General features: G+C 50.1%; 2 protein-coding genes across 3 annotated transcripts; both read left to right on the top strand.

Moving 5' to 3' along the window:
* Positions 1-33,815: 33,815 nt before the first annotated feature.
* On the top strand, positions 33,816-47,291 carry LOC121471850 (proline and arginine rich end leucine rich repeat protein). Of its 2 annotated transcripts, none has more exons than XM_041722711.1 (3): positions 33,816-33,980; positions 41,346-42,325; positions 44,736-47,291. In XM_041722711.1, the coding sequence occupies exons 2-3, from the start codon at positions 41,362-41,364 to the stop codon at positions 44,909-44,911; spliced, it is 1,140 nt and encodes a 379-aa protein (XP_041578645.1). In that variant the 5' UTR covers positions 33,816-33,980; positions 41,346-41,361; the 3' UTR covers positions 44,912-47,291. The 2 variants fall into 2 exon arrangements, with proteins under 2 accessions (XP_041578645.1, XP_041578644.1); XM_041722710.1 differs by having other exon boundaries at positions 33,817-33,990.
* Positions 47,292-51,846: 4,555 nt separating this feature from the next.
* OPTC (opticin) lies at positions 51,847-58,246 on the top strand. The gene is made up of 6 exons (XM_041773716.1): positions 51,847-52,059; positions 53,409-53,544; positions 55,042-55,200; positions 55,984-56,186; positions 57,477-57,572; positions 58,076-58,246. Exons 1-6 carry the CDS (start codon positions 51,847-51,849, stop codon positions 58,244-58,246), a joined length of 978 nt encoding a protein of 325 aa, XP_041629650.1.
* The last annotated feature ends 12,269 nt before the right edge of the window (positions 58,247-70,515 follow it).

Genomic DNA, 70,515 nt, shown 5'->3' with positions numbered 1-70,515 from the left:
CCCAGGCACAGGCGAGTCCCACCTGCCTGCATCTGCTGCCATGAGTTCCACGGTGAGATGCCTTCCTCAGGAGCTCGGGGGTGGACGGGCTGTTTTAGAGAGTGGCACACAAGACCCCCAGAAGCCCGTCTAAGTAGACTTTATGATTTTCTTGGACCAGGGAAAGGGCAGAGAAGCAAGAACAATTCCCAATAACTGAGAGAAAGAAGACAGAGTCGATGTTGACTGAGGGCCACTGGATCTGCCAACATCATCTCACTGAGAATTCACATGCTGGTCTCTGAACAGGTGCCTGATCTCTCTTCTGCAGGAGAGTAGTTAGAGAGCCGTACAAGGCCAAACAGCAGCTCACCAATGCCCATGATCCTTCTACCAGGCTACATTTGGAAAAGGCAGCAGGAGGAGGCTTAGTGGTAGTTGAAGAAGGCAGCCCGCTATAGTGAAGAGACCACTGCTCCTCAAGGACCAAGGTCACACATGCGGATCTGATGTGCAAAAGGTGCAAGATGCCTTGTGACCTTGGACAAATAATTTCCATACTCTAATCTCAGTTTCCAGTCATATAAGGTGAGGGCTTGGCCTAGGTGCTCTCTAAAACCTTTTCCAAAGCTAAGCTTATTCTGTTGGGAACTTGCGTCCCATTGAATGCCATAGCTTTCCTTTTTTTTTCTTTTTAAAATTTATTTATTTATTTTGGAGGGAGGAGGGACAGAGGGAGAGGGAGAAGGAGAACCTCAAGCAGACTCCCCACTGAGTGCAGAGCCTGACACAGGACTTGTTCCCACGCCGCATGAGATCATGACCTGAGCTGAAACAAGAGTCAGACACTTAACTGACTGAACCACCCAGGTGCCCCAGGAATAGCTTTCTTATTCCTACTTGTGGTAGGATGCTCTATTCTGTGCATACACTCTAGGTATGGGTACCCTGCCTGCAGCCCATTCAAAATTGAGAACCGAGCTTGGAAATTTTGATGATAGCTTCTTTCAGAGGGTGCGATCAGTTAATTAACCAAATAAATAACCAATTATTTATTAAGCCTACTGTGTGTCTGGCGTGACACTTAAAGGGAGAGAGAGCCTTGACCTCCAGCTCCGAGGAGCTTACAGGCTAATGAGAAATCCACCACCACAAAGGCTGTTTGCCAGGAGTGATCAGAAATCGTTATTGCTTTATAGGAAAGCTTTGAAAGCCAAGGCTACTTCAGCCCAGCCTCTGCCATTTAGAGATGAGAAGGGAAGATCCACGTGAGTCAAGGTTGGGAGTATCTGGGACACACAGTCTCTGTTAGGACGGCGGCACATGGGGTCCCTGGATACCAGCTGCCTCAGACAGGGAAGTCTGTGTTGCTGAAGTCCTAGTCAGTTGTCTCTGACCTTAGCTGGCGGTCTCCAGGGGAATTTGGCAACTTGATCATGGGCGGGGGTCTGTGTTAAGTGTGAGCATGGGGCAAGCATGGAGCCGCATGGCCACACTAGGAGGGCTGGCTGATCTGACTTGGGAAGGGAGGAGGCCTCTGGCGGGGAGAGACCATCCACACGGAGGAGCAGGGAGAGAGTCTTCCTGCCAGGGTGCATGAGAAAGATTCAGGCCTGGAGGAGAGAGAGCAAGAGGCTTGTTCCATGGACTGCAGCTGGAAGGGAGAGACAGAGACACCAGCCAGAGACAGAGGTCAGAGACAGTACCAAAGTGGCTAGCAAAGCCAGCAGAGGGGCTTGGGAGGGACACTGCACTTTATCCTGAGGGTAACGGAGCAGCTGTTCCTCCTGCCCTTGTCCAGAACCACCCTTCTGTGGACTGTCCCTGTTCCTGCCTTTCTTTACAAGGCTACTTAGGATAAATTCCCTTCTGCTTGGCCTGGTCCAATCCTGCCCACCCTCACTGGCACTATTTAGCTTCCCTGTCCTCTAGGAAGCCTTCTTAGACCACCTCATTTCATTGGTTCATTTCATTCATTCATTTATTCCACGATGCAATGTGCACTAAGCTCCTCCAGTGGGCCCGGCTCTGTGCTAGGCTCTGGCCAAGAACAAGCTGCTCTGGTTCCCAGTGTTGTGCAGCCTGTGGAGTACAGCGGTTGGAAGCCTCCATGACAGCTCCTGTGTCCATCTTTCTGAGGTGCCCAGCCCACGAGCCTTTTAAAGGCCCTTCCATAAGGGCCCTCCCTCTAGACAGACAGCTCTTGCAGGCAGAGATCAGGCTTCTTCATGTCTTTATTCTGGGGCTGGTTGGCTAGGGGCTAGGCACTTGGGAGTGCTCAGTCCATATTTTAGAGGTGTCTGGCTTTCCATTAAACAAGGTGGAAAGTTCTAGCTGACACCCACCCACCTTTCCCTAGTCTCCCCAGCTCCAGCACAGCTCCTCTGCAAGGAAGAAAGATGGAAGCTCCAGTTCAACCTTTGGCCCCAAGATGCAGAAAGAAAGCAGAGAAAGGAGGGACTAAGGGCAGGAAGTGACTGAGCGGGATGCCAGCCCTAGATGCCTCAGGCCAAGCGGGGGTTCTTGGTCCTCTGCGTTTTGGAATGTGACAAGGGTTTGCCAGGGCATCTTGCAGCAGCTCCTCCCCAAGCCACTCGCTGTTCACCCTGGACAGAGCCACACTGGCAGCCCCTGGGCCCTCCTGATGGTGCACTGGTGCCCCATGGTGGACAGAAAGCAGGGCCTGATCTCACTCTCTCCTGAGGTTCTGTGTCCCACTGACGGAGAAGGCTCGGAAACCTGTGTGCCACTGCCCACTGCGTGCTGCTGTTCCTGCCCTGGCATAGGGGTCAGCCTAGGGCATGGCCCCTGAACTCTCTCCCCCATGACCACCAACCTTTTACCTGGATTGTCAGAATTTCACCTGACCCCAGACCTGGTGTTGTCCTTCAAATCAGGCACAGATCTGCTCTCTGCTGGTGGGCATATTCCAGCTCATCTTAGAGACAGAAACCTACTGAATCTAAATGCCCACATGGGGGCTGGAGCGCCCTGTGTAATCCTCCCGTCTTTGGGGCGGGGGCGATGGGAGTGAAAACAAGGCTTCTGCCTGCAGCTGACTGTCTCTCTAGGCAGCACAGGAGGGCAGAGTCAGAAGGGATGGCAACTCAGAGGCCATTGAGCCTGGGGATGTAAGGGTGCAGTGGAAAGCTGGATGAGGATGGAGTTGACCTGGGTCTGAGACACAGCCCTGGAATGCTCTGGAATGTAGGAGCATCTTGTTTTGTTTTGTTTTTTAAATTTTAATTTTATCCACCCCCCCCCCATAGTAAACTGTGTTAAGTTGCTAGAAGAAGATGAGAGTTAACCCTCCAAAGGCACCAAGGGAACAGTCCTATCCTGAGGGCTCATCTTGGGGTGCTCTGTTGGCCTGTCATGTCCCAGGCCGGAGCTTCCTGGAGGGTCATTGGCAGAGTTCTACCATGGGAGCAAAGCAGAGCTAGAGAAACATTACAGGAAAAGGGGCCAGGGAGCAGTAACCGAGCCTGGAAGATGTCAAGAGGACTCGGAGCCAGAGATAAGGAGGAGAGAGCGGGAGGGCAACTTGCAGATGTCAGAGTGTAATGAACAGTCAGATGGTTGCCAGATGTGGACAAGGGCTGTGTTTACTCACCAGAAGGAAGGGAGACCCCTGAGCTGGGGTGGTGCCAGGGGCTTGGATACCCTTATTTCCTTTGCCCCACCTTGCTGCAAAGCCCCGACTTCTTTCACAGGAGCCTGAAACTTACACAAGTCATCAGTCATCTGCTTATGGTCCCATGGGTAACGTGGGAGAGTGTGGATTCGAATCCAGCTCTGTTGGATCCCAAGTGGGTTCCTAACAGCCGAGTGCTCACCTTAGAGAGGAGGCATGGCTGGGTCAGAGAGATCAAGAGGACTTAAGAAACTTAGCACTGAAACCAGGATCTCTGGCTTCCCCCCTTCCCTCCCTGCCCCCTTCTCCTCCCTTCCTCCCTCCCCCTCTTCCCTCCTGTCCTCCTCCCTCCTTCCTTCTCTCTCTCTCTCTAACCCTCCAACACTGTTTACTGAGCAATTACAACCTGTCAGGCATCATGCTAGTTCTGAGGAACAAACAAATAGGAACGGGCCCTTGACCCTGGAAAATTCACAATACCTTGGGAAATTCCAGAAACCTGAGGCAGGTCTTTATGGACACCTCCTCACCCTCCAGAGGGCTTTTTCCTCCCTGTCTTTACTTCTGAGTTCCTCATGGGGGCCCAGCAAAGTTTCACCTCTCCCTCCTGCCCCAGGTCCCTCCCTCCCTCCTTTGGGAGAGGTTGGGCAGCTCTGGCCAAACCACTCCCTCCCAGCGCTGCTGGGGGGGGCGGGTGCCTCCTGCCAGAGTGGGCAGTGACGCCACAAACAGGCCTGTAAAAGCCCTGAGTCTGAGTTCTGCTCACACATCTGGACACAGCTGGACCCAGGGCAGCCCAAATTCTCCAGGTCATAAGTCACGCTGGAACAAACATTTCCTTGGCTTCCAGCCTCTTCCCTTTACAGCCACTGACCCAACTGCCTCCTACCCATAGAACTAACCACACCCCATTCCTCTCTGCTCTGAAATCACAGTGCAACACTTAGCCATCACCCACATGGCCCATTCTCGTGGCAGTTGCCATCAAATCAATTCAGTCTGGCAACCAATACATGTTTCAAAATAACTCAAGCTGTTTGTGCAAATTCTCAAATACTATGAAGAGGATGCAGTGGATCAGTACTATCCTTCTTAAAATCCTGTTTTACCTCTCTCTTTTATTTCTCTACATACCAAATCAGATCCCTTACCTCTTCTCTTCCAAATTTCTACTTCCCAAGCTCCTCTTCCAGCTGTAGCCACACACACCCTTTCTCATCCTTCTCTCTCCTCTCCTCCTGACTCTGCAGCACAAAAGCCCATAGTACACAGTCTGGCAAAGCCAGAGACTCTGGAGAGAGGGTTGGGAAGCAGGTGACTGGGTAAAGCCCATCTTTCCTAGGCAGGAGAGAAGGCAAGGTCTGGAAACATTCGTGTGGTGATCATTTATTCCCCTGTACAGGAGCTGACACCACAGATAGCCCTTCCAAATCATGCCAGGTCCCAGCAGGGCAGAACAATTTCCGGACAAAGTGGTCATACCAAACTATTTCCATCAGTCCTGATATAGATATTCTGTTCCCAACCCAAGCTACAATGAGCTATCATTAATCAATTGTCCCAATTTGGAGCTGGGAAAATATGGTCACCAGATCACTGACCCATCCTCCCTCTTAGCAAACATCATATACCCTGATTATATTAAATACTTCCACTATTGCTATGGATTGAATGTTTGTGTTCCCCTAAAAGTCATATGTTGAAATCCTCACCAACATGATGCTATTTGGATGTGGGGCCTCTGACAGGTGAACCAACAGTTTATACTGTCCTCATGAACAGATTTATGAAAGAAACCCCAGGGACCAGCCTTGCCCCTCCTACCATGTGAGGACATAGAGAGAAGAGGGCTGTCTATGAGTCAGGAAGTGGGTTCCTGACACCAAAACTTCTGGTAACTTGATGTTGGACTTCCCAGCCTCCAGAACTGTGAGAAATACATTTCTGTTCTTCATGAGCCACCTCATCTATGGTATTCTGTTATCGAAGCCCAAACAGAAAAACACATATATTCCTATTGATTCCATTAATGTCTACTTGGTTACCTAGGGATTATAGGTTCCTAAAGGTCCCAGACTATATTTACTTTCATTTTGTGTTAAGCCTCAAGAACAGGTGCATACTAGTTAGCTAATGCTGCATAACAAAACATCTCAAATATTAGTGACAGTCATCATTTATTATTTCTCATTGTTTCTGTGGATCAAGAATCTGAGTGTGGCTTGGCTGGGGAGTTCTGGCTCAGTTCTCAAGCAGTTTGATCAAAAGGTTTGACTGGGACTGAAGGATACATTTCTAAAGGTGACCTATTTACGCGGCTGCCAAGTAGGTGCTGACTGTTGGTGGAAGATCTTAGTTGTTTCCCAACGAACCCTCCATGTGGCCTGGGCTTCCCTACAACATAGTTGTTGGGCTCCAAAGGAAAACCATCTTGGAACAGAGAGACAGAGATAGGCAGAAGCTGAATCCTGTTTTATAACCTAACCTTTGGAAGTCACATCATACCACTTCTGCTGTGTTCTATTGGTCAGAGCAATCCCAGGCTCCCACTGAGGCAAGGGTATCATTAAACCCTACATCTCAGTGGAAGGAGTTCAGCCACAGTGTATGAAGAGCTCAAGGGATGGGATAAATAAACAGGCCTGGCAACCTTTGAAGAAGACAGAGTTGCAACATTGCCAGCCCTTGCAAGCCCATAGCAAATGCTCACTGGTGAGTTCAGCACCCATTGGCACCTGAAACTGAAATACTGACATCACAGGGGGCCTGATATAAAGAGGAAAATACATTCGGAGTCCTAATTCTTCACCCTTCCAGGTATCTACATCTTTGCCATGAAGTCTTAGCATGTCTTCCCTACCCTGACTCTGGCCCCAACAATATGACTTGCCCTGACTGATAGGCTGTTAGCAGATGTGTGTCAGCCTTTAAATGCACTCACATGTTTCTCCTGGGGTTCCTACACTTTGACCTTTGGCAGGAAAATAAGCTGGGTTGGCCCACTGGGGGATATGAGACATGCAGAAAGGAGCCAATCGATTTGCCTCAGTTTCCCCAGCTGATGAGCACCAACATAGAAACATGTGAGCAGGGAAGATGAGAAGAACCACCCATCACCCACAGGCTTGTGAGCTAAATGAACATATCTAGTTTTAAGGCCTCAGGTTTGGGGGTTGATCAGTTATGCTGCATTTTTGAAGCAATACATGACTCACATAGCACTATCCTCTTATTGTCATGGAAAACACCTCATGAGCTAGGAGCCTCTGTTCTAGGTCAAACTTGTTATCTATAGTAGATGGAATAAAAGCCCCTCAATATCCACATCCTAATTCCCAGAACCTGTGAATATGTTACCTTACTTGGTAGAAGGGCCCTTACAGATAGGATTAAGGGTCTTGAGATGGACCAACAAGCACCAGATCAAACAGTCTATGAAGAAGCTCTGTGACATCGACATGACCAAGGTCAACACCCTGATCAGGCCTGATGGAGAGAAGAAGGCATATGTCCGACTGGCTCTTGACTATGACACTTTGGATGTTGCCAACAAAATTGGGATCATCTTGGGGCACCTGGTTGTTGTTGGTTAAGCATCTGACTCTTGATTTCAGCCCAGATCATGTTCTTAGGGTTGTCAGATCAAGCCCCACCTAAGGCTCCATGCTAGGGATGGAGCCTGCTTAAGATTCTTTCTCTCAGAATCCCTGGGTGGTTCAGGGGTTTAACGCCTGTCTTTGGCCCAGGGCGTGATCCTGGAGTCCCCGGATTGATTCCTGCATCGGGCTCCCAGCATGGAGCCTGCTTCTCCCTCCTCCTGTGTCTTTGCCTCTCTCTCTCTCTCTAGGTCTATCATAAATAAATAAATCTTTTAAAAAAAAAAAAGATTCTTTTTGTCCCTCTGCCCCTCCCCTTCCTCTCTCCCTCTCTAAATAAGAGAGAGAGAGAGAGAGAGAGAGAGAGAGAGAGATCATCTAAACTGAATTCAGCTGACTAAATCTAAATATAAATTTTTTCGCAATAGAAAGAAAAAGATCTTGAGATGTAGTAACTATTCTGCATTATCCATATGGGCGCTGTCTAATCACAAGGGTCAAAGTCAGAGGGGAGGTGTGGTGGTAGAATAGAGGTTGGAGGATGAAGGGCGGGGCCAAGGAGTGCAGGCAGCCTCTAGAAGTTGCCAAAGGCAAGAAAACTAATTCTTTCCTTCAGAGGCTTCAAAAGAAACATCGTCTACTGAAACCTTGATTTTTACTGATAAGACACATTGCAGACTTCCGACTTCTCAAACTATGAGAAGAAATATGTTGTCATAAGCCACTAAGTTAATGATAATTTATTACAGCAGCAATACAAAATGAATATACTATCTAACTGATACTATAATGGCATGATCTAGAAGCAGTCAGGTACCACTATGGACCTCACTTATGCTTTCTGGCAGATGGGGATGTGTGGTAGATTAAAGATGCCTACTCCTCCTTTAGGATCTGGGTTGGCCTTAGTAGCTTGCTTGACCAATAGAATATGGCAGAAGCAATGTTCTGGAATTTTCAAAGCTTGTAATAAGAAAGCTTGCAGCTTCCTGCCAGGTCTCTCAACACTCTTTGGAAGCCCAGCAGCCAGCCCCTGTCTTAAGCCAGGCGTGTCTCCTAGGCAGCTGGTTACCCTTGCTCAATCTTTCACCCCAAATTTCTACCCCTCAAAGAGCTACTGACCACCTCCCACATACACCCCCACCCCAGTCCCTCAGAGTCTTCAGGAAGATCCCAGCAACAAAACTTTGGACAGGTACCCACAGATGGTCTGGACAGAGAATCCAGCTTCCCACCCAGTAATAGCTTGGCTCTCCTCCTCTCTGTATCATGCCTTCCATTGGCTTCTGGAAGCAGGGCAGGCTTGGCAGCTTCCTTTGGAGCTGTCATCCTCTGTCCCACCCTGCCATTTCCCTGGAAGCCAATGAGTTAGGCTTGAAGTTTGGTGGGGTTGGATGGGGTGGGGAACGTGGTTCAACAGAAGGCCTGGAGTTGAGCTAGGACAGGGAGAAGGAGCACGCTCTGCCTTTACACATTTCCCGCTTTTCAAAAGTTCCCTGTGAGCTACTTTGGTGAAAGACCTAAATTAGTACCTGTTTTTGCTGAGTGAAATTATGCGAGGATTCTTCGCTTTTATGAATAAAGGTAACAAGCAGAAATAAGGTGCAGTGTTGGTTTTGCGAGGAGCCTTCCCAGAGGCAGCATGCCCCTGCCTAACTCCTCCCCCGGAACTATACTAAGCACCTCAGCCTCCAGCTGCCAGGCTCTGAACTGTGTCTACAAGCATCTGTGCTTTATTTCCATTTGTTTCGTGCATCTGTTAGCAAGATGAGTCCTGAGGTATCAGAAAAGCCTAAGAGAGGTTATTTTGGGGTCTGGAAACACTCAAAATTTTTTCCATGTAAATTAATGGTAAGCGTTTCTTTGCTTTATGCCATTTCTGCTTACAAAAACATTTTTCTAGCAAGGGTCTACCTCCCAATAGTGGAGGAAACCTGTATTCGGAGGAAGTTGTTGGTGCATTCCAAACCTTCCAACAGATTTATTCTCACTTCTGTTAGGTACAAGCTTTTTGCAGCTGTGGCCTCCATGTCTGTATTTGCCAAACAAAGGAACAGAGACACTATTTTCTTTTTTCCTAAAGATTTTCTCATCTAAGAGAGAGATAGAGAAATCCTAAGCAGGGGGCAGAACCAAGGGAGAGGAAGAAGCAGACTCCCCACTGAGCAGGGAACCTGATGTGGGACTCCATCCTAGGACCCTGGAATCGTGACCTGAGCTGAAGGCAGGCACTTAACCCACTGAGCACCCAGGTGCCCCAGGGTCACTGTTTTCAGCAATGGAATTTTCAACCTTGCCCCAAAGATGCCATCTATAGTTGCTTTTTTTTGTTTTGTTTTTTTTAAAAGATTTTATTTATTTATCCATGAGAGACACAGACAGGCAGAGAGATATAGGATATAGGCAGAGGGAGAAGCAGGCTCCCTGCGGGGAGCCCCATGCAGGATCAATCCCAGGACCCTGGGATCACGTCCTGAGCCAAAGGCAGATGCTCAACTGCTGAACCATTCAAGTGCCCCCCATCTATAGTTTTAAAATAAATTTTCTACCTCCTGTCTTTTCATGCACTAGTCTACTTATCTCCCAGCTTTCTATATGTCATGCATCCCTCCACATCCTTGTAGGAAATGGTAGCATCTAGGAGTTAAGATCCTGGACTCTGGAGTCAGAGGGACCTGAGTTCAAACCCCAACCCATGGTCTCTTAATGGCCATGCAGGCTGAGGTGAGTTACTTAGCCTCTGTAAACCTTGCCTAGCTGGCTTTCTTTTTTCTTTCTTTCTTTCTTTCTTTCTTTCTTTCTTTCTTTCTTTCTTTCTTTCTTTCTTTCTTTTCCTTCTTCTTTCTTTCTTTCTCTTTCAGATTCATTTATTTATTTTAGAGAGAGAAGGAGATGAGGAGCACATAAGTGGAGTGAGCCAGAGGGAGAGGGAGAAAGAATTTAAAGCAGATGCTGTACCAAGCATGGAACCCTATGTGGGGCTTAATCCCACGACTCTGAGACCTGAGCCGAAAACAAGAGCCAGATGCTCTACGGCCTGAACCACCCAGGTGCCCCTTGGCTTTCTTTACTGAAAATGAAGCTGATAAATGTCTCCTCTTCCCAGGGCTGCTGGAGGAATTAAATAAGACAGACCACATCAAGGCCCTGGCATAAAGTGCTGGAAATATGTTAAGACTCTCATTGCTTGGTTAGCTCTGAATAACTCATTACACAACTGACTTCATCCCTGGGTCTTTATCTAGAAGACAAAATGCTGGGAGATTGAGAGACAGAGGTGACCGGCCTTGACCTAAGGCATTTCCGTTCTCCATTCCCACTATGGGCAAGGTCAGAGGGATGGGCTAATGAATTCAGAAATAGTCCTGAATTTGACAAGAGACTCTGGGGCCAGGGGGTGGACAGTTATCCTCTCTGTTCTGTTTCTCTAGTGACGTCCTTCCAGCTTCGGTCTCCAGAGTCTACAGGGTACAGAAAAATTCTTCAAGGCAAGACTGAGGGAGAAAAGCCCAGTTGGAGGACTGAGGCACTATTTAGAGACTTGGGGAGTAAACTGTTGCTTGTGTGTGTCTGTGGGCATATTTAAAAGTGGAAGATCTTAGGGGCACCCGGATGGCTCAGTTGGTTAAATATCGGACTCTTGGTTTCAGCTCAGGCATGATCTCAGGGTCATGAGATCGAGCACTGAGTCAGGCTCTGTGCTGATCATGAAGCTTGCTTAGGATTCTCTCTTCTCCCTCTCTTTTTGCCCCTCCCCCACCTACCTACACCCCACTCCCAACATGTGCTTATGCACGCTCACTGTCTGTCTCTAAAATAAAATAAAAATAAAAGTGGAAGCCCTTGTTAAAAAAAAAAAGCAAAACTGAATGATGGCATTAAGTGACAGAGTCACCCCTGCTTTCAGGCAATCTGGCCCGACTCCCACCACCTCAATTTCCCTGGGGGAAGGGCTGTCATGAACCCATGCTTTTTGGTCTAGGTGATCTGGAAATACTCTGTGACATCTAACCTAAATCCCTCTCCCCCGGCTGCCCTTCAAAGCCCACTCTCCCTTCTCAGCAAAAATCTTTTCCAAGCCCATGTTTGCAGCCCATCCCAGTGGGAAGCCACTGAAGGCACAAGGTTCCATGGTTCCACCTCACAGATTGGTGTGGGTGGAGGGGGAGTGTAGGACTTGTCAGGACACCCTCCACAGGAATGAGTGAGACAGCTGTTCCAGACATCAAGGCGGCTGAGACATTAAAGACATAAAAGGTCAAAGGAGCCTGTGTCTGGACTCTCCTCTGGGCCACCCCCACCAGCAGGCACCCAAACACACTGTGTTCATGACCCATTACACCACCCGAGGTGGCAACGGCTATGAAATTGCAAAACCTTTTCCATCTCCAGCCCCTGCTCTGGTAACTTCACTGTTCATTGCTAATTCTTCCAATTTTTCCGTATTTGCCTAAGATGAATGAATGACTAGATTCAAGAGGTTTTTTTTTTTTTTTTCAGTGAAATGTTTGGAAAGTGGCTGCTAGCACTACAAAGACCCTCTTTCTCTCTCTCTCTCTCTCTCTCTAAGAGGCATTGGAATAATTTTTCCTTCCTTTAAAAAGTACCTAAATGGCTACATCTGTGGTGAGCATATATAACGTATAAAGTTGAATCACTGTGTTTTACACCTGAAATTAATGTAACATTGTGTGTCAACCATCCTAAAGTTAAAAATATTTTTTTAGTCATCTAAAGATTCAGATTTATAGCACAGTGATCACTTGCCTTACATCTTCCCAGAAAGTCTCAGTTTTTTTAAAGGCAATTTGTTAATTGTATGTGAATATGCAAATATGTATGTAAATATGTAAAATCTGTATGTAAATATGATTTAAATTTTATGACCTTTTCATGAGGTCATGAGTGCGAGAAGTGTGACTCCCTTGTTTCCTTTAATGTCTATTTTGACTTTTCCTTCAGTTGGGCTAGCAGAATCCTTAGGAGCCGAATGCTTTCCCTGAATGGCAGCCAATGGAGTAGGCCATGTCCTTATTTGTAGAAGCCCCATGGGGACCCCACCACCCCAGCCAGTCCTGATTAGTGGATCTTTCAGATTATGGGTAGATGCCCTTTTTCCCTGCCCTGTGATCCCTTCAGATTGATGACTCTTTCTGTTACTTCTCTGCCACTCGGTGATGACTCTGGAGCCCCGTGTGGAACATAATAAAAATTTCATAAGGCCTTCCCCTGCCTAGATATCCCATGCAGCCTGTCTTCCCTGAGCTCTTTGCTGCCTGGAGCTATCCCGGTGTATAAGGTTCAGACCCTTGTTTATAGATCCCTTTTATCTCCCTGGTGTTGCCCCATCTCTGGGGCTTCATCCTGACTAAAGAAACAGGTGTCAGGCCAGTTTCTCCAAAACTCATCCATGTCTATGCTCTGTCCCCATCCCCCAATGCCGTACTCCTGAATTTTAGCAAGTGTCACATTAGACAAGGGGAGGGGAATAGTTATCTCCCAAATTTTTAAAATTTTATTTATTTATTCATAAGAGACACAGAGAAAGAGGCAGAGACATAGGCAGAGAGAAAAGCAGGCTCCCTGCAGGGAGCCTGATGCAGGACTTGATCCCAGGACCCCAGGATCAATACCTGAGCCAAAAGCCAACGCTCAACCACTGAGCCACCCAGGTGCCCCTCTCCTGAATTTTTAAATCTAATCTCTATCATCCAGTCCAGGGGACCAAGCCAGGCAGGGGGTGATTTTGCTCTGCTGATACAACCCTGCCCTGCGGCGATGAACAGGGAAAGGCTGTGATTTTGAAAGGAAAGGCAAAAGAGAAGGAAACAATGTGGGGACCTAAGTTAATATTTCCAAAAGTTTTACTGCCCAGCCCAAAGCCCAAGCACAGACGTTTAATATGGTGACCACATGTCCACTATTGTCTATTCCAGTCCCCAATTCAGGTAATTTTGTTCTTTAAAAGGAGATCCTTAAAAATAAATAAATAAATAAATAAATAAATAAATAAATAAATAAATAAATGGAGATCCTTTAAGTCTGTAGCTAAATTTGTTTAAAGTTGCCTCCTTTGGCAGGGCATTTCCTATAGCTACATTGAAGGGTGCAAGTGGGGAGAGGGTGGGAGGACCCTGAGGTCAGCCTCAGTTCACTCATATGTAGAATGTTTCATGGCAACGTGGGTGCCGCCAGCAAGCCCATGTGCCAACTGGATTAGAATAAGGCATTTCTCAGAAACCCCTCATGAGCAAGGAAGCAGTTGTCCCTACGCACTTGCAGCTCTTGTGGGACCATGAGTGTGCTCCCGGGTTACCAGAGCCTGCCAGGGGAGCTTCCCCCTCAACCAGAGAGCTGTGGAATCCTATCTGCTGCAAGGACTCTAGCAAAATGACCTCACAAGCCTATCCCACCCAAACTTGAAGTACTGACAAGGACATCTGTCATTCCTCACTTCCTCTTTTGTTTTGTCCTTACCTCTAAGGGTAGCATCCCTGACTTTTCTAGTATGCAAATAATCTACAATCAGGGTTTGCTGTACCTAGTGTGATGATGTGAAAACAGTAAAGGTTATTCTTGTGTGTAAGTCCCACATGAGCCCAGCCTCTCCTGCTTTGCTTCCCCCACTCACTGCCTCTAGGTCACCCCAGCTACTCCTATGACTTCAGCTAGCACCAGGTTGCAGATGACTCAAATCTCTGTCTCCAGTCTACCTCTTCTCACCTAAACCCCACACCTACCCACCTGCCTGCTAGACATTTCCATGTGGAGGTAATATCTGCAACACCTCAAATCAACTTGTCCAAAAGTGAGCTCATTAATTCCTTTATATTCATTCCTTGGTATATTTGACTGTGGTTTTCAGCTGTGGATAGGCTTAGAGTGGGCGAGACTGCCTGTGAACCTCCAGAAATTGCACGCAGGATTTTGTGTGTATACATATTTTCTTTCTGCTTTTTCAGACTCTGCCTGAAGACTAAGTGACCACTGAGCTACAGAGTTAAGCCCCTGCCTGTTTCTCTGGCTTCATCTCCCAGCAGTTCCCCCCTGATCCCAACCCTGCACCTCCTGAACCTGTGTTCCATGGTATTGACAGGATCTTACAGTTCCCAGAAAATGCCATCAATGTAACGTATCCGATCCTTTTACCGGAAGAGAGTTAGTTGCCTACCCTCTTTGCCTGCAACCTTCAAGCAGCAGCTTTTCTAGGAAGCCTCCTCTGCCTGACCCCGGCAGAGCTGATCCACCCTTCCTAAGTGATTGTCTGCCTCCATATGACACCCATGGTGCTGTAGAGCAGCCTCTTGCATCTGTGCACCTTTAATAAAATGCAGATGCTCCAGCCCTGCCTTGTCCCCCAGGGAATCAGGGGACTCTGAGGCATACCCAGCATGGAGAACCACATTTGTAGGACCCTTCTTTGTGTTCCTATTACTTGGATGCACCAGACTATGAACTTCCTGAGAGCCGGAATCAAGTCCTGATCACTTCTAATCACCAGGGCATGCAGAGCAGTGCCAGGACCTAATAGCATCAGCAAACCCAGACATGGTGTTTACTGTGTGCCAGGCACTGTTCTAGGGGCTTTACGTGTACTCGCCCATTTGGTACCTCATCATTTCTCCCATGAGATACTTCATTAATCCCATTCATAGATGACAAAATATTTAATGAATGAATGAATGAGTGAATCATACTTTCTAGAGAGCTGATTGGCCTCAAGAAATCTGAATATGAGTCATTTGATAAACATGACTTTGTCAGGGGCGAGAAGTGTCTCACTCTGTTCTGATCATGTCTAGGGAGGAGAGAAGGAGAGGATCCAGGAACAGATGTGATTGTTTTCTGGGAAAGAGAGCTTCTCATGTGGTGGCAGAACCAAAACGGGGCTTCCAGAAATCCACCCATGAAGCTCCAGGACAGTCCAGACTCAGCCAGTCTCCTCCCAAAGATGAGAAGGCTTGGCACAGGACATACTCAGAGAGTGACACCATGGGAGGGAGGATGTCATTCTAGTTTCCATCGCCTTATTTTCATGGCCATTGGCCCCAAGACCCAGCCTTTGGCTGCCACTTGCTCTCTTGGGTGGAAAGCGACCAGGAGAATAGTTTATATCATAAAGTCATGACAAAGCCCCTGCTTGCAGAGGAGGTAAACCACTGTGCCCATTCAGGGTTACCTGTAAAGTGAACAAAATCCTTGAGACCTCAGAATCCTGTCTCTTACCACAGAATGAATCATGGGACACTCCCAGCCCCAGATTTGTCTGGAAGGGCCAGAAGGAGTCAGAAAATAGTACAGAAAAGTCAGCGAGCAGGACTGCAAGTCACAACACAACCATGGCACCTGAATGGCTCCCATCCTCATTCTTCTCCCACTTTTCAAGCCAGCACCTCTTTCAGAAGCCTTCCTGGAAGTTGCATATGGGCCTCTTCTCTTGGGCATCCACCCACAGCTCACCACCAGGGCTCTTCCTCATGCTGGTCCTTCTCTCCCAGCAGGAGCTGGCACCCACACAGAGCTCAAGGTATTGATTAGACAGCTTGTCCATTCCATTTACAATTTCCTCCCAGTGAAGTAAGCCCAGCTGTCAGACTGAACAATTTGCCCTTACACTGCAATATAAATTTTAGGGTGGTCCTAGCACCATTTTCCAAAAAAGAGACACAGCAAGAGGTTAAAAGGGTCCTGAACTCTAGACCCAGACTTCTTGGGTTCAAATCCCACCTGCCACTTACTAAGTGTAAATTCATAGGCGAGTTCCTTAACCACGCTGCATCTCAGTTTCTCCATCTCAGAAATGGGAATAGCATCTACCTCACAGTGTTTGTGCTAGGAGTGAGTTAGCATGCACTGAGCGCATGGGACAGGGTCTGCCACACAGCAAGAGCTCACCTTATGAATCTCTCCTTAATTAATTTGATGTGATTCTCACATAGTTTCATGTGATTGTCACGACTGGAAAGTAAGCATGGATACCTCCTCTTCATAGAGAAGGGAACCAGGCTCAAAGAAGTGAAATGATTTGCTTCAGGCGGCACAGCTAATACGTGATCACATGGTTACTCTAAGCCCGGCTTCTGAGCCACACAGACGTGGCATACCAAAACTCTGAGCTCTGGCATCCCTACCCTCCCTTTATCTTCCCTCCTCTGGCATTCCTGTGGCTTCCCTACATGTTCTTGAAGTCTTCCAGTTAATAGGCAGTGCTCCCACCCCAAAGCCACCATGGTCCCAGGGAATGGTGTCCTCCTTCACCACACTCCTGCCTTTCTGGTCTCGAGCTGGGAGCCCCGCAGGAACCACACTGGGCTCTGTGTAGCAGTGCTGGTGGGTGCTGTGGGTGGGCAGGAGCCGTGGCCCTCATATGGCTCTCCCAGGGCCCAGGCTGCACAGGATCCTATAGATTATCTCCTGGCATCAACCTGTCAGGCTTTGCTGGCTGAGCCACCCAGGGCCCAATACAGTGGAGCCTTGTCCAGTGGGGACACCACAGACCCTAGGACTTGAGTACTGAGACTGCCTGGTAGACCAAATGTACCAGGAGGGGGGCTGAATAAGGGTCTGTGGACAGGCTGAGCACCTGCTCTACATGGGAGCCAGATGTCATCTGAGGGGCAGAGGATGTATAGACTATCCGGGTGGGATCTTTAGGTGGGAGCAGCCTGGACAGAGATGTGCCAACAGCCCTGCTCCTTACAAAGTGTTAATGTGAATTGCCATGTTGGAAATGCAGGTCCCTTCAGAGTGTCCTAGGCTTAGCAACCCACACAGTCCATTCACAGATGTTGTCTCACAACCACCTTCTGAGTTGGTATTGATACTACCTTCATTTACAGATAAGGAATTGATTGAAACTCAGAGCTTCTGTCTCCAATTCAGAGGTCTTGCTACTAACCTCACTATCGGACAGCCACCAACCTAAGCCTGGAAGCCAGGAGGTCCTGGACTCGTGAGTGAATAAATCGGGTTAGGACTGTGTGGAGGTTCCTCAAAGAGTTAAAAATAGACCTGCCCTACGACCCAGCAATTGCACTGCTGGGGATTTACCCCAAAGATACAGATGCAGTGAAATGCTGGGACACCTGCACCCCGATGTTTCTAGCAGCAATGTCCGCAATAGCCAAACTGTGGAAGGAGCCTCGGTGTCCATCGAAAGATGAATGGATAAAGAAGCTGTGGTCTATGTATACAATGGAATATTCCTCAGCCATTAGAAACGACAAATACCCACCATTTGCTTCCACGTGGATGGAACTGGAGGGTATTATGCTGAGTGAAATGAGTCAATCGGAGAAGGACAAACATTATATGGTCTCATTCATTTGGGGAATATAAATAATAGTGAAAGGGAATAGAAGGGAAGGGAGAAGAAATGGGTAGGAAATATCAGAAAGGGAGACAGAACATAAAGACTCCTAACTCTGGGAAACGATCTAGGGGTGGTGGAAGGGGAGGAGGGCAGGGGATGGGGGTGAATGGGTGATGGGCACTGAGGGGGGCACTTGACAGGATGAGCACTGGGTGTTATTCTGTATGTTGATAAATTGAACACCAATAAAAAATAAATTTATTATTAAAAAAATAAAATAAATCGGGTTAGGAGCGGGGTGGGGACAGGGTAGGGACTGGGCAGTGCCCATGGATTGCTGCCAGGTGGGAATGTAGCCTCAGGATTTCGAGATCTTTGGATTTTTCCAGAGAAGCTGAAAATCTGGACTTTTTAAGATGTGATATTTCCCATTTTTTAATGTTGGAAACTCATTTAATTTAGCTTAAAATATCTAGCGGGCTAAACAAAACACATTCTTGGGCTGGACTTGACTCCAGGCTGCCAGTTTGCAGACTCAGGCCCACGCATTTGCCTCCAAGATGCCAGTAAAGCTGGGATTAGCCCCCACCTTCCTCAACTGAATTAAAATATTCGCATGCCCTGGGGTGGGTCATATGTGAATGTCAAATTTCTTTTGGGGGATATGGAATACAACTTGGCAAAAACACTCTCATGAAGCTTATACTATTCTAAGTCAATACATACCATGAAGATAAATTTGTAAAAAAAATTTAGTGTGTTAATAATAACTGCTAAGGAGAAAAAGCAGGAAAGACAGTTAAGAAGTGCTGGTATTGCAATTACAGACAGGGTGACCAGAGACAGCCTTACTGAGGAGAGGAAATGTGATAAAGACCTGAACAAGAGGAGAGGAGGGAGTCATGAACTTATCTGCCGGGGGAATGTCCAGAAAGAGGGAATAGCAAGTACAAAGGCCCTGAGTCCCAAGGGGAGTTCTGGAGTGGTTGAGAGACAGAAAGGGAACAAGAATGGCTGGAAGAGGAGTGAGTAGTAGTATTAGAGGTCAGGGAGGTAAGAAGAGTGGGGAAGAGGAAGCTGAAGTGCCCAGGCCCTTGACTTTTACCTTGAATGAGATTGGAAGCCATTGGAGTAACAGGATTATTCTTGCTGCTGTGTTGAGACTAGAACAAAGAGAAGCAAACAAAGAAGCAAGAAGAGTCTTTCTAAGGCTATTGCAATAATCTGGTGTTTGGAACCAGGATGGTGATGTGAAGGTAATGAGAAGCGATTCAGTTCTGGACAGGCTTGTTAGGTAAACCCAGTGGTGTGCTGGTAGAGGCTGACCAACTTGGCTCCGGGAAGGGTGTGTGCAGCTGGTTTCCATGGTGTAAACATCCCTGGCTGATTTCAAGCTACCAACAGGATGTCAACTGGCTCATGGGATTCCTAGCAATTTTACAATTGGCCCTTGGAAGCCAATACAGGCCAGGGTCCCCACACTGCCAGGGAGAACTAATAGCACTTGCTGATGGATTGAACATGAGAAGTAAAATAAAGAGGCACAGAGAATTCTGAGATTTGGGAAACTGATAAAATGGAGTTGCCATTTATTTAGATGGGGAGGAATACGATGAAATTAAGTTTGGGGAAGTATCAGAGATCTCAGTTTGGATATTATAAGTTTGAGAAGCCCATTGTATTTTTTATTTTTAAACCTCACAAGACATTATAAGTCAATGGTCAATGTTAATTTAGATTTATCCACATTTGCCACTTTATTTGCTCTTCATTCTTTCTTGCCTCTCAGCCCTTCCATTTGAGATCATTTCCCTTCTGCCTAAAGGTCAAGATTTCCCTTAGTGATAATCATCTGGTAAGAAACACCTTGGGGTTTTCTTTCTTTCTTTCTTTCTTTCTTTCTTTTTTTTTTTTTTTTTACTTTATCATCTGCAAGCACCTGCATTTCACCCTCATTCTGGAAAAGTATTTTCACTGAAAAAAGAATTTTAGTTGGGCAGCTATTGTCTTTCAGCATACTGAGAAAAAATTTTAAGAGGGTGGTGTGTCTTTCATATTTTTCTTTATGTGTTGATTTACTAAAACTTCACGAGGATGTGTCCGGTTGTGGATATCTGTTTGTCATGCCTTAGACACATTTCTCTTTTTAAATTTGTGATTTGTTGTTGTCATTCATCAATGCTGGAGCATTATCAGTTATTATCTATTTACCATGCTGCCTCTGAGACAGTTTAGCAAACTTGTATTTCTGGGACTCCAGTTAAACATGTGTTGGTTCTACTCCCTCTGTCCCTCTGCAGCTCTTATTTTTCTTTTCTTTTAAGATCTTATTTATTTATTTATTTATTTATTTATTTATTTATTTGAGAGAGAGGGGGAGAGCATAAGAAGAGCAGATGGAGCAGCAGAAAGAGATGGAGAAGTAGACTCCTCACTCAGCAGGGAACCCGATGCAGGACTTGGTCCCAGGACCCTGGGATCAATACCTGAGCTGAAAGCAGATTATAGACAGACTGAGCCACCAGGCACACCTTAACTTTAATAGTTTCTGTCTTTTTGTTCCTCTGAGCTAAATTTTGGATAATTTTTTCTATCTTCTAGTTTATTAGTTCTCTCCAATTGTATCATTTGAACTTCTATTTTCATTAATTGAATTTATTATTTCTGGAAATTTGATTTGGTCTTTTTCCATTGTTATAGTTTCTTATTAACTGCAAATATTTTCAAGCATGTCTTTTGTTTATCTAAACACAATAATCATACTTGTTTTGTAATCTGCGTCTAAAAAATATCAAATCTGATGCTTTTGCAGTTTGGTTTCTTGTCTGTTGTATCTGTACTTTCTTACTCATAGTGCCCATTCTTCAGTATATTTAATTATTTTGTGTTTACTGCTCACCGTACTCGAAAAATAATTTGGCGAAATAGTTTGATGTAAAAGGGATAAGAGTACCTTCCTCCAGAGAAGTGTTATTGCTTAGTGTTATTAATTTTGGTGTTTTGCTTTTGGCGAGCACCTGTGGGATCTAATTTAGAACCACCTTAAATCAAGTTCAAGTTATTGCAGTTCCCTGAACCAGACAGTAATGAGAACTCTCTGAAATTGCTACCACGTTGGTTTAACTTTGGTTTGCCTTTACCCTCAGGGTGTAGTCCTTTGGGGTCCTTGCTTATACAGGAGAGTATCTTTCTATATTCAAAGCTTAAGCTTTGATTTGCATCCTCCTGACCCTTGAAGGAACAAAGGCAAAGGTTCAAATGTACTGGGATCAGTGATAGTTTCAGAGTAAATCTTCAGTTTCTGTCTCTGGGGTTTCCATATTTCCTCTTCAGTTTGTTCATTCTCTATTACTAACTTTCTTCTTGGCTCTTGTTTTTTAGAGAAAAAAAATTTAATATCTTACCAGTTTTACTTTTTTTCAATAAGTTTGCTTTAGATAACTTAAGTTCAGAATTACTGGAGATTGGAAATCTCACTGAATGGTTTGGAGGGTTGTGATGATATGACATGGAATTTTTCAGGATAATGGAAACATTTTACATTTGACTGGGGTGATGGTTACCCCAACGTATATGTACATTTGTGAAAGTTCATCAAACTGTACATTGAAAATGGGTATATTTTACTCTATGCAAATTATAGCTTAAAAAAGAAAATTGATTTAAAAGGCAAGAAAAGGGGCATCTGGTGGCTCAGTGGATTGAGTGTCTACCTTTGGCTCAGGTCATGATCCTGGGGTCCTGGGATTGAGTCCTGCATCAGGCTTCCTGTTCAGCAAGGAATCTGCTTCTCCCTCTACCTCTGCCTGCCACTCCCTCTGCTTATGCCCCCCCCCCCAAATAAAGTTTTTTAAAAAAGTAAATCAAAAGTAAGAAAGAACATCTTTTTTTTCCTGATGAAGAATGGATCATACAGTAGCAAGTACAGGATCCTTATGAGAAAGTAAAGACTAGGCACTGTTCATCATCCCAGTCATCTGCAACTCCAGAGTCTGTCTGTGGGTGGGGAGTAAAATTCCCTCATTTATAAATGCAACATTAATGAATTTGTATAGTTGTTAAGATGTAGGTAGCACATGGAGTTGAGAATAAATCCTTAGCTAAGTGGAAATGGTTCTGGAGCATCTGAGGAGCTAGAGATGGGTAAGATAGACCAAAGACAACTATTGAAGAATGTAGCCTTGTCTCACAAGAAGAGAAGAGTCTAGAATGCCTTATCCCTACTGCTCTTATGGGCAGACCTTGATGTAAGGGAGGGTAGGTAGAGAGGCATAGAAGTGAAGATGGTGGAAGGCTCTGGGACATGTGTGGTGAGGTCTGGAGAACAGGGTGGGTTTTCCCAAGCTTCCATGGGTGAGGGCAGGTGCACGAAGACAATCAAGACAGAGCCCACCATCGAGGCAGAACCCTAGTAAGAAGGCTGCCTACTCCCTCTTGCTGGGTCCAGCAGGAGCCTGGGGCAGAGCTGTCCTTCCAGGTCTGTCCATCCCCATCAGCTTGGTTCCCCAGCAACTTTTATGGAATCCTAGGCACCCGCGCCCATGGAATGATAAAGAAATGTAAAACAGAGATCTACTGGAGCTATCTGTGTGACTTTTGACAAGTCATTTAATCTGAACCTTAGTTTTCTTATATTAAAAATGGGGATAAAAACTAAACTGAGGCAATATATTAAGGTTCTTAATGTATTGCCTGGCACACAGTAGCCATTTACCACATGGAAATGATGATTATTGTGATTAATGAGACAAGACTAATAGAAGGCAAACAACTGAGAGACTAATTTAGGACGAGATATAATTAAAGATATTTTTAGGCAGTATAGACGAGACCAGCCTTCAGGCTTGGAATCAAGTAGGGACAAGAAATAGTAGTTAATTGTAAAAAAAAAAAATTGTAGTTAATTTGTCATTCATGCATTACATAAATGTGTTAGGCACTTCCTATGTGTTCTTTCCCAGCCCTTCAAAGCACCTATGACCTATGACATGGCCATTCGTGACGTTATATTTTTGTGTTTATTTTATTTTTTGCCAGCTCTATTGAAATATGATTGATAAAAATTATATATATTTAGGTTTTACACTGTGATCTTTTTAAAAGTGTTTTATTTTGTGCCTCTCCCACTAGACTAGCTCTCCAGGAAGACAGAAACCGTGTCTGTTTCAACATCTTCAGAGCTTCACATGGTGCCAGTCGCACAGTAGGCATCCAGTAAACATCTGTGAATGGCCTGTGCAGGGTGTTGGGATGCACTGCAAGCCTCATAGAGCTGTGAGTCTAAAGGGGAAGCCCAACTGGTTTTAGTTAAATAAATCCTCTGAAGGCAGTTTCAAGAGGTTAGCAAAAGGTATCAGGCAAGAGGCTTCAAGTGAAGAGAGAAGGACCCAGCCAAGGAGGCAGATGGGATGGGGGGCTGGCCCAGGAGCGCTGACAGGGAGGCAGCAGGGGCACCAGAAGATGGGTTTAAGACTGTCCGACCATGGGGTGGGAGACCAGAGAAAGGACCCAGCTCTGGGCTTAGAAAGCAGAGTAGGGCAGGAGGGTGGGGGATGCCCCCAGGAGGGAGGCTGAAAAGTGAGCAGCTGGGGGCCCCCTGTGCCCCACTGTTAGGGGGCTGGTTCAGATGGGGAGGGGACGCAGGGACAGGTCCCAGGGCCCAGGGGCAGTGGATGGCCACACTGGGCTGAGACCCGGCAGTGCTGGCAGGCCCACAGGGTACAGAGGCCGCTGGGCCTGACAGGAGGGGAGGAGAGCTCTGCGGAGAGCAGCAGCCCATGACTTAATCCCGTGGCAATGTGGCCACTAATGAATTGCATATCCCCTCCCAGGCGGGGCCGCAGGAGGAACCCCGAGGCAGGAGAGAGGGGAAAGCCAAAGGGAGCAGCTCCCTGGGCCCAAGAGGAGGACTGGAAGCAGAAGGAGAGGTGGAGGCGTCAGAGGGGGCAGGAGAAGGTAGAGGAGGAAGGCCCCGGGGGGCGGAAGCCGTCTCCCAGCCACCGAGTCCAAGCATGACAGCCTCTCATTCCGGGTCACCCAGCCTCTCAGCCGCCCCGCCTCAGCCCTGACTCAGGGCCACCCCAAGTCAGGCTCCCTTCAGCCAGGCCATCCTCCTCCTCCCCAGGCCCCCTACACCCCCACCTCCAGAAAAGACAGGAGCCTGGCTGCCTGCTTAGAGCTACTGCACTCACAAGCGCTGACAGATGAGTAATGCTAATGATACACAGCACCCATGACAACAGTGCCTGTCTCCAAGGAGCCCTGAGCTCCCTCAAATCCCAGTCTGGTTAAGGCAGGAGGGGGCTTCCCTGTTCTCCAATGAGGTTCTAAATACAAAAAGGAGCCTGAGTTCCAGCAGAAGGGAGGCAAGGTAGAGAGAAGGAAGAACTTCCCAACAGGAAGTGCCAGGCTATGGAGCATGAGGGAAAGAAGCATGGTGGGGTGAGTCTCCATCATTTCTGGGGGCCTAGGGGGAAGCAGAGCCACCACTGTCCCGGCCAGCTTCCCCCCGACCCCCACCACCACTCTACCAACCCTACAGCTTCTTGTTGAGCCCTGGCCCGTGGAACAGACAGATAGAGTTGCCAACCACCTTCCAAAACATGTTTTGCCTTTTTGCCTTCATTCTGTGGCTTGGCTCCACAGGGCCCGAAAATTCCCCACACCTGAGGTGGGCCAAGATGGGCCGGTCCATAGCTAGCATCACTGTTTCCAGCCTGAAAGCCCTGCTCTGTCCTCAGAGCTGCCTTACAGGGTGGGACAGCAGGCCTGGGGCCCTTAGATTAGCAAGGGGCAGCTTGCAGGGCCACATGGGGAGAGGGCAGTTAAGAGGCCAGGACTTGGAGCATCGGGGGTCTTGCTGTACTGTCCCTGGCCCCAGCCCCAGAGTGCCTCCCAAGGTAGGGCATCCAGGATGGTTGTCTAAGACCCGGCTGGAGTGGCCACGTTAGCTCACTGCAAGGGTGACTGGATCGAAGGGGCAGCATCTATGCCCAGTAAATTACTTCCCTGCTCACAGCCTTTAGGCTGGAGCTCCCTTGGCCAAATCCTCTGTGGATGGATGCCAAGGCCAGTGCAAACATCACTAAAGAAACACAGTGTCTCTTGGCAAAGACACTTTCTAACAATGCTCTGGATCCTTCCATAATACTGTTTCATGAGCCACAGCCATAAAAAGTATTTATCCTTTACTGTGTATCTTTGGGGTCAGATGGTTGTTATGGGTCTTGGTGTCCCGATCAGATCATCCTGTCTATGTATGTATTTCCCATTTTAGTCTGTGAGTCAGCTCTTAGAGTAGAAGAAAGAAAGTTTCCTTGCTTGCTCCATGAAGCACTTGGAATCTGCCCCAAGCCCCCTGCCGTCCTCACAGGGCACTGATTAGGGAGGGAGAACAGGAATGAAGCCAAGCATGCCTGCTCTTTCCCACATCATCACCTGGGAGGAACCCTTCTCACTCTGCTTTAGGGAAATGCTAGTCTAATGAGGAGATACAGCGTCTGTCTAGGGACATGTTCAACCTGATAGTCTAAGGGCAGAGCAACATCATCTGAAGAGTGGAATGGGAGATCCAAGTACACAGCATAGGCAAGTGAAGGGGGCAGAAGGCAGGTGAGGAGCAGAGGGGTTCCAGGACCTGCTCAGGGGGTGATGTTACCTGGAGGAGGTGTGTTTGCACACAAGCCGGATGGAGGCTCTGCTGTCTGGAGAGCCAAGCCTGGGATGGCGCAAGCCAGACAGCTACACAAAGGTATGCTCTCCCTCCTTCCTGTTTCAGTCGGCTGCCCTGTGTCACCAGCCCCAGGAGGCTACAGAAGCTCTAGGCTGCGGGCGGGATTAAATACACATATTGCTTGAGACAGCCCACAGGAGCACTTCTTACCCAGGCCGAGAAAGCCAGAAATTGGAGGCGGAAAACATTCTGGCTTCCATCTTTGCCTCTGGTAGAGTCCTTTCCCTTTGCAGGGGCTGGAGTCAGGAGGCTCCCAGACTTAGAAGGGAGCCAGGGGTGGGCAGCCCCTGAGTCCTGTCGTCTGGCTCTCTTGAAGGCCAGGGCTACACATGAAAGGTACATAGGAGGGGGCCCATAAGACCAAGAAGGAGATGGGCCACTACTCCTCAAACTGCAGACAGACCATTTTTTTCCAACTTCGCAAAACAGAAGAAAGGAGAAATAAGAAGAAAGGAGGCTGAGGCCTGTGGGGTAATGGCAGGGCTGGATGAACATCCGTGTCAGCTGCTAGAAGAGATGACAGCTCTGTTATTTTAGTAAAAGCCATAGACCAGGCCTCTGGAGATGAGGGCTCCAACCCAGCTTGACACCAGGAATGGTGTGGGCAGAAACAGAGTAATGTCGTGTCTTATTAACTAATATCCTCTCTACGCACACACTCACACACACAGTGTGGATTCAGTCTATGAGCACTACCAGTCTGGTATAGACAGCCTGGACCTTGAAACCAGGCTGCCTGGGTTCCAATCCTGGCTTCAGCATTTAGTGACTACAATACCCTGTAACATGGTAATGACAATAATAATGATAATACCCACTCCCACACAAGCTAATGTGAAGTGCGCACATGGCACATAAGCTCTGGGTAAATGTTGGCAACTCTGATCATTACAGATATGCCAGCCTCTTTGCCAGGAAGTAGTTTTCTGCCTTGGAGACCCTCAGTCATCCAGAGGTGGGGAGGCAGGGAGACATGGAAATGAGCGGTCCCTGAACCTTGAAGTGTGGTCAGTAATGCAGCTGGGGCTCAGGGGGGTACAGGCAAGAGTACTGTGCCCGCAGAAATCAGGGAAAGCATCACACAGAAGGTGATATAAGATGTGGGCCTTGCAAGGTGAACAGGAGCTCCCCAAATGGAGACTAAGGAAAGAAGGACATTTGGACCCAAGTTGGGCAAACACCTAGAGACATGAAAACCAGAGAAACCTGATCTCATGAATCTGGTTCTCAGGTTCTGGAAGTGGTATGAAAAGAAATACGAATGGTGAGAAAGTGGGGCCATGCTGCAGGGGCCACAGGTATGATGTTAAAATGTTTGATTATGGGGGCACCTGGGTGGGGGCACCAACTGAGGTTGGTTAAGTGTCTGCCTTAGGCTCAGGTCATGATCTCAGAGTCCTGGGATCTGGCTCCACGTTGGGCTCCCTGCTCAGCAGTGAGTCTGCTTCTCACTCTCCCTCTGTAATCGCTCTCTTCTCTCTCTCAAATGAATACATTAAAAAATCTTTTTTAAAAAATTAAAAAATAAAACAAAAACATAGGACGTTTGCTTCTGTTCTGTACACAGTTGAGAGACACTGCCAAATCCTAAGCAAGGGAAGTACACGATCAGGTGTGCGTCTTGGGAAAGAACACACTTCATGGGTCCTGGAAAAGAGGTCGGAAAGTGAGCAGGTTGCAGACACACACACACACACACAGAGGAGCATTTTGCCACAACTCGGCAAACACAAAGGAGGAGACACTATTCTAGTGCTTCTAGGCTTGCTGTCCCTGGGTCCTGGGGCTCCAAGGAGGATTCTGGTTTGGCCAGGCCCCTATGGAGCTGGCAAGCCAGGCCAAGAGAACAGAGGAAGGCAGGGATGTGACACAGGACCTGGGATGGACACACAGTAGGGGACAGTCACAGCACACGGACAGAGTGGTCATTCCTCCCTCCGGTTGAAGAAGAGAGCACTGTCAACGGAGCATTCTAGAAGATGGAATACTTCCGGGAAGGAGTACTTTCTAGACAGAAGTAGCAGTGAGAAAAAATGTATAGATATGAAATAGCTTGTGGTTTTCTGGTTGCGGTGAGACCATCTTCGAAGATGAGAAGTGAGGCTGGAGTGGTAAGCAGAAGTCGGAGTATGGAGTTTGGGCTGCATTCTGTATGCCTGTAGCTGTCAGCCAAGGGTGTGGGCCCAAATCACCCATGTTGACAGCCTTTAAAAGTTCAGATCTGCCTGAATTAGCATCTTGGAGGCTGGGCCTTTCAGCATTTTTAAAAGCTGTCAGGTGACTCTGACAGGCACTGTGGGGTAAGAACCACAGTGGGGACAGGGAGACTCCAAGGGGTGACCTGATCAGATCTGTGCCTTAGCAGGAGCCAGGGAGAACAGAGCGTGGGGCATAGAGGGGAGACCCAGAGGGCAACTCCAGTGGTGGCAGGAAAGGAGTAGCAGGCACCGAAGTCATTAAGGAAACAGACCTGACAGATCTTGGGGAACCCGTAGGCAGGGTCAGGAAGATAGAAACTGAGATGAGCTCTCTATTTTAGGAATGAGAACCTGAGTCCTGGATCAGTGGTTCTCAACAGTTTCACATGTGAGGATTTCTTTTCCACATTAGGAAAAAAAATTTTGGAGGATTGTTAAACCTGCATGAGTTGAAAACACCGGACACCCAGCTACATGGATCTAGAGATGATCTGAAAGGGTTTGCATTTTATTCATCACAACAGCACAGAGGTACACAAACATGAGCATTGGAGGCAGAACAACCTGGGTTCAAATCCTACCTCCACCATTACCAGACATATGACCTTGGGCCCTACAGCCGTCTATGCCTCAGTGTCCCACCAGTAAAATGGGCATTATAGCAGCACCTGCCTCATGGAGTTGAATAAGGACCAGAGTTGTACACATAGAAGAATGCCTGGCATCTGTATGTCCCAATAAGCTTTAGCCATTACTGTCACTATTGTTCATTTTAAGGATGATGCTAGGTGGCCATGTGGATGTGAGGACCCCCAAGGTCATATGTGGTGGCTGCCTTGCTCCTGCCCTCCTAGACCTTGCAACATGGGACATAACTGACCACACACGTCGGCAGACTAGTCATTGTCACGTGGCTGCAGCGTGTGTTCTATGTGAGGCGGTGTCACTACTCAACACTCTATGGCATTGGAGCAGGGTGGCCCCGGTGGCTTATCAGATTATTCCTGGGACCTGAAGTTAGATCCAGGTGTTGTGACTGGTGAAAAGTGATTTTTACAACATAAAAGTAAGTGAGGCCACAGTTCCAGGATGGTATGATGGCAGGGCAACAGAGGCATTCCGCCCACCTTGGAAGGCAGAATGCCATCATTACTCATTTGAGTCTGGCTTCTCCAGCACCTGAGGAGTTCCAGAAGCAATGCTGACTGGACATTCCCAGGTCGGTGTGATTGGGTTACACCAGCTGACAGTGCAGCGGGACTGCTCGGCTGGCCCATGAGTTGACAACTCATGGACAGGATCTTGGATGATGAGTAGAAAGGGATTTCAGGGTCCTCCTGTCCCAGTGTATTCACCACTCGGCCAATAGATATTCCATTTCTTCCTTCCCTGTCTTTTCCTCTCCTTCTCATTGAAACAAGTGGACCAGCTCTGTGCTCCCTGCTTCAGGTGATGCAGAAGATGGAAGCAGCCTACAGGTGGCCTTGGCTTCGTATTCTGCAAGCCTTAGCCCTTGGGGTTTCGGAGCATAGATACGATGTCTTGGCTAGAATTAAGGGTGCACAAGGAGGCTTTCTCCATACAGAGAAGAAATGGCCCTGGTTGGGACCAGGTCGGGGGGAGAATGTGGGGCCCTGTGGAACCTGAACCACTGCCAGAGAGCCACAGGAGGAAATGACAGGTCCGCAGAAGGTTTCTGTCCTCTGTGCACGGCCTTAGAGAGAATCAGAGGGGGGCACCTGGGTGGCTCAGTAGGTGGGGCATCAGCCTTTGGCTTAGATCAGGGTTCCAGAGTCCTGGGATCAAGCCCACACTGGGCTCCCTGTTCAGCAAGGAGTCTGCTTCTCCCACTCCCTTTGTCCCTCCCCCTACTCATGTGCACATGTGCTCAAGTGACCTCTCTCTCTTGCTCACTCACTCTCAAATAAATAAATGAAATCTTAAAAAAAAAAAAAAACTGTCAGAGGGCTGCTCGCTCAGGAGCCTCCCAGGAGGAGGGCGTGCCCTGCAGCATCCCAGGTGGAACTTTATCTGGGAACCATGTGCACATCTCCACCTCAACACCCTCCCACCCAGGCCCTGGCATCTGAGAAACTCACCCTACCATCTATCTGTACAGTCCCAGGGGCAGGGATACCAAGAAGGACGGAGAGGAAGTTTTCTGCTGTGTATGAAATGAACGCTCAGATTCAGAAGTTAAGTGAAATGGTAGAACGAAGTTAAATGATAGAATAACTGAACTACTGAGCTGATGTCCTGCAGTGGATACCTGTCACACAGCTGAGAAAAGGAGGCTCAGAGAGGGCAAGCCAGAAGGTCAAGCCACCTAGATCACCTGGAAGCAGAGCCAGAACCGACCCAAGCTTGTGAGACCCCAAGCTCGGCATTGCCTACCTTAAAAATTGGGCAGGAGGACCAAATACCCGTTGAGAAGACTGGTCTGATAAATACTGGGCAGAGAGAGAGAAAGGGAGAGAGACTTATGGATCAATATGGAGGGATCATCAAGATATGCCACTACGTAAAAGTAAAGGTGCACAGCTGCTTGTACACATCGCTGGTATGTGCATTAAATAAATCTAGCAAGACACAAGAAACTGCTATGCTGGTTGTCTTCTGGAGGAAACTGGGTAATGGGGAGACAGACGGGAAGAAGACTGTTCCTTATACAACCTTCTGTATCTTTTGGATTTTGAATCAAGAGAATCTATTACCTATTCAGATTCAAAAAATAACATTTTTTATAAGGTGAGTGACAGAGAATCTCTTTGTTCAACCCTCTTAAATGTGATGAAACAGACTCCCACTGAGCACCCAGGTTGTGCCAAACCCCCAGTGGGTGCTGTGGGTTATACATAATGAGAGGGATGCTGCCTCCAACCACCAGGAGCCCACTTACCCCAGGCAACCCCGACCCCCCAGGCTGGGTGGGGGAATAAGCAACCACAGGACTCCCACAGCCTCTCACCATTCCACACTTGCCAGGACCCCCAGTCACCCTATGCTGTGAGCCTCAGTTGGTGAGGGGTGAGGGTCCATCTCAGGGCCAGCCTCTGTGTGCCTGAGGACCACGGGGCAGTCTGAGCCAAAACTCCTCTGGGCTACAAGGCTCCTTCCTGGCAGAGGTTGAGGTAGGGCCGTGGGGAGGCAGGGAGGTAGGGAGTCTGATGGACTTCCTTCTGTATTTCGATGGAAAGGATCAGACACAGTTGTGCCTTTTCTTCTTGGACTGTGAGCATTCACTGCTTGTAATGAGATGGCAGTTACCGCACGGGTCAAATAAGCACTGAGTTGTGAGACAGTTTCAACCTGGGTGGGAAGAGTGAGTGTGTCCAGGTTCCCTGTAAAGGTAGCTGTAGTCTGCCACACTGGACAGCTGCCTCCCTCTCTGTCTCTCCCAAATTTTCTGCTTCACACCTTCCCCTGACCAAGCTGCCCCAGCCCCTTCCTAGGAGCAAGCAACAGCAGTGGCAGCCAGCATGTCCCAACTTTTCACCACTTCCCCCAGTGTTGTCCTCACATCATCCTTGACTCGGAAAGAGATAAATGCCTCCCTTGGGGTGAAGCTATATTACTTGGGGTCCCCAAGACTCTAGGAGAGGAAGAAGCTCTTTCTGGAGGAGTCCCAGGATCTGGCTATATGAAGTCAGTAAACCACAAAATGCTCTCCCAGCTGATGTTTCCAATAATCCTTGAGCTATCCTGGGTGTGTCCTGGGCAGGACACAGGTTATTGCCCTAAACCTGCTTAACAACCAGCTAGAGTAGCGGAACTGAGAGGTTAGCCCAGGGTCCTGACCCCAGATCTCAGGTTCTCTTTACACTATTGCTGAAGGAGAACTCAGAGGTCACTTAGGACAACCTCATATTTTCAAATGATGAACTGAGGCCAGGGAGGGAGAGGGACATCTGCAAGGCCACACATCCTGTGAGAGGCAAAGCTAGGTCTGAAGAACCCAGCCACCTGTCTCCCATCTAGAGGTGAACCCTTCTGTCAACAGAATGAAAAAGGCAGGTTGTTTGAGACAACCTGCCACCTTCTCCCCTATAGCATCCCTGATTTGTCCCAACTCACTTCATTTCTCAGTTGCCGCCCCTTAGACCAGTGCTTGTGACCTCAAATATCTTGGAGAACAGGCAGGTATGTAATTGAGTGAGGTTATCTAGGCCATCAACTGAGACAAGATAACACAGAAGGATGGTGATTGTGTTCAACTGGGAAGTACTTTCTCTGCTTCAAATCTAATTTTTAAAAAATATCAATACTTTGAGGCCACTGGGTGGCTCAGTTGGTTGAATGTCAAACTCTTGTTTCAGCTCAAGTCACCATCTCAGGATGTGGGATCAAGCCTGCCACTGCCCCCCTGCACTCATGCTCTCTCCCTCTCTCAAATAAATAAATAAAATCTTTTAAAAAATCAATGCTTAAAAATATTTCAGTGGGTTTTGTGGGAATGAGGGGAACCAATAAAATAAGACGAGCCATGAGTTGGTGATTGCAGAAGCCGGGTATTGGGTATATTGGGTTATTAATACTATTCTGTGTAAATGTGTATATGTTTTAAATGTGCCATAATAAAAACGGTTTTTTGTTAATGTGCTATCAAAACACATGTTGGGTCCTCAAGCTATATTAGATCCACAGGCCTGCAATTAGCAAACTCTACTCTTGACATTCTAGAATATTCCCCTGGCCATTTGTATGCTTCATTCTGATTCTCTCTGCAGAGCCTAGGATAGAGCAAATGAGGGAGGGTGGAAAGGACGAAGAGACACATTGGCTTGGCAGGGCTTGGAGTTGGCCATCGTCAATAAGCATAGACTCTGGGATGTGGATGGAACCCCATGAAAATAGATACAAGTCACACACACACTCACCCTGCACGATCTAGTGCCTCCCCTCACTCCCTGCCCACCCTCCCTGTGCCTCATGTACCTTGCTCATCTTTCTTGAACTCTGCTTACTACCTGCTACACAAAGGCAAACAAGCAAGTTGAAGGATCCGATGGGCTCAGGCTGCAGGAGGGGACATTATCCCATCTGGATGAAAAATAAAATGTGCAAGTGACCTGGCACATGCAGGCTAATGGGAATCTAGAGTTGTGCTGGGTTCCAGCAAGACCTCCCCAGCAGGGTGTGGAAGGCATGAGTTTTAGGATGGAAAGGGGGTAGGAGAGAAGGAGCGGGTTTTATTTTTCCTTCTCCATTGCTTAGGCTGACTCTCAGGCACCATCATCTCTCTCCTAAACCCAATCATCTTCCTGGTTCATAAAGTGCCCTCCCATTTATGACATCACTGAAACTTACCAACCCTGTGAGGTAGATATCATCCCATATTATAGATGAGGACATGGAGGTTCCACATGATCCACTGACTTGCCCAAGATAGCACAACTTATAAGTGGTGGAACCCAGGGATGCTGACCCTAATGTCAGCACTGATTTTTCTAAGTAATCACTTGGGGTGCCTGGGGTGACAGGAAGTTTTGCTGGGCACTACTTAATTGCAAATGTGTTGCAGCTTTTTAATTAAGGAGGATTGTTGGAGGTGTCTTCTGGGATGACATGGACAGGGGGCATTTGGATTTCCTCATGTACCTTGTGTGAGGACCATACAGCCCCCAAATCTCTCCTGAGTGCAAGATGTTTGGAGAAGTTGAAAGAAGACACTGATTTTGTCCACACGAGCTAGAGACAGAGACTTTGGATCTTACATCAAATCTGAATTCTGTCTGCCTTTGCTGTGTGACCCTCAGGCCAGACCTTTCCCTCTCTGGTCCTCAGAGCATCCCTCCAGCAACCAAACCAAAGCCATCTCCCTGCCAGCTCACTGCACAGCAAGACTCCACTCCCTTGTCACCCTCCTAGAGAAGGTGAGGAAGGGCAGGATGGTCACTGCTCAGAGGAAACATCCCACACCCCTCACTGGTTTAGGAATGTAACACCAGGGAAGTGATGGGCATCAGAAGCCTGGCGACTGTGAGGAGGAGGAATGAAACAGGCTGGGGCTGGACCCAGCTTTGCAGCTCTGGCCTGTACAAAAGCTGCTTTTCACGCCTTTTTCCTCTGTTAATTTGGCTTGTTTTCCAAACATAGGTCAAACAATCTCCCCCCAGAAACAGAAGCAGCAGAAGGAAATGTTATTAAAAAACGAGTCCGTTAGTGGGCATGGTGTGTGGACGAAGTCTCTGGGAGTTTTTGGCTGCCAAATAAAGACTTTATTGTTGTCATTCCTCCGTTCCCAAGCTCCCTCTCTCCCTCTCTCTCCCCCTCCTCCCTCCTCCCTCCCTCCCCTCTTCCCTCCTCCTTCCCCTCCCTCCCTACAATCTGCCTGTCCCTCCCCCTAACCTAACCTCCCCACCCTACTAGGATCTGGGAGAAGAAAAGCCAGGCAAATACAAGCACGCAGGCACCACTGGGAGGTTAGAACTTCTAGCCGGCTCTCTGCTGCCACAGCCCCACCAAAGGGTGGGGGAGGAAGAGGGGGAGCCTTGCCCGGGACTAAACCCACAGCTGAAAGGAGAGGCAGGTGTGTGCAGGTAAGCCCAGGGGGAGATGGGGGAGACCCCTTCCCCAGAAGGCTTCCTCCTACTCTGTCCAACCAACCTTATTGATCTGGTCTCCATCTCCTTCCTTCCTTCCTTCCTTCCTTCCTTCCTTCCTTCCTTCCTTCCTTCCTTCCTTCCTTCCTCCCAGCCTTTCTCCTTTCAAGTGAGCCCCAATGAGCTCTTCCACATTTCTCCTGCACCCTCCTCCTCTACCTTCTCTCTCTCATTCTATGCCCATGTATTTGCTTGATGCAAAAATTAAACTTTCTTGGTTCAGATGTTTGCTGTGGCACAGGAAGTTATACTGCGCACAGTATTCTACACAGCAGGTGTTTCTATGGAAACCTGACTCTAGAATCCATTTCTTTGCACCCCTCACGTATTGTCACACACCGCCACAAGGGCACCCACATGTCACAGAGGGGCTGCATTTTCGCAAGACATGCACACACACACACACACACACACACACACACACACACACACGATATGAGGATGTCCTGTCCATTTACCTCCACTCTCTGACTGCATACGACAAGCAGAGCTAGAGCACACAGAGACTGGCTGCCAGCAGACAGACAGACAGACACACACACACACACGCACACACACACACACACACACACATAATCCATCTTGTCTCTCACACTTTCACATGCTTCCCCAGCTGGAAGAGCAAAAAGAAAGTGAGTCTTCCCACTGAGATGGGAGAGCCAAAAGAAAACCATGTGTCCTGATTTGAGGCTGAGAGGGAGGAGATGAACCCAGCAAGCGCTGGAAGGGTTTTTTTCATTCTTTAGAACTTAATTGGGTAGGAGGGAGAAAAAAAGCGCCTTTCTAACCTGCACAGTATCTTCTCATTAGCTCTGAATGTCCCTCCCTGGTCCAAACCACTTGGCTTTTGGGAAGAAAGGGAAAAGCCCCATCATCTCCCCAGCTTCTTAAATTCTGCAACAGCAGAGGGAGTGCTGTGCCAGGGCAGGTAGGGGTGGGCAGCTCTGGGTCGCCAAATGTGGTTGATCTTCAAAATCACCTGGGAGCAAGGTGGGGGATAAGGGAACTTACTAAAAATATAGATTTCTGGACCCCTCACTCTGCTCCTTCCAGATGGAGCCCAGTAATCTATTGTTTAATGCTTGAGGGGCTCCTGATGGTCAGCCAAGGTTTGAGCACCTGAATCAGGGGCTTGAGAGACACCCATGTGGGGACTGAAGAGCCCAGGACTCAAGGCAGTATGAGCTAGGCAGAAGGACTGTATGGTTTCCTGGACAAGAATTGTCTGGTGGGGGAATTCCAGAGTGTCCTTGGAGTAGGAACAAGCCACCTGAAGGAATAGAGAAGATGTCCAGTGGGCCCTCCTCTACCTTTTCCCCACAAGCACCAGCAACTGCATCATCAGGCATATCCCAGAAAATTCCCCCAAGATAGCTCCAAAGAGCTTCTGTTTCTTCTCACTTGCCAATCTGCCTACACTGGGCACTGGACTGGGCTCTTCCCCATTCCCTCTATATCCCCTCTCCCCCTGCCTGATAGCTGTCTGTCCTGAGGTGCACAGAGAGAGGTCGGACTAAACACCAAGCTCTGTGCTCCCCCTTCACCTCCCTGGTGGGCAGCCTCGTTTATTGGGCCTGCGAGGGAAGCATGTCAAGACTAGAAGGGGGCAGAAAAGCCAGGTGCAAAAGGTTGGGAAGGGAAGTCATGGATCACAGGGGTCTCCAGAGCCAGCTGAGGAAGTGAGCAAGCATCCCCTTACCTGCTACAGAAAGGCTTCAGGTGGTGTTAGTGAATTGGAAAGACAAAGTGAGCCTTCTCCCAGGTAGCTGGAGGCTCCTATGGTCTCTCCAACTAGTTGGTTCTAAGACCCAAGTGTGGCCTCACAGGCCCCACAAGGAGGAGGCTGCTCTGTGTGTGGAAGAGCTGGAGGAAATAGGGGAGCCAGTACCCACCTACAAGAATCCCTACCTTTGAGTGGAGAGCAGGGCTGCCCTCTGGCCAAGTTAAAGGAAAAGAGACCCCATTACTTTGAAAATATGTCAACAACAGCTTAACATTCACTAAGCACTCACTTTAACCACATCTACTCATTTAGCACTCAAAACCATCTGATATGAAGGTGTTAATATGCCTGCTTTACAGATGAGGACACTAGAGCTGAGTAGAGGTAGGTTTACCCAAGCTCTCCAGCTAAGCAACTAAAGACTTGCAGGGTTGGAACCCTGATCTATGAGTACTCTAGGCATCAGACAGATTCTTCCAGACTTTCTTCAGGGATTGGAGATACTGAGGGATGGAGGCAGAATGAAGGATATGGTGAGGAGACAGGCTGTCAGAGGAGGACAGCCATCTCACCCCATTTCGTCCCTGGTTCATCAGAATGGAAAACGTGCTCTTCTGGACTAGTGGCCTCAGGCCAGAAAAACTTCATTCTGTTTACACTTTGCCTTGTGGTAGACACTGGGGAGACAGATGGTCTCTCCATAATAGTGTTATATTTATTTTTAGGATTTTTTAAATCTGTGGTTCATTTTAAAGTTGTTTATCACACTTGTTTCTGACAACAACTGAGTGAGGAATATAGGGATAGGGAAGATTTGTTATCCGTTTTACAGGTAAGGAAACTGATGCCAAAGACAGGCTGAGAAACCTCATCCCCTGTCTAGCATGTACCATAAAGCTCTCTTGCCACCACCCCTGTCAGGCTCACCCTTATACTGATTCACCCCACAGGAAAGGGAGAGCTCCATCAATAGTGTGTTGAATTCATCATGCCTCCTTATCAGCCCTTTTGTTAGCTGAAGACCACATGAGGGGCCGCTTGAAAGGAGCTCAGGGAGCCTGGTGGGGGAGAGTGGCTGTCTCAACTCCTTGGCTAACAAATGACCACCTGATTCTCCTGGCTTCCAACCTCCTTCTGGGCTTTAGGAAGAGACAAAGGAAGCAGGACAGCTTTCAGAAGTCTGAGTTTAGACAGAAAGAAGGGAACAAAGAAAGAGGGTCATCCTAATGTCCATGGATGTGCCTCTGGGGCCGGGGGCAGCCCCATTCCCCACGACAGGGTCACTGGCTGAGTTAGGCTGTGAAGGCTTAGGGGTGACCAAGTAGGCAGGAAATATGACAAGAACAAGACTACCAGTGAGTACAGTTGACCTTCGGAAAAGCACAGGGCTTAGGGGTGCCAACCCTCACAACACAGTCAAAAATCTGCAATATAACTGTTGATTCCCCCAAAACCTATTAATAGGCTGCCATTGGCCAGAAGCTTAACCAATAACATCAACAGTGAATTACCACATATTTTGTATGCTCTACATATTATACACCGTATTCTTACAAGAAGGTAAGCTACAGAAAAGAAACGTGATTTTAAAAAATCATAAGGAAAAGAAAACACATTTATAGGACTGTACATATATTTATTGAAAAATATCTGCATATAAGTGGACCCATGATATTCAAACCCATGTTGTTCCAGGGTCAGCTATAGAGTGAAATAATCTTTCTTCAACCCCGGGAGACACACCCAAACTTACTCCCAGCCCAACCCCAACCCCAGACTCTCTATGCCAAGTCAATTAGCCTTAAACTTGCTCATACTGACTTGACAAATCCATGCGAACTTCAGCACAGCCCTGCCCTGAGCCTCAACCTTGCATTAGTCCTGGTGTTCAAGCCTTAATGAGTGAATTCACGAACTAGGTAGGGATGAGGGCTGTCTCACTTTAAAAATCAGTCTCCCTAGAGTATCTGCTCTTTTATAAATACATAGGTGAATAAATGAAACCCCTGCCATTTGTGGAGATTTTATGCTCTACCACACGCCTTCATGTGTGTGATCTCATTTCATCTTAATAAATGAGGAGCCTTGGGATGGAGGGTGAGAGTCAGGATTTAAGCCCAGATCTCCAATACTTGGAATGGAAATTTGAACTGAGAACTCTCATAGGAAATGTTCTGAAGTAGTGAGTGAACATTGGGTTGGGCTTTGCCCTCATGAAGCGGCAGCTCTCAAGAGCCCATGCTGAGGCACGGAGCTGGGTGAGGTTTAGTGGTTGTTGCTGGTCTTCAGGAGCCTGAGGACTGCTAGTGAGCACCACCCAGCAGAAAGCTGAGAGTGGGGTGGGGAGGTATGCCTGCAAAGACATACGAAATGTAAAAATCACACACACTCATGACCCAACCTAAGGGAGTTTATGATTGGATGGAAGGCTCTGGAAGGCGGAAGCATAAGAAAATGTGACTTTGGGCTTTGTGGCAGGGGGTCGGGGTGGAGCAGTTGTGACTCCCCTTGGAGTCCAGGAACCTCCACTTGGTCACACAGATTCTGCTTTCAGGGACTTAGGGCATCGCTGAGTATTGCCAGAGCAATAGCTGTGCTGTCAGGACCTCCCCTCTGGACAGTCAGGCTCCAGCATGAAGAGGCGTTGCCCAGTGAAAAAAGCCTTAGAAATGAGCTCTATTTTCTCAAGAAAGAAGCATGGGATCTGGCGTGTGCACACACATACACACACACATACATACACACACAGCAGAGAGTGGTTGAGCCCTGGGGCTCAGATAAGGGGAGTTGAACAGATGCAGTGTTTCTCCATGGAATGAGGGTAGAGAACTTTTCTTCCGAAACCTCCTCGTGGTTCTGAGCGGAGCTTGGCCAGTCTTGGAGGTTTGGAATGTAAAAGGGTCAGGAGGCCCGTGGGGGCTGGGGTTGGAGGGTGGCAGGGAAGATGAGAGGAGTTCCCAAAGAGTCTGGTGCAGGAGCTGGGGATGAGGAAGACTTGTGCTCACTGTGGACAGAAGGAGCAGGAGGCTAGCCTGTGAGCCTGCCCTCCTGACTGTGAGCCCCAGGGCTGCCCAGGCCCCCAGCTACCCGGAAATACCCGGGAGCAAAGGCCAGCTGCCCCGTCAGTGAGCCACACAGAGCCACCCTTGCTGTAAGTGCTAGACACGTGTTACTTGCTTAACTAGAGGTCTAATATCTAGGCAGATGCTTTTGATGACAACGGCAAGGAAGGGAAATGGGGGAGCTCACAGCCAGTGCTGGGGAGCCTCCCTGAAGCAAGGCTTCATATCCTGAGAGATTTTATGTTTATTTCTGGCTCCCAGGTGATCAGAAAATAAAGAAATGCCCAAATAAATAGGGTCGGAAAAATTGGGGCTCTTAAAAATGTTTGCGTTCAGTATACTAATGCTTTAACAACCCCTTAAAGTGTATATGTCTGTGCTATTTTCTAGAAAATTACAGGACTTATGAAATACTAATTCATAGTTTCCCAATCCTGAGTGGTGTGGGGCCCGGTAACAAGATGGGAGTTTACAATGAATGTCTACACTTTTCAGCCCTTGTGGGACTGTTGGATCCTCAGCTGGAGGTAAAGCCAAGAACCTAACTGTACAGTTCTTCTTTGTGATGAGAGGCCCAAGAAAATGGACCTGGTGGACCCCCCCTCAGAGAGGCCTGCCTGGGGAGAGACCCCCTTAGAGGGAGGTAGGGAAGCAACAGAGGCTGCAGGGCAATCTCTTCCTTCCTTTCCTCCCATCTTCAGAATACTATGTGGACATGGGTTTGCTTATGTGCACGCATGTGTGTGTGCAGCTGGCTAGGTGTCAAGGGTGTGTGTGTATGAAAGGTGCAGGGAGACCCCCTTCTACCCCTTGGAGTTGAGCTCCGCCCTGTCTCCAGTTTCTTGTCACATTCAATGCCTCTGGAGCATCAGGCCGGGGACTAAGCAGCTGGTGAGAGGCCTCTATCCTCTTCCTTTGAGCAGAGCCAGAAAGAAGCATGCAAGGGAGGAGTGTAAGTGGATGTGGGCTCAAAGGAAAGACAGTGATAGGCCTGGCACAGAGGCAGGCAGGCAGGATCCCAGGGTCCAGATGCAGCTGGGGACACACTGTGGCCTGCTCTAGGTCAGAGAATCCCAGGAAGCCTGCTTCTCTGGGCCCCAGACCACCACCTCATGAGGAAGCAGTAAGGAGGCTAGGGGAAGTGATGTGGGAACAGAGAACCTGGCTGTAGACCAGAGGGGAGAGTCATAGGACTGGCGGGCCATGTGGAGGAGACAGTGGGAGGGGAGGAAGCTGGTGGGAGCTGCCACTCTGTCTGCAGCCCTGATCCTATTGCTATTTCTCCAGCTTAATTCAACTCAATCCACATGACCCTATCTGAAGAGTCACCAGAGGCACTGGGGAGCATGACCCCAATATAGCCTTCAGTGACCTATTCCACTATGTCACAGAGGCAGGCAGGAAATTTTTCTTCATAGGCAGTCTCAACACCAACAACTGCCATGGATATGGGGGCAGTGATACCAAGTCAGAAGAAATGAAAGTGATTTCCCAACAGCTTTTGATCCCTTCCCTGTTTATTTTCACAGGAGCCTTCACATCTGGGGAGAAATTCTTGGTATGCCTCTTGCTGGCAAAGACCAGCTTTCCCTGAGCTGAGCACAGAGCTGAGGAGTAAGCAGGGGCAGACACCAGACACAAGTGTGTCCACAGCTCTTTCCTTCCTTTCCAGGACCTCCACAAGCCCTGCTCTGGAAAGCAGGAGGCCTGGGTTTTTGTCCCAGGATTGGTGTTCAACAGCTTCCTGGCCTTGGCAAGCCATTCCATCCCTCCAGTACTCAATTTCTGTAAACAGTAGAATCTGGGCTTGATTGGTGAATTTCAAACCATTTTTAGCAATGCAGCTCTTCTTTCAAATACATGCTTTGGTCAAACCTCTGTATATGACAAATTTAAAAACACAGAGCCAAAAAAATAAATTAAAAAAAATAAAAATTAAATTACAAAAAAGAAATAAAACAACAACAACAACAACAACAAAACACAGAGGCACTCAGGTTGGCTCAGGGGTGAGTTGGAGGTGCCCCAGGGCCACCCACTTGTTTTCCCTCCCTCAGGGGGCTCCACATATCAGGGCACAGTCTGAAAACCATTGAATCATAGGATCTCTTAGGATCCTTCCAGATGTACCACTTAGGACTCTATCGTTCACGTATCCTAACATCCCTCTTCTAGGAACAGGGGTGATTTGTTCATGCTGCAAGTGGGGAGACCAAGCACTAGAGAGGTTAATGGTTTTCTCCAGCAAGCCCCAGAGCTCCTGATTCTCAGTCAATGTGCCTTCTGCCAGGATGTCCCACCCTCCCAGAGCTGGCTAGGCATGTAGGCTGGGGGTCCAAACCCTCAAGTCCTTGTTATTTTCTTACCTCCTGGATATGGGCAGACAAAGAGAGGCTTCCACAGGTCTCTCTCACTGGAGCTCGTCCTGGCCAACACTAGTGCCAAGACAGAGCCTTTAATTATGGAGGCCCAGAAGGTTAATGACTTCGTGTGTCTCCTCCCTGCAGGTGTGTCACCTGGATCATGAGGTCATCCCTCTGCTGGCTCCTCCCACTTCTCCTCATCTTGGCCTCAGTGGCCCAAGGCCAGCTAACAAGACGACCAAGACCCAGACCCAGACCCAGGCCCAGACCCAGGCCTACACCCAGCTTTTCTCAGCCCTATGAGCCACCGGAGCCTACAGACCTGCCCCCTCCCCTCCCACCAGGTCCTCCCTCTATCTTCCCCGACTGCCCCCGGGAATGCTACTGCCCCTCTGATTTCCCGTCTGCCCTCTACTGTGACAGCCGCAACCTCCGAAAGGTCCCTATCATCCCACCCCGCATCCATTACCTCTATCTGCAGAACAACTTCATAACTGAGCTCCCAGTGGAGTCCTTCCAAAATGCCACAGGCCTGAGGTGGATCAACCTAGATAACAACCGAATTCGCAAGATAGACCAGAAGGTACTAGAGAAACTACCCAGTCTAGTATTCCTCTACATGGAGAAGAACCAGCTGGAAGAGGTGCCCTCGGCCTTGCCCCGGAACCTGGAGCAGCTGAGGCTGAGCCAGAACCAGATCTCCAGAATCCCACCCGGCGTCTTCAGCAAACTGGACAGCCTGCTGCTCCTGGATCTCCAACACAACAAGCTGAGTGATGGTGTCTTCAAGCCGGACACCTTCCAAGGCCTCAAGAACCTCATGCAACTCAACCTGGCTCACAACATCCTGAGAAAGATGCCACCCAAGGTGCCTGCAGCCATTCACCAGCTCTACCTGGACAGCAACAAGATTGAGACCATCCCCAATGGATACTTCAAGGGCTTCCCCAACCTTGCCTTCATTCGCCTTAACTACAACAGGCTGTCAGACAGGGGGCTCCCCAAGAACTCCTTCAACATCTCCAACCTGCTGGTGCTCCATCTGTCCCACAACAAGATCAGCAGTGTGCCTGCCATCAACAACAAGCTGGAACACCTGTATCTCAACAACAACAGCATAGAGAGTGAGTGGGGGCAGGGCAGGGCCATGGTCAGAGAAGTGGAGGCTCTTATTGTCTCAATCCTTTCTAGGAGTTTGGGCCGGGGTGGGGGGTGTAGAACAAAATAGCACCCAGTTTGGCACTGGACTTCAAACCTTGACCTTGCCACTTACTATCTGTGTGACCTTGAACAGATCTTTTACCTCTCTGCCACGTTTTCTCATCTGTAAAATGAGAACAGGAACAATGCCTTCTGTCACAAAGTTGATATGAGGATTTAACAGGGTAATACGGATAAAGTGCCCAGAATACCATGCTTGAAGGATAACCGCTTTTCCTCCTCTGTCTCTTCTTGTCAGCCCCAGCTTCTCTGCCCTCCAAATCTACAGGTGGACATGGAATGTAGTCCTGGACATTCTCACGAAAGCAGAACAGTAACGTGTTCTGACTATCACTACTCTGAGATGTCCTGGGCCTGTCCCTTGCACAAGCTGGCAGCTGTGAGAGGAAGGCTGAGCCTAGGTTTTGGAGAATCTCTAAAAGACGTACACAGAAAGGCAGCTCAGGATAGGCAGCTGGTACAAATGCAGCAGCCAGAGAAACACGCCAGTGTACAGGCGCTTTCTGAACCTAGCTGCAAGGCTGGAATATTTAATCATATAAGATAGTACATTTAAGGCAGAATTTGCCCAAACTACATTTATAGGATCCTGAACTTGGGGGAAAAAATTGCAGCCCAGAAGAAAGGGCTGGAAGTCCCAGTTTTGCTTTGATCAATGATGTTGGCTCTGAGCAAAGCATTAACAGAAAGCTTGAAAAACAAGAGAGAATATTATCTGGTCCTTGAAAAAAACCAGGTTCCATCCACATCAGGAATTTACAGCTCTAGGGTTGCAGGGAACCAAGGGGAAAGGGCAGCAACCCTAAGATAATATTAGGAATCCCCAGTTTCCAAACCAAAGAATGAGAAGATTGTTGAGTTTCTACAATCTTGAAACAAATGGATGGGAGAACAGGCTTATTCATTCATCTGGGATAATTACGTGAAGTAGGGGAAGGCTTTTTTTAAAGCTGGCAAAAAGCAAATTCTGGAAAAGGGGAAACTAATTTTATCCTGCAGGTAGTAAACTGATGGAAAGTATTACCCTAAAAGCTAGATAAGCTGAAAATCCAGGCAGAAAGAATACCTTTACTCAGAGCACCTGGGTGACTCAGTTGGTTGGGTATCTGCCTTTGGGGTTGGATCCCTGCTCAGTGCAGAGCCTGCTTCTTCCTCACCCTCTGCCTGCCACTCCACCTGCTTGTGTTCTCTCTCTCACTGTCAAATAAATAAATTAAATCCTAAGAATCATGTTACCAGTGGCCAGCAGGTCTCTATCAGTGTGTGGAAGGGCAGGCTGCTAGGGTACATCCAGCTTTTTAAGGCTGAAGTCAGAAAAATCCCCCCCCGCCCCCGTGTATATCCCCTGAGCCCCACCTGTCTCCTGCGTCACTGATGGACAGAGTGGGCAGAGCTGGCCCTAGATCAGCTAACCATGTTCTCAGCAATGACCTTAATGCTGCCAACTTCCCTGTCCTTTACAGCCTGCAAAATGCCTTTGCCAATATTCTCTCATCTGAAGTGAGGGACAGGTACCCCTCCCACCATTTCACAGATTTGGGAACTGAATGTCAAGGTAGTAAGGTGACAGTCCAAAAAGTCACAGTGGTCATAAGAACAAAATCCACGTAAGTCAGGGCTCTTTCTGCTACTCCAATGATGGACAGAGAGGAAGAAGAAGACCAAGAAGGAGAAGAACATCACTAGCAATGCTGATCCCCCAACGCTGATGAAAGAGGCAAGGTTGAGGGGGTGAATGAATAAGAAATTCATTCAGAAGATGACATCATTTCATGTGACATCATCTCACCAGAGGTGAAGGAGAAAGTGGAATCTCGCTTTCCATTTGAAAGTCTACCACAAATTGGCTCCTGCTGACCTGTCCGGCTTCTCTCTCCAGTACAGCTCACTGTGCTGTTTACTACTCCTGGGTTCTACCATGAGCTCTGCTGCCCCTACAACTTCCTTCAAATAGGAGGTCACTCTAGCAAACACCAACCCCCACGTCTCCACCCTGCTGTGGCCCCACCTATCTTTGAAGGTCCAGCTCACAGTTTACTTCCTCTGTGACTCCACAGAGTGAATTTCCAATAGTAATGGTTGATTGGTTCTGACTTAATTCATTCTACAAACAAGTAAAGTAAACCTGGGGGTGGGCAGGCTTGACTCAACCTCGGTGGCACATTCCCAAGGTCAGCCAGTTCCAGAGAAGAGAACTCAAATTCTTATCATCAGTTGTCCGCCCCCTTCTCCTTCCTCATCTTTGCCTCCAGCCCCATCTGTCCCAACCCCCCACCCACCCTACCTGCTGACTTCTCCCTTCTTTCTCCACAGAAATCAATGGGACCCAGATCTGCCCCAACAACCTAGTTGCCTTCCATGACTTCTCCTCAGATCTGGAGAATGTGCCACACCTCCGCTACCTGCGGCTGGATGGGAACCACCTGAAGCCGCCCATCCCGCTGGACCTCATGATGTGCTTCCGCCTGCTGCAGTCTGTGGTTATTTAGGCCTTACTCTGCCACCCAGATCTCCTCTGACCACACTTGAATGCTGGTGGCCCGGGTGCCTGTGCCCACCATTCGTGTTCTTTATCTTCCTTTCTCATTGCCAGCTTTGCCTTTCTCATCCCATCTTCCCAAGGCAGGAACTAGCCACATACTCTGCTGCACCTGCAGCTTCTAGAGCAAGCCGTCTAAGGGCTTGATTTGGTTCAGCCAGCTCAAAGACACCCACTGCACACCCACACTTCTGGCACCAGAAGCATAGATGTGTGTCTAAAGACAACTTCTTCTCTCTCCTCCTCTCACTCCTGGGGTAAGTCGGGGCCATGGGCTGATATCTGGAACTTGGTCCTGGTCAAAACAAGGAGAAGGTGGTCAGGAGCAGCCCAGAGGTGAGGTGTTGGAAAGTCCTGCTGCAGACTCCACCATCATAGGCAGCTATGGCCCAAACGGGGCCCTTAGCCACAGATCACACCTTCTAAAACTGCTGCTCCACCGACCTGTTCACTGGCACCAGACGTTGCACTGGCTCCCTACCAGCCTGGGTTCTCCAGCAAGGAAGTGTAAGGGAGTGGCTGAAGGACGGTGGAGGGTCAGGAGGACCTGCATCTGGCAGTCTCTTCACAGGGATAGCTGAGCCTCTTCTACTCAAGAGTAAGAGCAGGAAGGAGCAGTCCAGGAGAAGAACAGCTCCAGGAACTAGGGATCAGCTGATGGAGGAGGCGTTGGCAGAGCCCTGGGGATAGGCCCCTGTGGGTGCAGATAGATCTTGCAGTCCCCTTGCCAGTCTGGACAAGAGGCCTGATGCCCTGAGCAACACAGTGTCCATAGTGAGGGGTACAGAGCCACCAGCCCACCCCACCATCTGTTCTCTATCAATGTGGTGGCCCAATCCTGTCCAAAGCCCGGAAGCAGTTCCTGAGAAAGTGCTCTCAAAGGGGCGGAGCCCCCGGGGTAGAAGCCCGTTGCACGGTGCACAGCCGGGCTTCCCAGTCTAAGGCAGATGCATCAGTGACACCTGGTGGCTGGTACAGGTCACAGCTGGCTCCTGTCTTCTTGCCTGTCTTCAGGATGGTTTTACAAGGTTAAGGAGCTGGCCTCAGGTTCCAGCTTGAAGAGCCACGGCCTCATGTGTGTGGTGTGTCCTCTGGGGTGTACAGGGTGCAAAGGTACTGGTGGCCTTGAGGCCGGGGGAGTGGGGGCCTGGTTCCCATCACAAGTGAGCACAAATGGGAACCTTCAGGAACCCAGGTGAGGATGTAGTTTCTTCCTGTGTGCTGTCTGACCTTGTGGTCCCTCTAACTTCTGCCCCCACATCTGGATCCCAGATCTCTCCAGCATTCACAGTCTGGTCTGTGGCTCCACTCCTTAAACCACATTTGAATTATCTACTATCCCTGCTGCCACTTGCAGTAAGTTATTCCCTATATGGACCATCCCTCCCCTTGAAGATCCACCACCCCACCCCACCTGGGCCAGGTGAGTGGCTTGGCAGGCCTCCAAGCAGAGCCTGGGTCCCATAGGGCTCATTCATCTTCATTCCTCTAGGGAATGTTGCCCCTCTATAGCTCCCTAGAGTATATGTTGGGGAGTGGGGGGAGGTGGATGCTCTAGAAATAAGTAGGACACAGTGCCCACCCTCGTTAGGCTGAGAAACATTCCAGAGATTTTTAAGAAATTAGGTTAAGCTAGGACCCTAACCTCAAGAAATTCCCACGGAAGTCTCTCTCCTTTCTCTTTTGCTCATTTACAGAAAACAGGGTCCATTTCCCCTTAGCGTCTTTCCCCATGCTCCCCTCTAGCTGCCGATCCTTCCCAGCTACTGCTGGTTTCTCCAAGGCTCCTGTTGGAAGTCAATATATTATTGTGGCTGTAAGCAACCTGGTGCTAAAGCCTGGATAAGCCCCCACTTCTGCACCAAACTCCCACTTTGCAATCTCTGCCCCTCGGACAAGGCCCTCAGGGGAGCACAGCTCCTGGGGTCCCTTGAGGGCAGGGGGCGTTTCTGCTCCTGCAAAATCTAAACTGTTTTGTTTCAGCAGCAAAACAATCACCATCATCCCATTGCCCCATCTAGATGCAGTCTGCTTTCCCATTGCTCCCTGCAGCTGTAAGCCAGAGGGGATTCAGGGGAAGTTCACTTTACAGCAAACCCCCTACTCCCCTCTGCCCAGTGCTGACTTCCCTTGGATTTCAGGAAGCCCCTCCTCCATAAGCAAGTTCATTCTTTCAGTGCCATTGGCATCTACATAGACAGGTGTGTGAGTAGATGTGTAGGTTACTCTACATGTATCTGTTCTTTCTTCAAAACCATGTTAACTTTGTGAAACAACCTTTACACTCCAACACGCTTTACAGCAGAAGAAATAAAGGAACATGAAAAATATCCTGCTTGAACTTGACCGTGTGAACAAGTTGAGAGAATACCTTGAAGTTATCTTGCTACCCCTCTCCCCCCCACACACACCCTCCACCTCTTACCTGGCTCCAAGGAGGTGGATGGAGAAAGGCTCTGCTTCCTAAGAAACTCTTAAGAAAACAATTCCAAAGTCTTTCCTTGGCAAATTTACCCGGAATCACAACTGTCATGAAAAATTATTCCTAAAGTCAGATCAGACATCTGATAGCTACATTTGAAGCCCAGAGGCTCAGAGTCTTTCAAATCACAGATATCAGATTGTTGAGGGTCTCCGAAATGCTCAGTCTGGAGCCAGATTCAGAAAGACACAAAATAATTCTCCACCAAGTGAAACTTACAATCTAGTGCCAGAGCCACAGCAAGAAAGACAAATTAGTGACAGAACTATAACAAGGGCGAAGAACAAAGTTCTACAGGCCATGCGGAAGGGCATGAACCAGGTGCCTGGAAGTCTGTCTTCAGACAGAAGGTTGATTCCAGAAATGGGTTTATGATCCCCTCAGCCTACACCGTTTTCTTTAGAGTGAAAACTGCCCGATGCTGCCCCACTGTTCCCACTCTGCCTCCTTAATACCTGCTTTAGTTCAACTCAGCAGGTTTTCAGTGCACATCGACTGTGTGCAAGGTTGCCAGCTAAGAATTCAAGGAGAGACAATATCCTTGTCTGTACCCTTGAGGAATTCTTAGCTTGGGAAAGGGGAAAGTCCGTGGAGTAATCCCGCATCCTGAGTGTGTAGTAACGCAGCATACAAAGAGCATGGTGGAGAGGTCCTCTACCCCCATGGAGGGACACCAGAATGATTCCTAACATTTGAGCTGGATCTTCAGGTGAGGGAAGGAGAGGGAAAAAAAGCATATAACCAGGAGATGAAACAGCATGAGCCAAAAGGGAGTATACCCTGTAATTGTGTGTGTGTGTGTGTGTGTGTGTGTGTGTACACGCCTGAGGAAGAGAGAGGAATGTGTTTAGGTTACAGAGTTATGTGGCTATAAGCCCTCAGCAGGGAATATATCCCTGTCGTCCAAAAACCAGGAGGGTTCCTGAAATTTCCAAGCCTGCCCATGAAAGGGGCAGCAACAGGGTCAGCTGGCCAGACTCCTGTCCCCACAGCCTGCCACCTCCTTTCCATCAGCAGGCCTTGTGCTTCTCCTAATGAGACACAGGGATTAGAAGGGCACCTGCACCTCAGGTGCCCTTGTGCATGCTCTCAGGATGCTGAGCTGCATGCCACAATGGCATGATGGTTAGTGGGTTCCCACACAGGTCACACACCCGTGCCATGGACAGTCCCCGATCTCCATAGGAACTAGAACATGTGACGGGCAAGCTTGTAAGTGTGAGAGTAGAAGCTGGGAGAGGGTCTGAGATGTGACTTCTGCTTCAAAGGGGCTCTTTCCTAGGGTGCAGGGGAGCCTGTGCATGCACCCTAGAGGAGACTGGCTGTGTCTGTGGCCTGCAGAGCTTGAAAAGGCGTGGGGGAGGACCATTTGAAGTGCTTGTTGCTGAGAAAGTGGGGAAGAAGAGTGGGAACAGGCAGGGAGAATGAATGAACAGTCGCATTTGCTTTCCTCACAGGGAATAAATGTTGTGGGATGGGAAGGGGAGCTGAGCCCAGCCTGACTGGGGGATGGGGGAAGGCCTGCAAAGCCCAGGCTGTGGAAAGAAAGTCAGAGAAGACAGCGTGCCAAGTGTACCATCTGCTTCCTGGGCACCCTGCTGGCTCCAGGGCTATCTCTCTCTTCACCCAGCAGAGCCTCTGTTGCTGCTTCTCCCCAGATGGTGGGCTGCCAGGGGCACGGGAATGTATGTTCCTGTGGTGACCAGGTCCTTGGGTTGGGGGATGCCACCCCCTCACCAGCTGGTGCCCAGGGACGTTGCAGGCCAAGACTGCACCTCTGGCCGGGCTATGCGATCTGCCCCTTCACGTGGTGTGCCAGGGCAGAAAGGAGTCTTGCCAAAGCCATCTGTTCTGAGGGCATCTAGGCACATGATCTTGGAGCTGGGGTGGGTAGGGTCGGGGAGATAAGGGGGAAAGGGCCAGGGTCCTATGAACAAAGGACAGCTCTCTCTAGACAAATCTAGGCCCCCACACTGGCTTTGTGTGACCTTGGAACTCACTGCACCTAGCTGGACCCACATTTCCTGTCTGTTGGATAACACCCTGCTGATTGGGACTAGATGATCTTCGGGGGCTTCATAGTCAGGATTCAATGTCTGGTCAGGGGGAGGGAATAGGGAGCAAGGGGCAGGATTAAGGAACACCTCTGGCAAACACACAGACCCTTCCACTCCTGCCTTCACACAACAGCCTGACAAACCAAGGAAAAGACTATGTCTCCTATACAGACATCTTTGACAGGGGATGGGGGTGAAGAAGATTCTTCTCAGCCCCCTGTGGACCTCCCCAGTGGCTCCTGGTGTGCGTGACCGGAGTGCACCTCAGTGGATGGAGAGAGTTTCTTGTATACTCCTTGCCATCATCTCATCATCATCATCATCATCATCATCATCATCATCATCGGAGAACTAGATGATCTTTGAGATCCACTTCATCCACGTTCACTTTCTCGTGGAAGAACTGCCCCAGCCTGCAGAGCCTCCCCCTGGTGATTCTTGTTGGGGCCCCAGGTGGTGGGTGGCAGTGTGCTCAAAGTGCCTTAAGTTGGCCTCTTGGAATTTTTGGATTCTGTCTGAAAAAAAGCTAGAAAGGTAAGCCCCATCCCTCTCAGTGCTCCATCACCTGCTGCTGCTCCCTTAGAGATAAGGAACTATCAGCCCCTTGAAGAAACGCCTAGAGAAGAGAAGAGGAGCTGACAGAGAAAGAGAAGGAGAGAGGAGGGGGAGAGGGACGGGGTACCTATGGAGAGTAGGGGGGGAGAGGGAGAGAGAGAATTCCTTCTCACCAGACACAAGAATAAGACGGGGACCCGCTGAGCAAAGAGGAGGGGAAACAGCTGGACACCAGGCAGAAGAGAAGTCTGATTGGCCTTGGCTGCCTCAGCCCAGCTCCCTGGCCATACCCTGGCCCACTGCGCACAACCTTTCCACCAGAGTCCCCACTTCTCTAGAAGCTGCAAGGGGAGGCTCAGTTCCGGAACAGGAGGATGGGAGTACCTACAGGGTAAGGTTCACAGTTTGAGGCTTTGGGCACACCGGGATGCAAATGAAGGGCTAGGGTGCTGGGCTGGCAGATGCAGCTGAGGAAGAAGGGAGGGAGTTTAGGGCTCCTGGCAGGGAACTTGGAGGGAAGGGGTGGGGGAAGGCTCTGATGGAGGGCTCCTTGTTGCTGCTGCAGAGGGCTTCCCCTAGGCCAGCTAAATGAATAGAGCGGGAGAATCCTGATGCAGCTGGCTTTGGGGAGGATTCCACTACCAGAGACACACCAGGTCCCTCACACCCACACCACACACATTTCCTCCCCTGCCTGCCCATGTGTGCACAAATGTACACATGCTCATCACATGCTCACGGGCCCATCACGCACATACATACTCACCTGTGCACACACCCAGAGACCCAGGGGACTCAGGACGTGTACGAACTACCACAGCCACATTGCAAGAACACTTGGTTTCCTGTAATCATTTGTTACTAAAAAGCTGCATTTAGAAAGTATATTCTATAAACATTCTTTTTTAGATTATACATTAGTTTTTAAACACAGGTGCTCTGAATGCACTCTCATTAGATGTGCCCTATTTATTTCTGCATACCTCTGCCGCCCAGAGATAAGTCCAGTGCCTGGGAACATAATAGACATGCCATAAATGTTTGTTGAGTGAATGAATAATTTTTTCTTTTTTTTTTTAAGATTTTATTTATTCATGAGAGACTCAGAGAGAGAGGCAGAGACACAGGCAGAGGGAGAAGCCCGCTCCCCATAGGGAGCCTAATGTAGGACTCACTCCTGGAACTCTCGAATCACCCCCTGGGCCAAATGCAGATGCTCAACCAATGAGCAACCCAGGGGCTCCTGAATAATCTTTTAAAAAGCGACAAGACTTCTTGATGATGAAGTTTATCTAAATCTAGCTGAGTGACTAATGGTTGTACTCTGTGTGTGTGGCTGTATAAGAGAGAACATCCCTAGACGTGCACGAGAATGTGCCTAATCAGGAGGGAGGTGGGCAGACTAGGAAACAGGCATGCGAGGAGCAAACGAGCTTTTGCCAGGTGTCTACACACGCCTGTGTGAGTGAATAGAAGTGTGGGTGGGAGCATTTAGGCACTAACGTGGGGTGGTGGTGGGAGGGGCTGCCAGGAGATGCTCTCCCACCCCCAGACCTAACCCCAGCCTTTAGGGGGTTTGCACATGCAATGAACACGCTGAGTGTACAATGAATGGCCTGAGTTTACAAGTGTGGGAATGGGAAGCAAGGTGAGTCTGTGAACTGTTCCCACGACGCTCGAGAGAGAGCCCTGCCTCTTTGTTGCCCTTCCTCCTGCCCTGTCCCCAGGACTGGACGCTGAGGTGATTCGACCCCATCCTCGCTTCTGCTACCACCTGCTCCCAGGGCCCCCATGAAGCTCCCAGCATTTCTGAGCCTGCTGGCCCTGGTGCTGCTGGAAGTGGGGACAGCTTCTCTCCCCAAGGAGAGGAAGCGGAGAGATGAGATGCACGGGGAAGGTGATTCTTATGTAGTCCTGGGGAACTATGTCCCGGACAACTATGATGAGGTCATTGACCTCAGCGACTACGAGGGGCTCATGGACTACGGGGACCAGCTCCCTGAGGTAAGGGCACGACAGCAGACTGGCGGTGTTCCCTATAAGATGCTGAGCACCGGAGGCCTGGCCCCTTGCCAGCTGCCCACCTTGTAGGTGTTTCAAGCCTCCTCCTCTCTCCCCAGGAGGTGGAAATTCTGGTCCCTCCTTAAGAACTTGTCACTTAGGGCAGCCCCGATGGCGCAGCGGTTTAACGCCACCTGCAGCCCAGGGCGTGATCCTGGAGACCCTGGATCGAGTCCCACGTCAGGCTCTCTGCATGGAGCCTGCTTCTGCCTCTGCCTGTGTCTCTGCCTCTCTCTTTCTCTCTCTCTCTGTGTGTGTGTGTGTCTCTATGAATAAAATCTTAAAAAAAAAAAAAAAGAACTTGTCACTTAGATGACGCTAAGAAACAGGACAACAAACGTTCAAGTTTTTTGTTGGTTTGTAGTAAACTTAGTGGGACACCCCGCCCTTAAAAGTCATGTATCTGGGATCCCTGGGTGGCACAGCGGTTTAGCGCCTGCCTTTGGCCCAGGGCGCGATCCTGGAGACCCAGGATCGAATCCCACGTCAGGCTCCCGGTGTATGGAGCCTGCTTCTCCCTCTGCCTATGTCTCTGCCTCTCTATCTCCCTCTGTGACTGTCATAAGTAAATAAATAAGAAAAAAAAAAAGTCATGTATCTGTCCTGATGCCTTTAAGGAAGATCATAAGCCGTATTCTCACTGGGAAGGGGGTCAGCCTTGTCTTCATCCTCTCGTTACAAAAAGAAGCTCTGCCACCCCATCTGCTCTTATGCTGTCTTCTGGTCTGAAGCTTTTTCCTGGCCCTTTCTTGCCTTCCAAGGGGCTGAACTGGAGTCTACACCCATTAGTTGCGTGAGCTTGGTCAGTGCTGGGCAAGGGGAAGCACGCTGGCCTGGGTGATCCAGAGATGTGGATTCTAGCCCTGGCACAGCAGGGTTGCCAGCTGCCTGCCTCCTTGATCCTCAGTGCTCCCTGAGTCCATTTCCTTCTCCATATAGGGAAGATGTTGGATCCTCTGGTCTTTAGAAAGTTCCCTTCTGGGGCACCTGGGTGGCTCAGTTGGTTAAGCCTCTTCGTTTGCTCAGGTCATGATCCTGGGGTCCTGGCACCAGAGCAGGGAACCTGCCTCTCCCTCTGTCCCTTCCCCTGCTTGTGTTCTCTTTCTCTCTCTCAAATAAATAAATAAAATCTTTTTAAAAATTTAAAAAAGAAGTTCCCTTCCTTCCTCCCTCTTTCTCCACAGTGACTCTTTGCAAATGTAAAACTAGTCACTGAGGTCCCCAGAATTCAAAGTAAAGTCCTTTCTCAGGCAAAAACCTGGCCAAGTGTGTGCTGTGTGCTATGTCTCCAGGCTAAAGTGACCAACCTGGCTCCTCCAACCGGGATCAGTTCTGCTCAGAGCACAATGACTCCAAGGACCCTATCTTTGAAGCCCACGATGATCAGGCCTACGGAGCTGGGCGTCCTGGGCTCCCCAAACAGCCACGGTGAGTCCACGGTCACAGGACTCAATATGCAAAGGTCAGAGGATCTGCAGTCATGACCCAGCCCCCAGGCCTCCCACAGTGAAGTGTGGTCAGGGTGGGGAGTAGAGGGTCAGCGCTAGCCCTCACTGTAAGGGAGAGGAGGAGAAATAGCCACAGTAAGAAACAGAAAGAAAACTTAAGGTTTTGGGCTGTATGTACAAATTGGATGGGATGGAGGAAAAAGGCAAGGACTCTGCTATGCCTAGCAGAGCCACCCTACCTTAATTAATAGCATCACTATGGGAGCAGGTTGAATGGTAATTAGATTAGAGACAATTAAAAGCCTGTCGAGAAGAATAAATAACATTATGGCTGTCACTTGGCATGGAGGCAAATGAAGCAGTCATACTGCTTTTCAGTTCTAAATTCCCTCTTTAGTAGCATTTTCCCCTTCCTGACACCCTCCTGGAGGCTGGGATGCTGGCATAGCTGGCAATAGGGGTGGGGGGCACTCTGCTGGGGATCAGGCCTGAAGCAGAGGAGGGATGCAGTTAATTCCTGACCTGCTGGTCCCCGGTTCCTATTTTCTTGAGATATTTGCCTTGGGTGGACCTTGGGTATTGGGGCATCAATAGGAATCCATGACCTCTAGAGCTACAGAATCCCAGGCTTCCCAGGACTGCAAAGGGCCTCAGCTGGACCTGCCATTCAAGGCATTGGGATAAGAAGGACACTGAGCTCCTCTCTGATCCACCTACACTAGTCAATGCCTGCAAAAGAGAGCTGCCTCTTTATCTCGGGGATGTGTCACTGTTAACCAATTTCCCCTTCGAGCTGTAGTGGCGGTGGTCTCCCATAATCTCTGTCCCTTGTAATGACACATGATGGAAACCACACGCGTTCTTCAGTGGTATGAGCCAGTGGTGCCTCCCAATTTTTAAAAGCCAGTTTGGGTTTGATGGCCTGGCCTGTGTCTAATGACCACTGGTCATGGAATGAGAACAGTAGAGAGCTGTTTCCCAACAGAATACTGGGATGCTGATAAGAAGGGAAAATGTATTCCACTCCATCAAAAGCCACTCCATCGTGGCTCTATTACATTTCTTGGAGCCATACAGAACATGTCTTATTCCTCACCCAAAAGGCAGCTGGCAGAGCCAGCAACCATGGGCCATTCCACTTAATTCTGGCTTTATTTCATTGTCAGTGTGCCTTTGGGGACCAGAGAGGAGCCCCATGGAAAAGAAACCAATGGATGTCCTAGAAACACCCACATAGGTCCAGGAAAACCTACATAGGACTGGAGCCTGATAAAAGCACCCGTGAGCCAGGACTGGGTAGTACCTGGGAACAGATCTGAGTGCCAGGCTGGGAGCAGCCAGCAGCACTGCCCTAGTGCATCGTGACCCTCAGTTCTGGCCAGGGCTCAGACACTCCCTGGAGTGAGGGCCGTTGGTCCCAGAGGCTAAAGGAAGTCTAAGAAGGGTCTCCCTTTGTTCTGTCTTCCACCTGGGCCAGGCCTGCCCACCTGTCTCATCTGCGTGTGCCTTGGCTCCTCTGTGTACTGTGATGATGCTGACCTGGAGAACATCCCTCCTCTCCCCAAGACAACCACTTACCTGTATGCCCGCTTCAACCGCATCCGCCGGATTCGAGCTGGAGACTTCAAGGGGCTGAGTATGTAGTGCCCTGGCAGAAGAGGGGGGATGGGCCTGGCATGGGGGTGCCCCAGGGCCATCTGCCTTGCCACTCAGCCACACGAATAGTCACAGACACAGTGTCCCACCTGAGGTAGCCTTTCCCTGTTAGTTTTCATTCTCTCCAGCTACCAAATGGAAATAGCCCGAAGTCTCTCTAATTCCTTCCCTTGAAGATTTTGGATAATAAAAGTGTTCTGTTCCCTTCAAAGCTCTGGAAAGCTGGGAAGGGGGAGATATGATCAAGCCTACATTTTCAGGATTCCAAGCTACTGTAGCTCTGTGCCCTCCTGGGTTCTGACTCCATAGCACTGACACTGTTTACCTGTTTGTTGTTTGTTGTCTATTTTGCTCCTTATACCCCACCTCGAATAGGAGACCTGGGCTCTCACCTAGATTCCATTACTAATTCTCACAGCCCTCTGGGCTATAGCATCTTTTTGTGTAAACTAATGGTAAAAGGTGGGGGTGGAATGGGTCCAGGGGTTGGTGGGTCCGTTGGATCTCACTCTCTACCAAACCCATCCAAGGTGGGCAGCCACCACTCAGGGCAGAACTCCATGGGCAAGCACTGCAGAATCTGAGGGCTTTCCTACGGGGTCCTGGTTTATAACATTATTTCTTCCAGCTTGGACCTCATCCAGGTGGAGAACTGGCTGGCATTCCCTGTCTTAAAAGGGTTGGAGTAGGGGACAGGTGGGTCCAGCAAGGGCAAGGAAAGGTGGCATGTGCTGTGTCTCCATGTTCTCCCCGTGCCCCACAGCAAAGCTGAAGAGAATTGACCTTTCCAGCAATTCCATCTCCTCCATTGATGACGACGCCCTCCGCCTGCTGCCCGCCCTGCAGGACCTGATCCTCCCAGAGAACCAGCTGGCAGCCCTGCCTGTGCTGCCCCCTGCCATTGAGGTGCTGGATGCCCGCCACAACCAGCTCCAGAGTTCAGGGATACAGCCTGAAGCTCTCAGGGTGAGCCTATCCGCACACACCAGGCGCTCATGGGCTATCCCTGCTCTGACCCTGTTCAGGGTATGAAAATCAAACCCCATTTTCTTCATCTGTTCCCATTTGTTTTATTAACCTTTTGTTGTTGTTGTTGCAAGAGACTGACTCTGACTAAAAAAAAAGGGGGGGGGTTGTTTAACAACATCCTAGCCCAAGAACCTCCAGGAGAAGGAAATTACGGCTTCATGGGCCTGTTACAGGAGATGGGGGGTGGGTGCTGCCAGAAGCCAAGGTCAGCAGCTCTCACTGTCCCTCTTCTGGGCATGTGGCCTCTTGGCCTCTTTCCGCACGTCCATTCCATCCACCTGTCTGCACCCTCAGTTTCTGCTCCCCTAAAACATTGGCTAGCACGTGACTTGTAGTCCTGCCAGATCCGACTCTAACTCCACGGAAACTTTTCCTCCCCACCACTAGCTGACTAATCACCATCTTTCTGTGAGCAAGTGCTTAAGGAGACAGTCTGACTGTTGCTGGCTGGCCCGTGCTGACGGGAAGGGCTCCTAACACAGGGCACGAGTCAGGCCGCTGCCGCTGCCCGCTTCACGGGGCTGGGATGAGCTCCAGGAGCAGTCCCCGTGAGGAAATGAACAGGGGTATGGACAAGCCTGCCCCCCAGTTCTGCCACCATTCTGCTGCTTTGGATGTCTCCTGAACACGCTCCTCACAGCCGTTCCTGGTTTAGCGTTTGGAGACTTTTCATTTGAGAAAAATGCCTTCTGCTAGCAGAAAAGTTGAGGCTGGGGCAGCCCCGGTGGCGCAGCGGTTTAGTGCCGCCTGCAGCCCAGGGCGTGATCCTGGAGACCGGGGATCGAGTCCCACGTCGGGCTCCCTGCATGGAGCCCGCTTCTCTCTCTGCCTCTCTGTCTCTCTAAATGAATAAATAAATCTTAAAAAAAAAAAAATTAAAAAAAAAAAAGAAAAGTTGAGGCTGGAGTGAGGCTGATCCCCTCGTCCTCCCTCCCACCCCGTCACTGCCGGCCCTTGCCCTGCTCCTCATCAGCAGCTGACCAGCTACCCCTTGCTCCCTCTGCTGCCAGATCTCAATGGCAACTGCAGTCCCTCTACCTCTGGTGGGAGTTAGTGCCTGGGAGCTCTGGAGAGACTGGGCATCCCCTGCAGCACCCAGTACCGAGCCTGGCATGGGGCTGAGGCTCGGGAAACCCCTCAGTGAATGAATAGAGTCACATCAGGTGCCCCTCACTGCCTGGTCCAGCAGCACTGGCCAGCCTCCTGTGCCCTCTGCCTCTTCCCTAGGCACTAGAGAAGCTGCAGTTCCTCTACCTGGCTGACAACCTTCTGGACTCCATCCCTGGGCCTCTGCCCCCAAGCCTGCGTTCGCTGCATTTGCAGGTAAGCAGCCTCCCCAGGAGCAAGAACATTGAGTAGAGCTGGGGAGGGGGAAGGGGGCAGATAACCAGGAGCATCTTTAGGCAGTAGGGGCAAGCACCTCCTTCACTGGGAGCTTCCTGGAAATAGGGATGGGAGATCTTGCCCAGGCCATTGTCCACAGACTCAGTGGGTCCACCTTCCTTTCCTTCTCCTAAAAATGCTTCCTGTCCCTCCATGTCCTATATCCCATCTCACCTGACTGCTTGCTCCTTCCCTGCCTCCCTTCCCCTCTGTCTCCTTCTCCTCTCTTGTCTCTCTTACTCTCTCCCCTTGCTCTTGATCCAGCCTCCAGGGGCCACCTCTCCTCCCTCCTTTGCTGCATGGCCTTTCATGGCCCATAAGGGCCTCAGTTTCTCCACTCTCAAGAGGGGAATTGGTGGGGAGAGCTCACCGATCTGCCTTCAGTAATGCCTGAGGGCCCTCTCCAGGCATAGGCTTGACAGCTGTCAGTGTGTTCTTTCCAGAATAACATGATAGAGACCATGCAGAGAGACGCCTTCTGTGACCCCGAGGAGCACAAACACAGCCGGAGGCGGCTGGAAGACATCCGCCTGGATGGCAATCCCATCAACCTGGGCCTCTTCCCCAGCGCCTACTTCTGCCTGCCTCGGCTCCCCACGGGCCACTGCTGCTAGCTCACGGCTCCCAGCTCACGGCTCCCCACTCCCCGGCAAGGGGCCTCACCACCTGCCAAAGGCACAGACTGCCTCCACCTCCACAGGGTGTCCTTTGTTCACAGGGGAATCAGCCTCCGGAGCCAACTGCAAAACTCACCCCCACTCCCTTCCTCCACCTGCTACACCCGAGCACACACACACATGCACACACATATACACACAGATATACATCCACAGACATGTACATATACACAGACGTATAGACATATATACATACACACAGAGACAGACATACACGCATAGACACACAGACACATACATGTACACAGACACACCGATGCACAGATACACACACACGTAGAAATACACACGTGTGCATGTGCAGAATGTCCTTCAGTAACCAAATTTGCATTTTTCATCCTCTTTCCTGTTAAGGAAAACCTTACGGCTCCTGACTCAGAGAAAAGTAGCATCTGCAGCAAAGCTCATTCCCATATTCCCCATCCCTCCTACCCACACAGAATGTCAGGAAGTCATAGAAGAGGAAGAGGAGAAGAAAAGGAGGAAGCGGGAGAAGCAGTGGCATGCTTTAGCCAGCTCTTACTACAAGGCTTCCAGAACCAATTATTACATCTTCCAGAATTTTATACGCCAGTCATTAAACACAGCTTTTATTAAAGATTAAATTATAAGCTTGCATTTAAATATATGATGTTGAAAATAAATGTAATAAATACTCAGACTCATTACTTCCCAATTATTTTACTAGTAACCATGTTCTTGAACTTATGTCTATGACATACTATATAATGACATGCCCTTTGTGCTCATCGCTCCCCAATGACACTCTCGGTGACATCACCTTGGTAGTTTGAAATTGGCCATGGTGGGAGTATTTGCAGCACGGTTATCAGTAAACGCTACACACTGGGATCCTTCGAGAAGGGGGGGAGAGGGAGGGGGGAGACAGGAGGGTGGAGAGAGAGAGAGGGAGAGCTGGTTGTTAAGTTTTGCCAGCGCACCACTGAGGAGCTATTTCACCCACTAGGGGTAGGTTGTGGTTTCCACGGGGCTTGCTTTATTTTCTTGCTCTTCTAAGTTAAGGGCTTCCTGTTAGATTTGGAGGGAGCCATTCATCAGGATGGAGACTGACAGGAATCTTGACCTGGATGCCCTCTGTGTAGCCCTTACCTGTTCCTGGCTCACTGGACAGCCGCCCAGTGTGGCTCCAACCAACCAGAGGGTTTCTATCCTTACCGCGCTCTCGTCCATGGTTAACCACCAGAGGGCAGCCGTGCGCAAAGACAAATAAATAAAGCGATTACTCGCTTGCACCCTTGGCTTCTGGGCGAGGCCTGCTGTGATGGGAGATGGGAAGAAGGCCAACTATGATCTAGGTGACTTGTTCCTTGAATTATAAGGAGAGGAGAGATGTCACCCTTCTCCTTATAAGGAGATGTTGGGTAAGGGGGTGTAATAGATGGGAGCTTGGCATCAGGTGTTGGCTGAAGCATAGAAGAGGGTTGAGGCGGGCAATTTTGTTGAGCACCTGCTTGCCATGTGCCAGGCACTGTGTTATATGCTGGTGGTAAGATGATGTGGAGGCCGAGAAAATTAGGGCCATTCAAGTTTAACATTGGCACAAGTACAGCCATTGTAGCTTTGGCAGCCATCTCAGGCCACTGTGACCAGGCCACTGTGACCAGGTACTGAACTGAACCTTACCCCGGCTACAGGCAAAATCACAAAGCATGCCCTTATCAGAATAAGGAAGCAAGAGCTTGTGAGACCTCTTTACTGGAGATTCTCACCCCCCTACTCTTACTGAAAAACCCCATCTTACCCCTAGACCAGCCCATAAAAACCCAGCTGTAACCCACCTCAGGGTCCAAGTCCCTGCTCTGCTATGTCGGGTATACTTGGACCCAAGCTCGAGCTTGTTAATAAACTCATGTACTTGCATCGGTGTCGGCTCCTTGGTGGTTTTCTCGGATTTGCAATCTTGGGCACAACAATGACATACTTTTCCTCATGGAGCTTAGAGTCTGGCACAGGAAATACATGTGCAAAAAACAGTCACACAACCACTCTGTACAGCTCATGACACAGACAATAAGAGGAATCTACCAAACGCTATGAGAGCTTATAGCAGGGAGACCTAGTCTGATTTTCCAGCAGATCATCTAAACTAAAACCTGAGGGAGAAATAAGAGTTAGTTAGCCAGGCACTCTGTTGCCAAGGCAATCACTCAAGGTGGGGGGGAGGGGTTGGTTCCCCAAGTCTGGGACAGGGGGCAGGTATATGTCCTGAGGCCCACATGGAAGCTATTGTACTTGCCGGCGTCCCCTGCATGTCTAGTACCTCTCCAAGGACTTCGGATACTCAAGATAGTCCTGGAAGCAGAAAAATCAGGGATTATTAGTCACATTCCTGAGATGAAGAAATCAAGAACCCCAGAAGATAAAAGCACTTACCAGAGCTCACATGGCTAGCTGAGGTTTGGATGGAGATGCAACCCACAGACCACAAATGGAGTGGGATGTCTTAAAGGTGAGGGGTGTCCCAGTTGGTCTCGCACTGCCTGTTCCCTCTCTCCTAGAGATCCAGGGATTCGGCACACCTGGGGCTGGGCAAACAGTGAGCCAATAGCTTCTCACTTTTCCGAACAGCAGAGAACAGTAGAATTTCAGAACAGCAAAGTTCTGGCCCTTCCTCTTCCTGTCTTCCAAGGAGCTTGCTACACTAGGAGGGCTCTCTCTCTCTCTCTCTCTGTCTCTCACTTGCTCTCTCTCATCTGCAAGTCCTATCTTCCTCCACATCCTGGCTTTATTGGATTACGACAAGGCCTAGGCATGCAACCACTGAAAGCCTCAAGATCCCCAACTGCAAGGAACCCTGTGATGAAAAAAAAAAAACAGAAAATTTTCTAGAACTAGAGCTCCTGGGTGCAAGAAAGCACATCATACCCACGTGCCCCTAGGTTAATCTGTGTTGACAGAGAAAGTCATCTGACCCCCCACTGTAGGGCAGAGAAGGGGCTGATAATTCCTGGACTCCTGGAATTTGCCCGATACCATAAAAAAGCTATTATGCACATCAACTCATTGGATCCCAAGAACAACCCTAGAAAGTAGGGATGTTTTATCCCACGCTGCAAACGAGGCAAGAGGCAGCAGGCTTACAGAAAGGCAGTGGCCCATATGAACAGAGCAGTTAAGTGGCAGAGCCAGGATTCAAAACCGGGTCCCTCTTGACACAGGGTCCCAAGTCCTGCTCTTATACTTCACTCAGACAGGCAGGCACAGGCGCTGTTTTCAAAGACAGTGGCAGAAGGCAGCTCCTGATGGCTGTTTCCCTGAGGTTCCTACTCAGGGCAGGATCTCCCTGGGGACCTGCTGCCTGTGCAGCTGTCTCCTCGCTAATCTCCAGTGTGGGGCTAGGGAAACCCAAGGAATAGAAAGAATGTTGGCTGCCTCCCTGAAGTCTGTCCCCAGGCTCCTCCGGAATCTAGAGAGGGGATGGGCCAGGAGAGAAATCCAAGGCTGCTCCCAGCAGCTGTTGCATCCTAACAAGAAGGATCTAGGCCTCTGACTTCTCAGGGGCCTAAAGCAGGTAGGGTTAGGCTCCTGGACAGAGAGAGGAGAGCACCTCTTTATCCAGAGCAAGGCTCTGCTGTCCTGCTGAATGACAAAGAGTGAGAGTGGATGGGAGTCTTGGGAAGGTACCCTGGTGGGGAGAGACGGTATTTAGGCACGATGACTGCCTCACTGCCAGTGAGGTTGGCTTAAAACCCACCCCTTCCAACAGCAGGACTTTCCAAGCCTCAACTCACCTGGCTTGTGAGTGGCCATCGTACCTGTGCTCAACCTTGCTCTGGTGGCCATCCTGCCAGCCCTGTAGGGAGAAGCACCTCTTCCGTCTTCATCACCCCAGGGCCTTCAGACTTCTGCCCTGCCCTGTTCTGTAAGGATCCTGGGAGGAGGTAGGGGACACCTGCATCGGGACTGCCTCTGCCTGCCTGTCCTCAGCTCCACAGCAAGGCCAGGGCCAGAGGGGGGAATGGAGGGCACCAGGGAGTGCTTGCTCCTCCCCTGACCGCTACCCAGACATTCTTCCTCCAGCCTTTTCCCTCAGTCTCCTCCCTGAATAATAATCTCTTCTGCTTGTGCTGTGGATTTGCAGTCTACTGAGAGCTCTTTTACATATGGGATCTAATTTATAGTCCCACCAACTCGGTGAGGAAGGTATTATTATTATTTGTACTTTCCAGATAGAATATGGGAGGCTCAGTGATTTGTTCAAGAGAAAGAAGACTTAACATATAGGAAGACAAGACTGGGGGCACCTGGCTGGCTCAGGCGCAAGAGCATGAGACTTTTGATCTCTGGGTGGTGTGTTCGAGCCCCACGTGGAGTAAAGAGATTACTTAAATAAATAAAGTTTTAAAAAGAAAAAGAAAAAACAAGATTGAGGGTGGGGAGAGAACACCATCATTTCTTGGGAACTCCTGCATGAGAAATGGAAATCTCATCCCCAGCTGCTGGAGCAAAGGATGAGCCCCTTCCCTCCCCAGCCCCCAGGGGCTCCTAAACCAGCAAGGAGTGGGGAGAGCATCTGGGGTTGAAAAGATGGGAGCAGTCCACAGACCTGGGTCCTGAGCCTGCCTCAAGGCCAGCAGAGCCTGGCTTCTGATGGAGGGCATGAAGTACTGAGGGGCAGTGGCTTCTGAGGATCTGAGCTCAGGAAAGCCCCAGGGCTCAAGGACGCGCTGCCCCCATCTCGCCCCCACCCTGCAGGCCGTGGGCGGCCCAGCACCCCATGGTCTGCGTCCTTGTGGCTCTGGCCAGAGGGAGGGAGGCAGACAGGGCTCTGCCCCACCCCCAACTGTCTGGAGCTCTCCTCCCTCCTCCCCTCCTCCCTCCCCCAGGCGACACTCAGTCCTGCGCCTGCTCTCTCTCAAGGTTGTCTCTGGGCTGGGCCAGCTTCACCTTCCTGGGGGGCAGCCACCGTCTATTCTCACTTGTCCCCTCCTCGGTGGCTGCCAGCCTGAGCCAGGGGCTCTTTATAGACGCAGGACGTGGCTTTTTCTCCACCTCTCCCGTGGTGACTCCCTTCTCCTCCAGGGGTGACAAAGCAGCCAAGGGACCACCTTCTTGCTGCTTCACTTCAATGAACTCTCCAAACTCATGCCTCCTTGTCTTTACACCAACCATTTTGTGCATCCCTCCCAGACGGGGCCAAACCTGTGGCCCTGGACATGCAAGAGCACACCCCCCCTGAGCATACACCCGGAGCACGCTTTCCCTTCTTTCCTCTCCCTGCAAGTCCTCTGTCTTCCTTCTTTGTCCCCTTCTGTACCCTAGACACCGGAACAAACAGCTTCTATCTAGCCTTCTCCCGGCAGGAAGGTCCAAACCCTGTCTCCCAGAATCCTGGTCTTTAGTGTATGTCTAACACATGGTTCATACATGGGAGGAAGTGCACCTGCAGAGGGACTGTGACGCAAAGGAGTGAGTACTAGGATGAGAGTCTGCAGCCCCAGGCCCATATGTGCTGTGTAGCATGTGGCAGGTCATACCAGCACCTTACTCTGTCCAACTTCCCTTGGAGCTTCTTGGGTCCCAGTTCCCCTGCCCAAAGCACAGCTGAGGGTGTTGTATCTGTCCCCACCCCCCACCATGTGTATTCTGAAAAAAAGAGCAGACTCCCCCGCTACTGTTCCCTGCAACATAGAACAACAGTGCCAAAGAGATGCCAGAGGTAAAAGGAAGGGAAGCAAGGCCAGAGAGTACAGACAGCACAGGACATGTCCTGTCTCTCCAAGTCAAGGTGTCTCATCCCAAATCAACTGCACTCTGACCCTAAAAGCCAGCTTAGCTGCAAGCCTGCCTGTGACCATCTCTGGTCCCTGCAAAAGAAGGATCAATCAAAACTTTCCACTTGGGCCCAGGAACCTTTGATGAGGATACCTATCCTGACCTACCTTGACACAAGAGGCAACAGACCTTGAACCATACTTTACATGTAATCAACATACCCCACCAAAGGATCACAAGGTACATGCTCAGGAGGGGTGTTCCCTGCTCAGAGGGGCCCCTTTATCCCAGGACCAGCCTCCTGGAGCCTGGCGCTTCTTTTGGGGAATCTAAGAAATCCCCAGGGGACTGTGTCCTGGAGACAGACAGGATGGTAGGTTTGAACTTTAGGGATAAGCAATGACAGGTGGGTCTTGGCCTTCAGAGGAGAGCACGGGGTGTAGTGGGAAACAGGGGGGAATGGGGCAGATGTAGGAGAGGTGGGACCACTGGCTGTGCCTGCCGGAGGTCCATGGCTCTGGGTAATCTTGAAAAATACCAGGTGGAAAGCTGCAAAGAGCCCCCAAGATGGAACGTTCTGCCGAGTAGGAAGGTATTAAGCAGTTACTCAGATGTTTCAAGCTAAAGTATTCTGCAGAGGAAGAAAAAAAATGTAGTCTTTAGGGATTCAGGTCTCTCAGATCATCTATATACTTGGGTTAAAATCACCTTGCCAATGTAGATGCTACTCCTTTGAACAAGTTGGACTGAAAATAGGGTCTTCCTTAAAGTCAGCATATCATCATCCCTGCAGAGGTTGTGGGAGGTAGAGAAAGATGGAAAGCTGGGGAAAATTCAATATACCAAAGGCCCTGAGTGTCCTCAGAGTCCTTTGGTCTAAGCCCCTGTGTCCAGGCAGGACCTTACTTCGTGAGGAAGGAATCAAGTCTCTCCTGATTTTAAGTAACATCCAGAGGTCCTTGGAAAGCTCCCCAGCCATCACCTCCAGGACAGGGTGCCACAGGCCTGCACTGCATGGATTACCGTATCCAGTTCTCCATAGTACCTCTAGAAAGTACTGCCCATTTTGTAGAAGAGCCCAGAGGGGTTAAATGCTTTGTTCAAGGTCACATAAGTAAGAAGCAGAATAGAAAAACTGCAAAGCCCTCGGCCCTCTTGGACTGGTGCTGGGTGTCTGGCATAGCTGCTAAAACACTAGCACCTCACATTTCCTCCAGGAGCCTTGCACACACAACACGCCCAATAAACACAGTGGCGGGCCAGCTCCGAGGCATGGGAGAGGCAGGCCCACTAGAGCGGACTGTAAACGTCTCATTTTCTGCCCCCTCCTTCTCCTAACATTCCCAAAATAGGGGCACAGGCACACCTGGATTTCTCTTCCAAGCCTTTCCAGGGTAGATCTTCCCACACCCCCTCCCTTCCTATCTATTGTCTCTGAGCCTAGTTTTTGGCTTCTGAGCTCCTATTCACTGATTTCTTTCCGTTCCTTCTACCCTAAGCACAATAGGCTCCTTCCCGCTTGTTGGTAAACAGAATCCCAACAAGCCCCAGGAGGTATGTTCCTGCTGGGGTTTGAGCTCCCCAGGAGCTTTGGTATTTTCCCTAGGGTAACTAGGAACCCCAGGAGCAGTGGCCCCTCCCTGTCTCTCTGCTACCTTCCACATTCCTGCACACTGTAGCTTGGGAGACAAGGGGCTCCTTTTTGGAGCTGAGGAACTGCTCACTCATTCCTGGAATCCTGGAAGAGGAATGGGAAGGGGAAAGTGTGTGTGTGTGTGTGTGTGTGTGTGTGTGTGTGTGTGTTTCTTTGAGCCACTGCCAAACCAAGCCCCACCATCCCACTCCCAGGTCCCAGGGTAAGGCCTGGTGGGTGGGCTTTCTCAGTACCATCTAGGACAGCCTGCAAAGAAGCAGAATCATCAACGCTGGAGAACACCCCCCCCCCAAAAGAACCAGCAGCCAAAGCTCCTCCATCATGGAAGCTGACTGATGGGGATCCCTTACTTCTCCATCCGGGCTCACATGGGTCCTTAGCCTCAACTGAGCAGAGTGGAAGAGGAAACCCTGAGTCTTCAAGGTCCAACGACAGAGATTTACATAGATCCAGGCCCTGCCTCAATGTTGACTGTCTCTAGAATCCTTCATTGACTCTTTGAACAGCAACCTTTTATTAAATGCCAAGCACCAGAGACATCATAATAAAGATAAACAAGGTCCCTGTTCTCAGTGGGGGAGACAGGCAGTAATGGAATAAACAAACAATAACATAAACGACATGATTCGAGCACAGACAGGTACTAGAAGACAACAGAACTAAGGTGATGTGGAGAGACTGGTGGTAGAGGCCAGCGATATTAGAAAAGGTAGTCAAGGAGGGCCTCTCAGAGGTGGTGACCAATGAGCCCTGGCCTCCACAACCAGCGGGCAGCAGCCATGCAAAAAGTGAGAAGACCACTTTCCAGGCAGAGGGAAGAGGGGGAGTGAGGCCCTGCGCAGAAAGAAACAAGCAGGGCAAGTGTGAGGACAGAGGAGAGCCAGTGGAACAGCCAGGGCAGAGTGGGAGGTGTGGCGGAAGGCAGTGCAGCCCCAAATGTGAAGGTTCTATGCGATCTGACTGGAAGCACCATGTCCTTCTCCAAGGAGAACACCTTCCCCCCCTAGTGTCTCTATTCGTGAGGCTACAATCAGGGAAGGAGAGAAAGTGTGATTCACCAACGGGAAGGTGACAGTGACCAGAGCCAGTGTAACCCTTTAAGGAGGAAGAAGCCACTGCTTGGTTCTGAGTCCTGGGTAGGGTGATGGGTGGAGATGCGGAACTGAAGTGGAGGAAGAAGGGAGACACTCGGGCTGAGCAAGGAATGACCGCAGGAAAGCCTGCCAGCCTAGAGCATAGAGGGCAGGGACTGAGTAGCTCCCAGGGGGCAGTGGTATTGTCAGGACCATGATCCATGACAGGCTGGGCCCCTGAAGTATCATCTCCCCTTGCTCCTTGGCTCAAGAGGACTTTACACCAAGAGTTCCACTATGTCTCAGACCTGTCAGGGTCAGACATCGGTTCCTTTTGGGTTTGTCTGTAGCTTGAGGTGTGCTCAGGAGAAGCAGAGGCCCCTGGGCTGGTGCCATGGAGACAGAAACCCGGTGAGAAGCCTCCCTGCTGCTACTTTCACCTGCTGTGTAGCCTCAGGCAAGTGGCTTCTCTATGCACCCCCTCTGGCCATGACAGAATTGGTTTAGATGATCCCCAAGGTACAATCTGGGACTCCGAGATGCCACGAGATGCCACGTGTCCTTTTGTTTTCTTGACAGAGATGTGAAAAGGTGGGGCTTAGGGCTGAGGTCCCCTAGTGAGTCTCAGCATCAACCAGTGTGCAGCGCCCCCAAGACACCCCAGGAACAGCTACCTCTCCCTCTGCTCAGGCCACTCTGCTTCCCTTTAGAGTAGGGGGGGGCACGCCCACTCACTCCCCACCGTGTCTGCACACTGCTCAGACCCAGCCACCTCCACCGAACTGCTCCTTTCTCAGGCACAGGAACTCCCAGAAGCTTCCATAAGTGGCCAATCTGTCCGTGCTGGGACTGGGCTGGATGCACACAAACACCCCGCCACACAAGGCAGAGGAAAGGCCCCAGTGACCATGTAAACACCACCCCCGCAAGGAGGTCACACTTGTGATTTTAGTGGGAGAACAGGTCCCAGGGAGAGGGACAGCAGAGCCCTGACCGCTGGTGAGAGGGCCTGGAGTGGCCGGCCCTCTGTCCTTCCACCTTGCTGCCTCAGGGCCAGTCTCCAAACCCCTCCCCCCTCTCTTTCCTGGCACCTTCCGTCTTGCTCCTGCACCAGCCGGGGAGGGCTTTAACACAGGCCTGCTTTCTCCCGCACAAGGAGCGCTTCCCTCCAGAGCCCGCTGCGCTCCACCACATTAGCAATCAGGGCACAGAACCAGAGCTTTCCCTTCCTCTCCTCCCCCGCTCCGTCTCTCTCCTTCCTTCTCCCTTTCCCTCCCCCCCCTTCCCCTCCGGCCTCCTCCCCACGGTCAGAACCACTGCCCCTCCCGGGAAGCTGAGAAGAGTCATCACCGAGTCAGGCTCGGGCAGAAGGAAAACAGGCTTATTTTCCTCACTTTGCGAAGGCGCTGACAGGGACAGCTGCGGAGCGGGTGTCTTGTATATTCAAAGCATTATTACCCCCGGGACTGAATAGGGCCCCATTTTCTCATTTCCCTCCTCCAGCTGCTCGTCTCCCCTGCCCCGGGTGCCCAGTCCCCTTCCCCCTCACCGTGAGCCTTTGCCCACGGGCCTACCCGCGGGGCTACCCACGCCCGGTCACTCCCTCCTTCCATTCATCCCCTCAGGCAGGAATTTGGAGCCTTCCCTTTCAGGTGCGGGACTCCGGGCGCTGGGGGCGCGTGGATGGGAACAAACCATTAAAATACAAAGGGCTAACGGCGGCGGAGGGCTCTGGGCTCCCGTGGCGAGCGACCCGAAGGCGCTGAAGTTGGGGTGGTAGGGAAGGTGCCGGAGGCGAGACCTGGGGCCAGTAAGGGTGCTGGGGGGGATGAAGGGCAGGTGGGCGACAGGCCTTCCAGGCCCCGGCGGGGCTCGGCACAGCCAGGGGCGCGGGGCGCGGGGCGCGGGGCGCGGGGCGCGGGGCGCGGGGCGCGGGGCGCGGGGCGCGGGGCGCGGGGCGCGGGGCGCGGGGCGCGGGGCGAGGCTGCGGCAGTGCGTGCGGGTGCGCAGGGCTGAGCCGGCGCAGGAGAAGGGCTGGGAGAGGCCGGCTTCGCCCCGGGGATCGGGGATGGGGATCGGGGATCGGGGATCGCGGAAAGGGCCGCCCGGTATTTGGGGAGTCCCGTGCCAGGCAGTTTTGGGCGGGGAGCCGGCTTGGGGGCCGATGCGGGGGGTAAGTGGGAGACAGGTGTGGGTGGTGAGCCGGCCGGCCCCGCGATAGATTGTGGGATGGGGCCCTGCGCAGAGGGCGAGCAGCCTCCAGGAGGGGCCGCTGGACAGGCACAGGCCCGGGATGGCCCCGGGGGTGCGAGCAGAAGCCACACCGGAGCGCCGAGCAGAGCCGCAGGGGCCTGTGACCCTATAGGGAAGGAAGGGGCCGGCGGGAAGAGGAAGGAGCCAGGCCAGGCCTCGGGAGAGCCAGGGTGGCGGCGCCTGCGGTGGGCTCGACGGGGCCTGGACGCCAGGCCAGCGGTCGGCTCACGGCCGCCTCTCTCGTCATCCCCGGTCTTCCATCCGGCCTTCCATCACCGATCCCAGTGGCGGCTCCACACTGAGCACCGGTTGGCGGTCCAGGCTTCTAGGCAGGACCCTCCTTCTCAGAGAGCTGGGGTGGGGAGTGGGGGAAGGAGGGAAGGCACAAAATCCCCACCCATTAAGAAAGCAACCAAGTAATGTTAATAAGAAATGCACCAACTGGCAAATAGGTGCATGCTAAAGCAATGCCAGGGAGAAGGGACCCACCCAGGGAAAGAAGGAGGCAGGGACACCCCTCCTTGGGCTCTGGAGCCCGGGGACCCAGTAGGACATGACATCCATAATTCATAGCCTATCAATCCTGCAGGGCCCCGCACTCTGACTGACCCCTTCGGAAACACCTCTCTTCTCTGACAGCTGAGCCCATCTCCTTGGAGGCCTAGGGCAGGAAGGTTTCTCCTCGAGATGTACTTGGCCGCCCAGCAGCCAGGATGATGGATGAGCAGGCAGGGGCTGCTCCAGGCAGCTGAGGCCCGTGGCACTGAGCAGAGAGATAAATACAATGGCAGAGCAACTCGGAAACAGGAGAGATGCCTGGGGCGGGGGTGGGGGGACCTGGATGGAGGCAGTGGGGAGCTGGGCCCTTCTCTCAGCCATCTCCCCTTGCCTGTTTGTCTCTCCAACCAGGTCCTGAATTCCATGACACCCGTGAGAGACTGGGGACAGCTGAGAGGGGAAGGTGAGAGAGATCAAGGCCCCAAAGATCATCTCTTTCCTCTTTTCTAGGACACGGATTTGGATGCGTTGAGGAGTGGCTCACCCAGCAGCTGAGCCCTGCTCCCTGCTCCAGTGCCCTAGAAATGGGCCCAGCCTCCAATTCACCTGGCACAGATTCAGGCTCCATTCAACCCCACACCTTCAGGCATAAAAGACACTGGGGCCAGCAGCTAGCTAGCAGAGGGAGAGACACATCCCCTGGAAGTTGGTCCAATCAGGACTCCATTCCAGGGCCCCAGTGTCTCTCTGAAAGCAGAAAATAGAATGCAGTGATCTCTCTGAAAGCTGAAATCTGTTGTGTAAGCTGCCAGGGAGGCCGAGTAGTCCATAGGTGTGATGGGTAAGGCCTCAGCTACTCTTCCCACAGCCCTCGAGTGCCATTTCAGGCCTCAGGGCTGCACTGTATCCCATCTGTATACACACAGCCAGCAAGGATGCCAGCAGGTCACCACCGTGCCCCTGCTCCTACTCCCCATCAGCTGCTGGATGAG

This window comes from Vulpes lagopus, chromosome 11 (assembly GCF_018345385.1).
Source record: "Vulpes lagopus strain Blue_001 chromosome 11, ASM1834538v1, whole genome shotgun sequence".
Classification (NCBI taxonomy): Eukaryota; Metazoa; Chordata; class Mammalia; order Carnivora; family Canidae; genus Vulpes; species Vulpes lagopus.
The sequence above is the reverse complement of the archived record's forward strand: the minus strand, read 5'-3'. Positions and strand labels throughout refer to the sequence as shown.

Bases quoted from the DNA above. Each gene is read 5' to 3' on its own strand.
- LOC121471850 (XM_041722711.1), top strand. From the start codon at position 41,362: ATGAGGTCATCCCTCTGCTGGCTCCTCCCACTTCTCCTCATCTTGGCC. The intron at 42,326-44,735 runs GTGAGTGGGGGC...CTTTCTCCACAG, and splicing joins CAACAACAACAGCATAGAGA to AAATCAATGGGACCCAGATC.
- OPTC (XM_041773716.1), top strand. From the start codon at position 51,847: ATGAAGCTCCCAGCATTTCTGAGCCTGCTGGCCCTGGTGCTGCTGGAA. The intron at 53,545-55,041 runs GTGAGTCCACGG...CACCTGGGCCAG, and splicing joins GGGCTCCCCAAACAGCCACG to GCCTGCCCACCTGTCTCATC. The intron at 55,201-55,983 runs GTATGTAGTGCC...CGTGCCCCACAG, and splicing joins TGGAGACTTCAAGGGGCTGA to CAAAGCTGAAGAGAATTGAC.